Here is a 64682-nt window from a genome sequence, read left to right as displayed (position 1 = left end):
TTATTGTGCGGCCAATAGTGTGTCCAGTGTGGCTGGAGATGACCCCTGACCTCCCCTGCCGCTCGGCTTCCTCTCAACAGCACCAGCCAAATACCAGGCTGCTGCCTCTGACACAGGAACCCAGTAATGACTCGACAACAAGCTACGGTGGAAAATAAAGGATTCCTGCTCGTTCAGATTATCGTCCTTTAGAGAAACCACACAAGACGCAGCAAACAAGATTAGAAAACTACAAAGCCAATTTAGTTAGGATGAGCTGTAGACATTACAAACAAGCCAACTCTCGGGTTCGACGAGATTACCATAACAGATCACTGGTGTTCAACTGTCTGTGAGCAGCTTCACTCTGTCTGTTATCAAAGCTTGTTCATTTGTCGGAGGAGATGTTGTCAGAATTAGGTCAGCTGACTGCCTCCTCGTGTCTCTGGACAATGCCTGACCTCAACTGAAGGTCTTTCTCTGCAGTCCAGAATGGAGACACACACTCTCTCTCTCTCATCCCTTTCTCTCTCACACGCACACGAAACGCACACACATTCTCTCTCTTTCTCTCTCTCTCACACACACACACACACACACACAGACTCACTCTCTCTCTCACAGACACACACAGACTAATTCTCTCTCTCTCTCTCTCTCTCTCTCTCTCTCTCTCTCTCTCTCTCTCTCTCTCTCTCTCTCTCTCTCTCTCTCTCTCTCTCTCTCTCTCTCTCTCTCTCTCTCTCTCTCTCTCTCTCTCTCTCTCTCTCATCTCTCTCTCATCTCTCTCTCTCTCTCTCTCTCCTCTCTCTCTCTCTCTCTCTCTCTCTCTCTCTCTCTCTCTCTCTCTCTCTCTCTCACACACACACTGAAAACAAATGTGCATCTCAGTCGAATGTCATGAGTTTAAGCATCAGACGATAAGCCACTGTCTCAAAGTTTGGTTCCAGAGCCCAGTGTGAAGGTCCCTTCATGGCTGACCAGCAGCTCTCTGTCAGGTGACTGGATCATAATGGTCCATCAACAGTCCAGTTAAACAACTCCTCTGGTGTGACTGACAGGCTAATTCAGATGGTGTTTTATGCAGGCACAGTAATGTACAGTGCTGTAACTGTTCTCAGCCTGGCAAGGGGGTGGGGGGTTACACAAGGGTGGGGGTCAGCACAGAAACGACAGATTTAGCGATTAGATTCCTGGTCTTCAAGGGCATGGAAAAGATGCCACTAGTAATCTAACCAATGTTGAAACTGCACTGCACTGCCAGTAACTGCCAACGTGTGTTTAACTTGTTAACTTTGAAAATCCATCAATAAACTCATAAATCCTTAGTACAATATGCACTAGATACTGGAGGGAGCCCTACTTTAAAAGTGTTTTACAGAAATTATTCTTTTATCACATTAGCTACTGTTATCTGCTATCTGTTCATGGAGATTGACAGACAGAGAGAAAAACAGGGTGATCCAGACAGATGAGAAGGCAGAAAGGAAGGAAGGCAGGCAGGAAAGCAGGCAGGCCGGCAAGAGTGCAAACAGGCAGGCAGGAAGGCCAGAAAGGCAGTGCTCCTGGCAAGCTGGTTAAACACTGCTGCCTGCAGCGTCCTGTACACCAAAGGCCTTTAGCTGTTCTAGGAAATGTAGACAAACAGGTTAGGCAAACTGTGCCAGGCTGACCGAGAGAGGAGGTTAGAGCAGAGAAAAACCACTTCAGCAGATACACGTGAGAAATGGAAGACCACACTGAGGGCTGTCTTTCATTCTGACTGTCAACAAGCTTGCTTTCATAGTTTAGAACAACCCTGAGAAGTGTTCCTACAAGGATAACTGTACTACTATTTTGTGGCATTCACACTTAACATCCACAAAAAAGAGTTTCTGTCATAGACCAAATATCTCAATTCATCACTTTAAGGACCAAGTACAGTCAGTGTGATAACAGCAGGATTTAGGTGAAAAGGCTGAAATTGTTTTACCAGAAAAGAGAAAAATATTAGGTATTTTTTCTTTCTTTCTTTTTTTACATCTGCCTGAATCTCAAACACAAAATCTGCCAGGCAGACATGTTGTACAGTAACAGCTAGTGGTGACATATGTAGCCTACATTCCTGTGCCATATCTTACATTTGCTAATCTAGGCTATACTTAACCCTTAATCTGGTGCAAATTCAAACGCATCCGCCTCCATTATAAAGAAATAATCCCCTCTCTGTTACAACGTACCACAACCACCAGCATCAGCATCATCTGTTAACACACACACACACACCCACACACACACACCCCCCCCCACACACACACCCACACTAGCCGTTGTCCAAAAGGACAAAGATATCCTCCCTGCCCCCACTCTATCAGGTTCCTTTATCAAGACCCCAAACATCACACAAGCCGTTTCATTTGATTCACAAAGCCTGTTTAAAAGGGTGTTGGTTTATAACAACAAACTAAATTAAGTGGGCTCAACAAAAAGCTAAATGACCATGTGTGATGTCCGTAATGTCTATGACAGCATGTGTGCTATGCATGCCTGTGTGTGTGTGTGTGTGTGTGTGTGTGTGTGTGTGTGTGTGTGTGTGTGTGCCTTTTCTAAGCAAACGAGTGAAACAGATGCATCTGCTTTCAGACAGCTGCATGGCAAAGGCACCAATTAAAGTGCCACCCCTGTCTTTGACACACATTATTACACACTCTATAATCTGCACTGCAAATCTCCATCTCACAGACACACACACACACAAACACACACACACACACTGGTCGTGGTTGTGCGTGCATGTGTGAGTGTGAGAGAGATCATGTTTATCTGTGTGTGTGTGTGTTTGTGTGTGTAAGTGAAAAGACAGAGGGAGGAAGGAGAGGAAGGAAGAGGAGGGGAGCGGTAGAGACATTGGAGAGGAAAGCGGGGAGGAGAAAGGACGCAATGGAAAAGGAGAAAAGAGAGGGAGAAGAGAGAGTAAAAATACATCTTCACAAGAACAGGCCTCAGACACTTCCCCAACAACAAGCACCATGATTATGCTCAGGAACTCTAGTCAGCCTGCCTGACAGTTAGCCAGTCAGTCAGTCAGCCAGCTAGCCAACCAGCCAGCTAGCCAGTCAGGTGGTTGGTCTGCCCTGGCTGGCCTGTAGTCAGCCAGCTAGCTAGTATAACAGCCAGTCAGTCAGCCAGCTAGCCAGTCACCTAGCTAGTAAGTCAGCTAGCCAGTCACCTAGCTAGTAAGTCAGCTAGCTAGCTTACTAACCAGCCAGTGAGCTATCCAGTCAGTCAGCTATCCAGTCAGATAGCTTATAGGTCAGACAGTATATATGCAAATAGTCCCCTCTTTTACAGGAGTCAATCTGCTCTTAAAATCCAATCAGAATGATAGAGTGATTTCACCTGGCTAGAACTAGTTCACACTTTCCCCTGGGCTGATGATATGACTTATTGAAATTATGTTAGCAGTCATTGTATGCCAAAGCCCAGCAAGCTTTGCAAACACTAAATGTATGTCGCTCCCAATACTTTTGGCCATGGCTGTAGGTGTGCCAGTCCATGAAGAGCTTTAACACACTGGATGGCAGGATAGAAGAGGAGGCTTCAACCTCCACTGCCGACAGGCATGTAGGCCTCACTCAAAGTCTTATATCAAATACAGTAAGACACGCATCCATATGCAGTGAACGTGCACACTCGCAAACACAGAATGTACACTTTCTCCAATGGGTTGGCGCGCCTACTTATTAGCCAGGGGAGTTAATCAACAGGGACAGTGTGTGTTTCCCAGGGGAGGGGGGAGGTCAAGGGGGGGAGGAAGGGAGAGGTGGAGGATGGGAAAGGGGGACTGACAGCAGCTGAATGGGGAACTCTCCAGAAGAAAAAGTGTGTCGGTCCATCCAAGTCCCTTCTATCCTAAGCAGGCTTTGTAAACACAGCCAGTGTGTTGAGTCCTGTCGATAAAGCCCTGTATGAATTGAAGGAGACAAAACCAAACGACAAATTGGCACGGCAGCGAGGGCTCTGCTCCCTGCTCCTTGACCCTCCTGAATGGGCTAAGAAACTAAATTTCATTATCTGCCTCATAGGAATAGGCAGCCTGTTAGAAACACAGGGTCTGAGGGTAGACTGTAGACTATAGGGGGAGGGGGAGACAGGAAGAGACGGGCGAATGGAGAGGAACAAGAGAGAGAAATTGGGTGTGGAGAGAGAACAAGAGAGCAGGGCGACAGACTGCCAGGCGGGCAAACACTGACAGATAGAACCCGTTACCTGGTAATAACTCTCCACATAGCTTCCTGGTACTAACCATCCTAACCATCATCATCATAAGCGCTTCCAGCACCACCCTAGCTCCCTGTTCCTAACCAACCCTGGTACTGTAATGTGTGTGTTTCCCCCGGAGTTGTGTGTTCAGTCAGAACAAACAGTGTGAGATCAAACACTCCTCTAAACACACACAGGATAAGCAGTCTTGCTGGGGTCAGAGTTGGTGAAACCCAGTCTAGCATCAATGAAAGACAACTGTCCATTAGCTAACTTCCCCTTTACATACAGTACAGATCAGATCAAGGGCTTTCTAGGGTCAGTGCTACAGCAACTAGCTAGCTTAGCCTAGCTGAGCAACTAGCTATTTAATAAACTGTTAGCTTCGACTAAACTAGCTACTAGCTAGTAATACAGTCACTGCTGGGGTCGACTTCAAAGAAATATCAACAAAATAAAAAAACTTACTCTAAATTCTATACTTTGTGTTATTGTCAGTCCCCAAAAAAGCTGAGTGTAGGCACAGTTTAATAACATCATTAAATGGCCATTACGTTTTGGGAGACCAGTCAGTCCACACAAGAGCAAAGGAATCTAGTTTCCCCTGACTTATGTCAACTGCCCTCAAGAATGTCCACAATCCTACTGTTCATAGCCTACTCCTCCTCTTACGAAACAACTTGCTGTGTCAATGACACACACATCTTGACTGAAATATGTGGAACAGTGTTGCAGTAATCAAAGGTAGCATAGGGTTTTAATACAATGTGACCAATTCAGTTCTAAATGCTCAATCAAGTGACAAAAGCCTATTTTGCCAATGACAGAGGTCATCCAAAACAATTGAACACATTTCCTTTGCTCTGATAATGTTTATAAGTAATGACATTCCATACAACCGCCCTATGAACACAAGGACACAAGCCATACTCTCAGTCTGATGTCTCTCTGGGCTGATTTGTTTCACTCTATATCCGGGCAAGCCAAAGACTCCAAATTCTCCACACTTAACCATCTACACACTATGTAATAGTAACCTTCACACTGTCTCTTTGTTTTTATGAAAATTCATATCAATGCCACCCCTAATGAGAGGACTCCACATGACACTGGGGGGGGGAGGGTGGGGGGGGGGGAGAGCGAGAGATACAGAGTGGAGGGGGGGAGTGAGGGGGCGGGCGAGAGAGAGAGAGAGGGGGGAAGAGAGAGAGACATTCCTTCATTCCATTTATTTGTCTCAGGCTGAGAAACACCAGCTAGCATTAGAGCCCTGCGGGAGGGTAAGTACCTCGTTTTCCCCTAAACCAGACCTAGATTATGGCAGCATAATCCCACATCTCTGCTGCTGTATCTGACAACCACAGATGGCAACGGGATTAGGACTAGTCCTGCCATTGGTCAATCCCGGCATGACCGTGTGTAGAGGAAGTCTCAGCAGAAAAAGTAGCGTTAGTCCGCAGGTTCATATTTTATATGCTAGAACAGCCAAGCGAAATTAAAATGTCTCCCTTTCTCCACTGAGAAGATCGCGTTTGAGCAATTGAGATGTCCGTTTGAAGAGAAATTAATTGCAAATGGAACCGAGATTGTCCAATTGTTTGGAAAGGCAGATGAGTCCACTGCCTTGGGAACAATGTGCATGATATATCAAAAAAGATATACATTTATAATGACACCGTAAGCGCCTTTCAAGACTTAAATTTGTTTTGGTGGGCCACTGCATCTGTGGGTGTGTGTGAGTGTGTGAAAATGTGCATGCGTGGTGCGTACTGACAACGGCTGGGGATGGCAACACAGCAGTTGGCATGATCAAGGTTTCTTCTCACAGCCAACCACCACACTTGACAGGATCTGTGTCTGAGCTGGGGGGGGGGGGGGGGGGCGGGGCGGGGGGTGATGGTGTGAGAAGGGGGGAGGAGGGGGGAGCCAAGGAGGGTGGTGGTCCTAATCTGTCTGTGCACTCCAAGGATCCTTAACCACCCCCTCTCCATCAATCTGATGGGATCAGCCCTGGAGGGGGCCGCAGGCAGCACCGTGCACTCCCCCCTCCCACCCAAGAAACACCCATCTCAAACACAGAAACACACACACGGCTCTGGCTATCATCCCCCCCTTTACTCCCTACTAGGGATCCCTACTAATCGATTCACATTTGAATCGCGATTCAGTCTTCTAGTGATTCACATCGATTCACAAATGTAAAAAATAATTATAAACGTTTTTTGGGGGATTAAAAATCGCAAACAATCGTGAATCGATTTGTAGTCGATTTGTGACCCCAAGAATCGATTCGAATCAAATCGTTAAGTACCAAAAGATTCCCACCCCTACTCCATACCTCTCCTCACAAAGCTTTTTCGGCAAGGAAGAGATGGTGAGTGGGGTACCAAACCCCCTTGCTATCACACACACACACACACGCACACCACCCGTGGGCTCGGACCACACCTAAACAGAGAGAGATGGCCTGCCGGGCTGAACAAGCTGCTAACTGAGCCACATGGGAACAGGCCTGCCTCCTTCTCCCTTTCATCCTCAACACATCACCTCATTAGAATTCAGAAATCAAAGACTTCTCTCCAGAATCAAGCAGAGATACAATAACAGTCAAAGGTACACAGGGGTCATTGCTGCAATGCTGAAATGCTGCAGTTTGTGGAAAGAGGCAACTTTAAAAGAGAAATAAACCGATAGATGGATAGATAGATAATTGTGTGTTTGTGTGTGTGTCCCGTGTGTGCTCGAGTTCGTATGTGAGTGTGCCAAAAAAAAAGAAACATTATAAGAAACATTCTCGAACAGTATTTCCTGGCATCCTGCTGTGGAAGTGACATCTCTGGTTTGTGCATGCAGAGCAAGGTGTTGATTCTCTGGCACGGTAGAATCGCACACGCACAGACAGTTCTAACTGATATCATTCAAAGAAACAGATGGTTGGGCAGCTTGTATGTTGTGGAAGCAATGCATTTAATCAGCTGGCTAGGGCACTTGATCATAATTCCAAAAAGCCTCCTCTCTTAGGGAGGTGAACGGAGACTCAAATGAAAACATTATTGCCAAAGAAAGGCTTCCCGATGCTAAAATGCACTTGAGCCCCACCACCACAGTCTGGAGGAGAGAGACCCACGCCTGGATGACAAAACACTTTAGGCGATGAGACAGAATGGAGAGGCTAAGATAATCCGGTTGTAGAGAGCAGGTGTCGACACAGACATATATGCATGCACACACACATGCAGGCACGCGCGTATACACACACATGCATTTAAAAATCCCTCCCCCTCCCTAACTCCGCTCCTCTCTCACGGGGTTTCTCTGCTCTGTCATCCCCTCCCCCAGACGGCTACACCCCCTTAACACACACACACACACACACGTATCACACACATAAGCACTCAAATACAAAGACACCATAAACACACGGATGAACAATGCTGACACACATGCAAACACAATCACGCACACTAAACTGGACAGACCAGTAGGCCTACTCTCTTGGCTGTGTTCCACATTTGCATTCACCTAAAGGGAAAATATATTTCCCTTTTTGCATGGTCTACTTAAGATGTTTCTGGATTTTTACACAGACTATTATTTATGCTACACTATTCCAATCAACAAATCGACAGACTAGACCAACAGAAACAGACAGGAAGACTAACAAACCTCATGTTTACACAGAAACCATCTACAACTATGAAGACATCAGTAAACAATTTAGATCACCACACTGCACTGACCTTGATTCAATTTTAATTTTTTATTTGACAATTTAAGACAGTCATTTGTCATCAAGTCTAAACATTGTCCCCTGATCCTCGTGGTAAGCCTGAAACGTGTGTGAGTGTGTCTGTCTGCTGTGATACACGTCCGAATATGTGGGTATGTGTGTGTGTGTGGTCTCGACCAAACAGACACAATCCCTTCCTAATCCAGATTGAGTTGGGAGTGAGGGCAGTATTCTGGGCAGCCTTCAAATGTAAAGATGGGAATATGTATGATGAAAGTCACCAGAGCCACATGAGGGGGAGCGGCTGGATACATTTACATTTAGTCATTTAGCAGACGCTCTTATCCAGAGTGACTTACAGTAAGTACAGGGACATCTCCCCGAAGCAAGTAGGGTGAAGTGCCTTGCCCAAGGACACAACGTCATTTGGCACGGCTGGGAATCGAACTTGACAACATGTCAATTTGATACGGCTCGTGTGACAATCACACAATAATTGACTCAAATGGAGCAAACAAAAGACTAGATCTGAATATTCTCGAAACATATAATAGTCAACTGATGCGGGACCATTAGAAGAACAAGCGATGTAAATCATGTCCATAATGGGATAGTGTCCCTAAGGGGCCTAACATGTAGAGTAGGTGTCAGATCATTAGAGGGTCAAGATGGCCCAGCTGGGGGAGGTGGAGGTGGGAGAGTGGTGGGGGAGGTGAGGAAGAAGATTACAGATTATTAACAAGAAACAAAGTAATCATGCCTAGAAAAACCCCTCCTCTAATCTAGCCTAATCTAATCCCACGGCAGGGGGAAGAGAGGGAGCAGAGTAATTAACTAAGGAGGAGTGGAACAACCATTGATTACATCATCAACCTAGCCAGGCAGTGAGGGTGAGTAGAAGTCCAGGTCAGACCTTTCACAACCAGACATCTGTCCTCTACAGAGACCATTGGCCTTTTTGAGGTAAATTGTTTTGGTTGTGGGGATTTTTTGTGTGTGAATCAATGTAATGGTTATGTGATGGAACATGGAAGTCATGGTGTGTTTGACACTGGGGAGTGACACCAACCTGATACACACACACATACACACGCATACACACACACTGAGCCTGGGACGTTGAGGAGAAGGAATAGCAAGTTCAGGGACAGTGCTAGGAGATAAGAACCGGACTGGACCAGCCTGTAACTTCTGAGGACAGCAGGACTGTCTCCAGCGACTACAAACAGTAGCATGCTATGCTGCACTAGGTACAAATCAACCGAACACAACAATGACATATTCAGAATGGATCGACCAAACAAAACATGTATCAACATGTTTATGTGTGTGTTTGTTTGTTCATACTTCCCTTTATTTCCTTGTGATTACTGTGAATGGACCCAAACTGAACACCCCTCCAGCCATGTCAATACAGGATTTCATAAATATTTCCTTAATCAAAGTCTAAAGAATAAATTAAAAAAAGAAAAGTGCTACATTAAAACACGACAACGGATGTGGACTAATGGATGGAAAGTCTGAGAAAACCAAAGCACGTAACTGCACAAGGAGAAGAATATTAAATGAATGACGAAACATTTTTTGACACATAAATGTTAATAGCCAAATCTAAAGCCAGTTTTACTCAAAGTGTAAACATTACTGACAAACTGTCTTGCCACTTGACCTCACTCGCATTCAACGGAACCAAACACACCGGAAAAAACAGTTATCGTAGTGTGAAGTAGCTAAAGGATGACAGGTGGGACTGGTCTCACATACAATTCCTCCCATTACAATTTTAAGTTTTTAGCTTTTTGTTGTTGTTAAAGAAAAAGGCCAGAGTAAGAGGATTTGTCTCTGAGTGAATAATATGTTTTACTAAGGCACTAAGAGGTGTTAGGTAGCTCGGAAAAGTCGTTGAAGCCTGTAAAACACCTAGAGCGACCGCGCGTGCATGGAGGAATGCGAACTATTCCGTATGCTTGAAGTGCGTAAGTATGGACTTGACAAGCCGAGTGACAAAACACTCTAAAACACCCAACACCACAATATTTGGCAACAAAACTTTTCACGGGTGTAATATTGTTCACTCTCACTGCATAAAGACAAGTCATCTACCTGGGGAAATGTGTTCCAAGGCTAGCTACTAAAACTGCACTCACTGCAGCGCAATAATAGACAGGCAGACTGGAAAGCTATGACAAGACAAGTTTCTACATTAGAAAAAGTCACCTACCTTCACGTGATATACGGCAAGTTAGGTTTATCTGCCGCGCTTGTCTAACAAAGTCATAAAGATAAAGCTTTGATTATGATTTACATGGAATAAAATAAGTCAGCGCAGTGGGTGTTACTCGTCCCCCGCCCCCAAACTAGCGCATCGTTCAGCTTTTCGCAAGAGACTTAGAAAAGTTGCCTGCCTGGGCGAGCTGTCCTGACCGGAGAAGACCCAGAATGCAACACGTGGAGCAGGTTCGCCACAGGAAAAGGTTGTCTCCGCCGGGCAGATACAGGAGAATAGCAAAGGGTGAAGGAGAGCTGGTAACTAACCTTCTCGACACAGTTTAAGATCATTTAGTTTTACTGTGTGATATTAGTGTTTGTGAAAGCCACTATGGAGTTGTATTTGATCATGTTTGTTTACTCAGCATGTAAAGAAAAACAAGAGTTGTATGTAGCTTAATGTCCTCCATTTATTTTGGACAAAAATAAAGTCCTTATCGGTTGCAAAGGAAATAGACATAGTTGATTGTCTACTTAACATTTAAAAATGTAATACTCTAGGTCTAGGATATATAGGAAATGATTAAACCTCGACTTAGTCATGTGGAGACTAACATTAGACAAAATTGATATAAAATCAGCATTGATTTCACTTTTCTACAGCTGTAATGCTGTGGGAAAATGTACGCCATACAGTGGCACTTACCCCACCATGTTAAACATTATAAGTCAATCTTAACATTGGGGGGGAAGATAATTCATTTTCTATATATTAAAATACTAATTATACATTCATATGAAATGTAAAGAGAATATACTATCATGCTCTGATATAAAAATACATATATATATTTCATAAACCCGAGCAGAATTGACTTGAAAGTGGTTTTTGTGGCCAAGAAGATCATGTATAGTACTAACAGTACTGTATGCATGCCATTGTATTTCTTCAGGTAGTGTCCCCACATCAGCAGCCCTGATCTGTCTAAAATGATTTAGGGGAAAAAAATCTAATGTATACACATTATTATAAATTTGGATAAAACCCTAACCCTATTTCTTTCTTATGCGAGTCAGCACGGAGGTAATTAATTTGGTACCTGCTGCATTGGCATCACATCACCTGTTGTACAGACAATGTTGTACATATATCTCTGTGGCTATGTGACTCTGCTCAGACCTGAGGTTCTAAGGCATAGTAGGGAAAGTTCTAGAAGACACCATGGGGGAGTTCTAGAACACACCAGGGAGAGATCTGGAACTCCAGTGAGACTGCAGGAAGAGGGGGAAACTGCTGTGGCAGCCTTTCATGGCAGCTTTCATCATAAACAACACCTGGCAGTACTTGGCAGGTCTTTCTTCTCTCTTCCCCTGCTCTTCACACAGCCCCCATCAGTATGAACCCCCTCACTCATCTCTCTCTCTCTCACTCACACACACACCTGTCCCAAAACCTGTCAACTCCCCAAAACCAGCTCAAGGCAACTGAACCCCTGCTTATCTTTTACATATTAAGCATTGCAGGGTGGCATGTCACTATCAATCCTCACACCTTTCTAATTTTTCTCATAACAGACAACACACGCACACAACTTCCATCCATCTCAGAAAATACAAACACATTTCTACACATCATCCTTCATTACCCTCCCTTGCCTTTCTGTCTCCCTCCCTCCTTCCTGCCTTCTCTCTGCAGTGTTTCTACGCATCCTCCCTCCCCTGACCATCACCCTCTTCCTCCACGAGGCCCTCTATCTCTCCCTTACTCCTCAGAGCAGTGTCTTCCCCAAGCAAGTGGCAAAGTTCCTCCAGACGCTGTTGCATCTTGGGAATGCCAGAGAGCTGAGTCTCTAGGCGGATCTTCTCGTCCTGCAGTGAAACTCTCGTGGACGCGTCCAAACGCTCAAATCGCCAACCGCCTTCCCCGTCAAACTGCAGCAGGTGAGAGTGGTATTTCCTGTCCAAGTAAGTCACAAAATAGCTGAAGTTGGAATGGGACTGTGGACAGCTGACAGATAAATAGCAGCTAATGTTCTATTCGAAGGTAGCAATTTGACAAGTCTGCACTGCAATGATGACTACTACACCAGCAGTGCCATCTGGTGGTTGATGACTGAATTAGCGCCTTTGCCTAAACAACCTTATTTACGAAACACACTATTTTGGGACAGTTTTTATACACGGCCAACAATGTTCTAGAATCTCAGATCGTACTGACCAAAGGGAGGGGCGGTGGGTGATGGACAGCAGTGCTATCCCAGAATCCTTAGCAGCCTGGAAGATCTTCCCCTCCACGTCGATGCTGACAGCGCTGGTGCACTCATCTAACAGGGCGTACTTAGGCCTGAGAGGAGATGGTACAAAGCTCGTTAAAATATCATTAAAAAAAAAACTTCAGCTTGCGCCGTCTGGTTGTCTGAGCAGGCTGACCTGTGGTAGAACATCCGGGCCATCCCCATCCGCTGCTTCTCTCCTCCTGACAGCACGTCCTTCCAGTCACTCTCTGAATCCCAACCTGAGACCACACACACACACTTACATCTCACAAAACAAAATCAACCTTTTCTCCATCTACCCCCCCCCCCTCTGTCTCTTCCCTCCTCCCCCCCTCCCTCCTCTCCTCCCCCCCTCCCTCTCTTCCCTCCTCCTCACCTCCCTCCCTCTCTTCCCCCCCTCCCTCTCTTCCCTCCCCCCCTGCCTCTCTACCCCCCTCCCTCTCTTCCCTCCTCCCCCCTCTCTTCCCTCCCCCCCTGCCTCTCTTCCCCCCCTCTCTTCCCTCCCCCCTCTCTTCCCTCCCCCCTCCCTCTCTTCCCTCCTCCTCACCTCCCCCCTCTCTTCCCTCCTCCCCCCTCTCTTCCCTCCTCCCCCCTCTCTTCCCTCCTCACCCCCTTCCCTCTCTTCCATCCCCCCCTCTCTTCCATCCCCCCTCTCTTCCCTCCTCACCCTCCCTCTCTTCCCTCCTCCTCACCTCCCTCCCTCTCTTCCCTCCTCCCCCCTCTCTTCCCTCCTCCCCCCTCTCTTCCCTCCTCACCCCCTTCCCTCTCTTCCATCCCCCCCTCTCTTCCCTCTCTTCCATCCCCCCCTCTCTTCCCTCCTCACCCCCTTCCCTCTCTTCCCTCCCCCCCCTCCCTCTCTTCCCTCCTCCTCACCTCCCTTCCTCTCTTCCATCCCCCCCCCTCTCTTCCCCCCCTCCCTCTCTTCCCTCCCCCCCTCCCTTCCCTCCTCACCCCCTTCCCTCTCTTCCCCCCTCCCTCTCTTCCCTCCCCCCCCCTCCCTCTCTTTCCTCCTCCTCACCTCCCTCCCTCTCTTCCATCCCCCCCTCTCTTCCCTCCTCACCCCCTTCCCTCTCTTCCCTCCCCCACTCCCTCTCTTCCCTCCTCCTCACCTCCCTGCCTCTCTTCCCCCCCTCCCTCTCTTCCCTCCTCACCTCCCTCCCTCTCTTCCCTCCCCCCCCCTCCCTCTCTTTCCTCCTCCTCACCTCCCTCCCTCTCTTCCATCCCCCCCTCTCTTCCCTCCTCACCCCCTTCCCTCTCTTCCCTCCCCCACTCCCTCTCTTCCCTCCTCCTCACCTCCCTGCCTCTCTTCCCCCCTCCCTCTCTTCCCTCCTCACCTCCCTCCCTGTCTTCACTCCCCCTCCCCCCCCTCCCTCTCTTCCCTCCCCCTTCCCTCTCTTCCCTCCCCCTTCCCTCTCTTCCCTCCCCCCCTTCCCCCCCCCTTCCCTCTCTTCCCTTCCCCTTCCCTCTCTTGCCCTGCCCTCCCTCTCTTCCCTCCTCCCCCCTCCCTCTCTTCCCTCCTCCCCCCTCCCTCTCTTCACTCCCCCCTCCCTCTCTCCCCCCCCTCCCTCTCTCCCCCCCCTCCCTCTCTTCCCTCCCCCCCTTCCCCCCCACCCTCCCTCTCTTCCCTCCCCCTTCCCTCTCTCCCCCCCCCCTCCCTCTCTTCCCTCCTCCTCACCTCCCTCCCTCTCCAGGATGTAGTTCAGGTTGACTGTACTGAGGATGTCCTCCAGCTGCTTTTCAGTGAAGCCTCTCTCAATCATCTCTTCCTGTGTGTGAGGGTAGATCACCTGGTCTCGCAGAGTCCCCACTGACATGTAAGGCCTGGACACAAATACACCCAACAGCCACTCCCATTACTTTCATGCTATTTTCACATCCTACCCATCATTCTTTAAAGTCAATCAATATTGCATTTAGCATGTTGTATTAGCTCAGAAAAAAAGATTCAAATGATTTGATTTATTTGCACATATGTCTGGATATGAGAAAAGGTTAAATCCAGGTTTGTTTGTTTTTTATCATGGGATTGTCAAGTTCCCAGTGCTGCAGAGGACGGGCGGGAGGAAGTGTACCTCTGGGGGATGTAGAACATGCAGTGAGGCGGAGGTTTGTAAAGGACCCCTCCATAGACAGGCCAGAGGCCACTCAGGATCCTGAACAGAGAACTCTTCCCACATCCGTTAGGACCAGTTATCAACAGATGCATCCCCTCCTCCACCTGAGAGAGAAGAGAGGGAGAGAGAGAGAGAGAGAGAGAGAGAGGGAGGGAGGGGGAGATAAGAAAGAGAGACAAGAGGGCAGAATGGAAGACACAAAGGGAAGGGGATATTGAAGAGGAGATTGTAAGCATGGAACCGTAATGGGGAAGGGAGCCAGAAGGAAAGAGAGTCAGAGGACAGGTGGGGGATAGTAAAGACAGAGAGTATGAGGTGGATGAAAGAGTAGAGAGAATACAAAGTAGTTAAAAACCAGTTAACTCAAAAGTTGAGATGATACATCTGCATCTGTATTCAGTAGTGATACCATCACAAAAAATGAGAAGAGGAGGACTTCAATGGAGTAGCCCTGTGTGTGTGTGATGTGTGAGAGAGAGAGCCCTCAGGTGTAACGATCAACTCCACCCATCCTCTGTACTTCAAAGAAACCATCCCACACATAATCGTAAGAGATTCCTCACATCAAAAGTTCAGAAAGAGAATCAAAGGAGCAGAGAAGCCAGTGTGGTGGTGTGTAATACATACAGCCACCAGCCTACAGGGATGCTGGGGATTGGAAATGTGGGTGTCTGAGCTGGCCTACTGTGGAGAGTGAGGGGGTTCCCTCAGTGAGACTGGGGAAGTGGGTGGACGCTGCCAGCCATACACTCACATGCACGTGTGTGCAGGAACACTTCCTCTCACACACACGAACATGCGCACACACACACACGCAGACACATACACACGCAGACACATGCACACCCAGGGATCGCAACTAACTTTTTTCCTCACTGTCCCAGTACAGTCCAGAAGTGCAAAATTAACCATCCCAACCGTACACAATAGAATACACAATTTTCTTGCTTGTTTCACGGAGGCTGACAATTATTGGTGTGGCTGCAGTAAAACAAGTTTCTAAAGGTTTGGAAAAAGTTTTGAAATAAAAGTTTCTGAAGGTTTGAAAAATATTTTCTACAAAAAGAGTTGAAAGGTTGAAAATATATTTGCGATTTTTTTGCAAAAATGGGTTTGCATCATTGATGAATACTTGATGAGGACTCTACTAAACTGTACTGTACTCTGCTCTTCACTCTGCTCTGTTTTAGGCCTCTGTTCATCTCCTCTCTCCTCTCCTTTCACTTGAGTTTCGAAAGGTTGAATTTGTTTTCTTCGAATAAATGATTTATTATGTATGAATTGACGTGATGGTCTACAGGTCTTGTCATGTCGGCGGTGACTGCGGTCATGGGCGTATGCAGGGTTTGAAAAATACTGAGGTCCAAAAACTGTGTTTGCTAGCTGTTTGGAATTAATGTTAGCTGGTAGCTAGCTAGTTAATTTCGAGGCCTGTGCACGCCGGGGCAAGTTGAGACAGTTCTGACTGTATTGTTTGGCTAATGGAACAGAGTCAGCAGGATTGAGTGCAGTTGTCATGGCAAAACACATCCTGCCAGCCTAGCATTGGTTTCCGGTTCCATACATGCCTCACAGCAGAACACAACACTGTCTTGGTTCTATAGGCCATAGCAGAAAACATCACTGCCAAAATGCACAATGTAGAATTGACAGCTTCCAATATTGATGCATGATCTAGACTGGCAGTTTAACTATGTCATGTCCCAGTCAGACAGAAACATCCCTTTTTCTGAACTAGATCACAGAAGTCCTCCCAGGGCATGACCACTGTAGTGTGTGTCTTCTCGCAGTGTGTGCACACACATACATGTGTGTGTGCATGTGTGTATGTGTGTGTCTCCTGGGAGCAGGAATGCCAGGACATAATCAGGTCATTGTCTCTGTCAGGCCACCAGCCCTGCACTCTAATGACCCATTTAACACAGCTCTTTAGGGTTCAACACATGAATTAATCATGAAAGGATTCTTCAGAGAGGGATGTAATGTCTGTGTGCGTGTTTGTGTGTATGCGTGTGTGTGCATGTCTGTCATAGAACACACACACAACTCAACAGACCAAACGGCAGCCCCGGGAAAATGTGTTAACATGTCATTGTAGAGGAGTGCCTCAAGCAGTATAGTCAATGGATGGCAGCAGAGCCAGACTCAGTGCTGGTGGTCTGGTGTCGGTCTACGCAGAGATGACATCAGGGTCTAGTCCCTGCCTGCTCCGCCTCCAACACACGCAGAGCACAAGCCCTCATGTGACCCACACAGCCCTGTGGAGTCATCTAGGCTGACTGTGCTCTACAGTGCATGGTCCAGAGGTGACATTCCCCATCGGGTCAATGACTTGTGGTTGCCTGAACAGACCCCCCCCCTTTGTGTCACTTTGACCTGGTTTAAACTGTCTGATAATGCCCTCTCACCTGACATTGCTTATCTATGTGCCTTATCGCTTCTTTCTGGATGAGTGCAGGAAAGGAAATAGGACTATGGGTAGGATGGCAGTGTGGATGGTAGAAACTAGGCAGCAGTAGTGTGCTTGTTGTTCCCTTGATGCTGAGGTAAGTAAGGGCTGGGGTATAGGCAACGTGTATGTACTGAGAGGCACAGAGGTGGTTTGTGTTACCTGGATGTTAAGACAGGAGACCACCACATCACCTGTAGGAGTGATGATGGGCAGGTTCTCACAACGGATCTCCTTCTCTACATCAATCACCTGCCCTGCGCACACACACACACACACGCACAGTGTAATGAGTGTGGGACAGCTTTGTGATAAAGGATATTCCTGATGGAGCATGTAAGAGGCGTGTTCCATGCGTGTTTACCTCTGATGGTCAGTGGTCCCTCCACACGCATGCCGTGTCTCATGACACGTGACTCGACCCCAGGTTCTCCTGCTTCTGCGTGGTTCTCCCCAGCGCTGCGCCGGAACACCCCTGCACGCACCTCCTCAAACACAACGAACATCTCGTGGACCCGCGCTGTGTACCCCGCCAGCTCTGTCACCTGGGAGGGAAGAGAGGGGGTCAGGTGGGGGAGAGAGGGGGTCAGGTGGGGATCCCGGAATTAATAATCAGCCAGGGGTGATGTGATTATAGAGAGAGGAAAGAAGAAGTGTGTCTGCCTGTAATAAAGAGAGAGATTCATAGGGAAAAAAGTGAGTGCAAGCGGGCGAGCAGGGTGTCCATGAAAGTGAGTGACAGGAAAGAGAGAGACACAGAGAGAGACACAAAAAGTGTGTTTGTGTGCAGTCTGGCCCCCCAACGCCAATATGTGAGTGGTTCTAACCTCCTTGTAAGAGCTCATGATCCTCTCCACAGCATCTGCAGCGGCGTTCAGAAGGTTCCGGGCCGTGGTGAAGGCCTGCGTGCGCTCGCTCACCAGGTCCTCCTCCTTCATCACCATGGCAGCCAGCTTCACCTCCTCAGAGTCTGGGAGGCAGCAGCGAGAGACAGAGAACCAGAAGCAAACGCAGGAGAGTGAAACACATTAGGAGTGTTCTCACAACACATGTGGCCACAGACCCGGCCAGTTCAACACTATATTTCTCATCATGTGTTTATATCTGAACGGATTTGAATGTGGGTATAACCATATTGCGTGGATATATGGATATAGAGGAGTAAGGAGTCAGATGGCTGAGCGGTGAGGGAGTCGGGCTAGTAATCTGAAGGTTGCCAGTTCGATTCCCAGCCGTGCCAAATGACGTTGTGTCCTTGGGCAAGGCACTTCACCCTACTTGGGGAATGTCCCTGTACTTACTGTAAGTCGCTCTGGATAAGAGCGTCTGCTAAATGACTAAATGTAAATATAGCTCAGTGGTAAAGCCTTTGACAGCAGATAAAGCAGATGCAGGTTCTGATCCATCTCTGTGAGTAGCTTTGGACAAAAGCGTCTGTTAAATGACTGCATACATAGAATTGCATTAGAATATTGGGTCTGTGTCTGACCACATTTGCAGCATGTTTAGTCTGTTGTACCATGTTGGGAGTATCCTGTGGCAGTGATGATGGGCACGGCCACCATCACCAGTCCTGAGGCGCTCCAGACGTACTTCATGAGGAACTGCTCCAGCATGACGTACCACAGACGCTTGAACAGGATCAGGTTGATCTGAGAGGACAGGGCCTTGTAGCTCCGCTGCAGCTGAGACATCTCCACCTGAAAACACACACACACGATGAAATGATTAACACCACACACAAGTCCGAGACCATTCAATGGCTCGACAAGATTGACCTTCAAACCCACGCTACGATGGAGCTGAATGGAGCTCTTGTGTGTTAGCGTGTGTAAAGCCATAAGTTAGGTAGATCCCCAGAATCAGGTCACAGCCTGACACCACTAATACTGCACTCTTGGTACTTTTCCACTTCCTTTGTTCCTCGGCATCACATGACAGTCCTCTGGTGACCAACGTAGGACTGCCTCCCTGTCACATGGATCTTTAAACCCCACATACCGTGAAGGGGAAACTAACACAACTTGTAGACCCCTGTGGGGCAAGACTACAGTAAATGCTGTAAGATAACAGCCATCTTTAAAAGCCACAGACATTGTTGTCGAGATGAACTTTCTGTCAGGCTGTTGCTCTGTGTTTATACTATGATGTAATGTTTACTGAAGACAAACTGAATCAATATCAACATGAAAGCCAGGCTGACAAACAGGAATCAGGGAAGCACTCCTTTTTTTCCCCAAGTACCACACTCCTGTTTCTCTTCTTGGTATAGTAAAACGCTTTTTGACTACTCAAATGTCAGTAGGGGTTCTGTGTTGTAGAATTCAACCCTCTAACAAAGTTCAGACTGGATTCTAAAGAAACTGGCAAAGTCTCTCCTGAGCGGAAGGACCCATTTCAAGATCCTTGATTAGGAAGTTTAAACAGTGAGACGAACAGACAGACACAGATCTACCTTGTAACAATACGATGCCTCAGGTCTCCATCACATCATGTGTTATCAGGTATCAAGTGCCCAGAACATTGCACCGAAAGAAATGTGCTTGTGTGGAGCAAACTAGGCTTTCTTTGACTACACATGTAACTTGTGACTATAATCGGCACATGCCATTCGTCGTTTTTACCTTGTGGCCTCCATAGAAGGCGATCTCCTCAGAGTTGGCGATGATGCGGGAGTGCATGTAGCGCAGGTCGCCTTTCCTCCTGGCCTCTTCGGCCACCAGCTTGCCAAAGCGAGGCGAAAACGCCCGCAGCACCTTGGCAGTGATTGCCACGGCTACACCAGCGATGACCGCTGGCAAGGTCGTGTTGGCGCCCTTTGACTCAGCCGCCCGTATGAGAGTGTAGCAGGTCACAACCACATCCAAGATGGGTTTCGTCAGGTTGGAGTACAAGTGGGCCACGGAGGCAGCGAACATCACCACATCTTCAGTGAGGGACTGGTCAGGGTTGGCCAGCCGACCGTCCATGTTGCTGACACGGTAGTAGGTCTGGTCGGAGAAGTAGAGGCGGTAGGCATGGTCGACCAGCCGGGTGCGGAAGGCCAGAGCCAGCTGGCCCTCCAGGTAGCGGATGACACTATTGATGAAGGTGGCGGGCACAGCGATCAGGAGCCACTTGGTGAGCTGCCACGCAAAAGCCTGGGGGCAGGGGGATAGAGCCATTGTTGACATTTTCAAATTGCCAATGTTGCTTTACAACATCCCACAGGATAAGGTAAGGGAGATACAGAACGTAGAGAAAGGAGAGAATCCAACAGGTCATGTGCGCATTCTCCTCTTGCCTTCTCCCTTCCTCTATCATACACACTCGTCTCTCCTATCCTCACCTCGACAACACACTTCAAAAAACATGATTTACCGTTGAACCCATTTATGTTGAAGTAACTCAACCCTACCTGGGGATCCTTCTTCACAATCGTCTTGACGATCATGCCATCCAGACTGGCTACGTAGATGGAGAGGAAGGTACGGGCGATCAGGGCCAGGGAATGGACGCCCAGTAGTCCCAGCTCCTTGCATAACAACTTGGGGAAAAGGATGTGTAGCAGGTGGCCTAACCTCTGGAAAAACTCCCGGTTCACGGCTGGTGAGCTGCTCTTCTTCGCGGACACTTCCACCACTTCAGTGTAGTGGGGCAGAGGAGCCCCCAGCTGTTTAGATGTCCTTTTGCCGAGTTTAGCCCATATTAATGGGTACAGTTTTTTTACTCCATATGCAGCGATGAGAAGGGCAATGGCTTTCTTGGCATTAGATGTTTCCTTGAGTTGTGCAGGTAACTTTTCATAGACGGTCAACATTGTGCTAGCTATCACAACCATTTAGGTTTTCAATCCCAAAATTTAATTTTTTATTTAGACAGGCAGCTAACGTTAGCAAGCACTTCAGCCAATAAGATGCCAGTGAAAAGGCATTTGCCAAAGTAACGACGTTCCGTTTTGTGTGAGCTGACACTGATCAGACAACAAGGTAAAACATATGTCAAAATAAAACATACATTGCGTTATGTTTTAACATGTCAAGCCTCACGCGTAAGCTAGTCAGCTACCAGGAAGCTAGCCAGCTAGCTACTGTAAAAGGGCTAGCAAGAACAGTAAAACGTTAGTCAGCTTGAGTTACCGTGATATCATTAAGCTAAAGTAAGCTTGCCTAGGCTAGATAAGAGCTAGCGTTAGTCATCTTCCAAGATACCGTACTACTAGATATAATAATATACGATTATAAGCATAACAGGTCGTTTATAAATCCAGACAAAACTGGTACTGACCTGCTTTAAGTAACCAGCTGGTCTAACGCTACGTTACTTAACCTATATATGCCGGGACTAACCTTGGCTAACTTCAAAGTCGGTAAACTTCTTACGCTCGAGAAACTTTGTGTCAACCCTAACCCTCGACAGTTTCCCCACCTTAAAGGTGGATATCAAAATATATCTGGAGCGGGGAAAGCAAAGGTTCAAAAAGTTCATCATTATCAACAAGTTCATTAGCTACAACCTAGCTAACAGTTTATCTGAAACTCTGACCTCCATAACTCTTGGCTTGAGAAAGTTTGTTCTTCACACACATGCATGTCTGTTTACCAGCGGCACGCGCGTGCGCGCTTTGTCTATTTAAGATTATTATTATATATTTGGCACTTGTCACGCGACCTATAAAGTGCCTTCTCTCACTACCTTTAATTGTGTTATGATGTCTACAGACAACATTCAATTACCCCTAATATAATGTGTCAATACATTTGACATGTATTGTGTTGTTGTTGGAAAAGCTCGATCATAGTGCATACAGCCTGGCAAAGGGCGCAGGAGATGTTTTCTAAAGATGAATTCACACGCATAAACATTTAACATATTGCTTTAATTAAAAAAAGAAATTCCTTAGTTTTCCATACAATGCGTTTTCATTTCTCATAAGAATCATACACACAAACAAACCGTTTGCACATATTTATGTGTGAGAAAAATAAGTACAAATAGCAGAAAAAATGACGGATAGAAAAAGCATACATATTTACAGGGGTGCATTATGTGACTAAAGATCAGAAAGTCCACAAAGGTCAGACCAAGTCAAGATCACAGCAGAAAGAAGTGAATCCAGAGAAAGAGGCTGGGTTCCACCTGTCCAGTTACCTTGACCTCCTCATTCAATCCCAAGAGTAATTCCTACCCTGATGGAATTCATGCTCTATGACAACCTGGAGATTTACATTTTCACAGAAAACCAAATAGGGGCAGGGAGAGAGAAAGCGAAAAGAGAGGAAGAGGGAGGGAAAGAAAGAAAGAGTGATCAATAGAGTTTGAGGAGGATAAAGTTACCAATGATGACATCATAAGGGAGCTGACGTAGATACTGTTCATGTACCATAGTCACTGATACACCTCTTCAGTTCACCTGCAGTAAGGTGTTGTAGAGATCAATCCCTTTGTAATACTGAATGTCTCTTTCTCTGATACGTGGTACTGTATATGCCTAGGTTACTTGATCTGGGTTTTCCTTAATTTTAAGTTTTAATTCTTATTTCAGGCCAATATGTAAATGTGGTCCAATAGCCATGTGTCTGAGCTTAAATGTAAAATATAAGGAATCTTATTAACAATCACAAAACAAGCATCACAAAATGGATTTAGTTGGAGGGGACATTTTCATTAGCAAACTGTCAAACTCACTTTTAACACAGATCACAATGTGTCACATGAAGCACCTGTGCTCATAGTGCCAGATGATAGCACTCTTTTCACAGCAGTTTGGTCACGTTTTTACAAGTTTGGAAGCATATGTCACAAGTGTTATACAAAATAATAATAATTATCAGATTTTTACTCTTCGGAAGTGCAAAACACCACACAAATTGTGCTCAAACCAGAATTTACAGAGGCCATGAGCACCTGAGGGAGAGGATGGTCTAGTTTGTCAGAGGAAAACATTTTCAGATCCATTATTTAATCTATTCTACTCTATTTTGTTCTAATCAGTAGCTTGGTCATGAATACAAAATGTAAAAAGCAGAGCAGCTTTCAGTCAATCCTGAGACAAGCTTGGCAGCATTTGGCAAAATTGTTTGAATGTTGTATCCCTGGATATGCAGTATGCTTCACTGCTAGCATACTACACAATTAGCATGCTACACCATTACTTTACTACACAACTAGCATGCTACTCCACTAGCAAACTACACCACTAGCATACATCAATACTAGTTCTGTACTACTAACTACAAACTACTAACATGACCAGGAGAGACCCCACTTCCTTCAGAAGAGATTGATTGCTTGAGTCAGTATCCCACCACGTGCTGTAGTACTGCAGTGCTCATTAGTAAGCAAAGCATGTAGACTTGGGATGAAAATACTGCAAGCTATATTCTAAGAAGCAAATGTAACCTCCTGTATTGCAGTCTTCAGCTTAGAAATAGATGTTAAGAAGGTACTTATAGCTCATATTTTTCTGCATGCGCTAGAGTGAAGAGATGTGGCACATACTCTAGGAACAAATGAGAGACAGCAGATAATATAATGAGTAATACTACACATTGTCTCTCCTGTTTTGGTCTGAGAAGCCTCTTTTTGCTGGAATACCTGATTTACAATTAGGGGCTGGTGAAGTCACAATTGTTTAAATTCATTATTTGAAAAAAGCAATAAAAAACCCTTATTGAAGTCACCCCCCACCCCGTACCCACAAACCAGGGGCATAGCCACGGGGGGCCTAGGCCCCCTCATTTACATGTCTACCACCCAGATTTCTGATTGCTTACAATGAAAAATTAAGGAATTGTTGATATATATATATATATATTTTAGTGCCCCCTTCATTTTAAGATGGGACTCCCCAAAAATAGAATTCTGGCCACGCCCCCAAAAAACTACTATCTGTATGCTTCCTCATTTGGTTCACACATGACAATGTTGTGCAGGTACAGCTCAATTTGCCTTGTGTTGCATTGCAATAGAAGTCAAAGTATTATTCTAGCAATAATCGCATAAACATTGGGAGCAAAAAACAGAGAGTAAGGAAAAATGAATGAGCAAAACAATCCTTATAAAACAGCTGCATCTGAGTTCCTGACAAAGTCATTTGCTTTGGGATACAAAGAGCAGGGCAACAATTGTAAGGTTTCTATATGGCACAAGTCAAAGACAAGTAGTTTGGGCATTAATCAAGGTCATTGTAATCAGCAGTATTGAGTTACACTTTCTTCTAAAGATGTATGCCTACTGTGAGATTTGATCTGCGGGTCACTTTTATCTACAGGATCAACTTCATGGATATCAAGCAACATTACTACCATTTACCCAAATAGCTGTATCTAATTAGTTGATTGTTAAAAAGTTGATTGTTAATTTCTTTGAATTTTGGGGGGAAATTGTGCTTGTTTTTTTCTAGTATAATATTAGGCCAAGTTGTTTGTTTGTTTTGTTTAGCTAGGTATAATCACACACAACCTGATTTCAACTTAATTGGGCTACTGTACAATATTGATAACAAATTTGTTATAGTGACATCACAATATGGTTTGGACTTCCTACCTTTATTAAGTGAGACCTGAGGAGACAATGCTGGTAATTTGGCTGACAAAGAGTGAAATTAGATTAACCGATCCTAAATAAGTCTTGTCATCATTAAAGCCATGGCATCTTACTAATGATTGTACTGGACTTTCCTGACTTTCCTGCCTTTCTAGGACTATAATGTGATTCACAAGAATAAGAAAGATTATAATACAAAAGGGTACTTTCTGTGTATCAAAGTTCCATTAACATGCACAACTATAATATTACTTAAATGCCACCTAGTGGTCAAAGAGAAAACATACACCAGCCAGCAGTAGCTCTCTCTCTCTCTCTCTCTCTCTCTCTCTCTCTCTCTCTCTCTCTCTCTCTCTCTCTCTTTCTCTCTAAGAGCATAGACAGCTGAGCTTGACACGGTGCCAAGGAGTAATTGTGACTCAAATTTCTCCTCATTACGTTAAGTATCCAGGGAGGAAGGCTGCTAGAAATAGAGCAGTGTGACTAGAAGAAGCTGGTATTGTTTTGTAATTGTTTGAACAAACAGTTGATCACAACACATTATTGTAAAGAGAAACAGTCTTTTCCCCAGAGAAAGTCACCATTAAACAAATAGCAGTGGACTGTGATGAAGCCAGATCCCCTGCCTTTGATGGTTGGATTGCTAGCTGGCTAGCTTGCCTGGCACATGAGCACACACCCTGGTTTTTCTCATGTTGAGAAGCGAAAGACAATGACAACCTTATGCAATACAAGTAAAAATACCCCTCAGAGAGAGAAAGACAGGAACAAACCAATAACTTTTGTGTCAATTGCAGTCTCTTTTTCTACGTATATTGTCTTTATCCAGAAGACAAATCAAATGTCTCTTTTTAATGATGATTCACTTATGTGTCCAGACACATTCAATTTATTTCCAAGTTTATATGTCCTGCTAGTGAGACTAGCAAACCAGGGACTGGCCAGCTATACCAAGGTGCCAGGGCTCGGCTGGTCGCCACTAGCCCCCTTCAGACTCAGCTCCTGTAACTGGGTGGGAATAATGTCCTGGTAGAGAGGCAGCTCTACAGACCTGGGGGAGAGGCAACAAGAACAAGGCCTGTTATGGAGACATAGCAGTATTACTATAAAGAGAAGGATTACATTAGAGACCAGTAATGGCCTGACCAGTTTTGGCCCAGTATTTGTGGTGTGTATAATGGTACAAACCTGCCATGAAGGGGATGACCATGGAAGGTGGCAGAGTGGGGCAGGTGGGGGGTGGGGTTCTGTGTGGGGTAGGGTTGGAGCCCCTCCCCCTGGTAGGACTGCTGGTGTTGAAGCGTGTGGGGCTGGGAGGAGCCGTGCAGGGAAGCAGTGGTTCTTCTGCGGTTGGGGGCACCGTTTTCCTGACCCTTCCCGGACCCAGACCCAGACCCTGGACCTGTGCCTGACCCCTGACCTCCTGACCCAGGGTGACCCAATGTGTTTCTGAGGTACCAGTCTCTCAGCCCCTCCAGCGCCAGAGCCTTGTGGAGGCTTCTGGTAGCATCCTCTGGTGTGGCAGCCTCCGAGGGGTACTGGGGGGGCCCACGGCCAAGCTGGGGGGGGGCTGAACTGGGCTGGTCCAGTTGTGGGTGTGGATGGGGGTAGGAGTTGGTGATGGGGTCTGGATAGGCAGAGAGGAGGAGGCCGTCCTGCTGGAGGGGGATGAAGGGGCCGCAGGACTTGGTGCGAGTTACCTTCACCCTCCTGGGCTCACCTGGCTTCCCTCGCAGCATCAGGGGGCTGTAGGCTGGCGGGGCCCCTGAGAGATGCAGGGCCTGGGGCTGGGAGGAAGGGTACTGGGGCTGGCTCTGGGGCTGGGGTGGGAGTGGGGGTGGAGGCTGAGGGTAGCCATTGAAGTTAGTGGACACAGAGGCTGTCAGTCTGGCCTTGCCCTGGTTGTTACCCTGAGACTGTTGCCTCTGGAGCTGCTGGTTCTGCATTTTCTGCTGCTTTCCCCACACATAGTCCATCAGGATCTCATTGTACCCCCCCGCCCCGACTCCCCGACCACCCACGGAGGTGCGCATTCGGTGGGGCTCCCCATGGCCGTTCACCTGCCTCTCTGGGCTGGCCCGCTGGACCTGACGCAAACGGCCCTCCATTAACGCCTCAGAGCTTTTGTAGGGAGGGCCGCTCCTGGGGGGCATGGCTGGCCTCTGAACCTGGACCCCCACCCCAGGCCCCCCATCCTCCTCAGAGGTGTTACGGTCCAATAGAGCCTCAGAGCTGTTGCTACGGCCGGTAGATGCGTTACCATGGCCCTGGTCGCTGGGCTCCTGCAGGTTTCCGTCCTGATTGGGTAGAGGCTGTGTGTGGGGCTGGGCCTGGTGATTGTCTGACCAATGCAGCTTGAGTGCAACAGGACCTCCAGGGAAATCTGACCTGGAGGGGGGAAGAGACATAAGCACAGTGCTCATGTTAGGTACTCTATGTGTAAAGGAGAAAAGTGCATAAGAATAAATGTAATGGATGTTATGCGGTAAACGTCACATATGCAAAGCTGACCTGATGTTGACACACTGGTTGGTCCGTGCGAGGAGGGGAGTGGCAGGAACGCTCCTCCCCTCCAGGTTGGACACACTCCGAGGAAGAGAACGACTAGGACTGATCACACACACACACACATTGTAAGGATTCCCTATACCCACCCACATGCCCAAGTCACTCAATATCAACACCAATTAAGATTACCACTCATTAAGTGATGAACCCAAAGCAGTAACTAAAATGATCTTCTAAAACAAGCTGGTAAAGGACAGTAATGTTTCTTGTTGTTACCTAACAGAGCTGGCTAGCGAGTTGCGTCGCGTCCTCATCTCATAGTAGACCTCCACCGGTGATAGCTTCCTGCCAAGCCTGCAGTCTGGGTCCGCTGGCTGGCTCTCTGACCAATCATCTGGTAGGACAGGAGGTGTGACTGCATGAGTGTGTGTTAGAGAAACAAAAAAAAATAATACATGAAAAAAATACCCAAATCAAGAAAGTGAAAGAAATATGGGGAAGACAGAGAAAGAAATTAAGATTGAACAATTAAACAAAATTTTGACAAAGGGGGAGGTAGGGGTATTCTGGAATTGAATGAGCTCTTTTTGCTTTAATTAAGCTACTAAGCAGTATTACACCATATTAACTTGTAACCTTGCCTACGGTCTTACCAGTGTCATGTCCTGTGGAATCTGACATGGAGCTGCTCTCAGATCTGACTGTGTCATCTAGGGAACACACACACACAAACACACATGCGCACCGACACACACATGTTAGAAAACAAGTTGGTTGCCTGTTTGCCTGCCTGTCATGTTAGTCCACATGCTCCCCTGCCTATTGTCGTGTAGAAATCAGCATGTCTGTCTGTGTGTCTGTCCAGAGGTATGTCCACAGTGATTATGCTGAGAGTTTCCCCAGAGAATAATAAGAGGAAGAGGAGCACTGATCCACACTTCCTTCTCTTCCTCTTCTGCCTCTTAACAATGCCCTTCCTTTGTCCCACAATGCTTTTCCTAGCATGATGCAGTTTTCCATGAAGGGAAGAGGAACCTGCTTTCCTGATATACTTTGTGACCCCTCAATACACACACACAGGCACGCACACACTCACACACAAATACAGCCCAGCAGCAAGTTCCCACGGTAACAGAGGTTCCGTAATCACCAGACCCATCCCTCATCCCATTACCTGGGACTTCCTCTCTGTTCCCTGGGGGTGCAAGGACTCACTACACCACTACCCTATCTCGTCAGACCCCAGCAGAGAAACTGTGGTGATGCTGCAGGAGAAGAACATAATGGGACTCATCTGGAGCAAGTCAGTGAAGTAGTGCTGATACTTACTCTACAGTATGTCATTTTGTACCAGATTCTCTAAAGGTGGAACTATTTCTTGAAAAGGCTTTGAAACTGGGGAGCTGGCAGGTGTGTTAGTGAGAGTAGGGGGGGGGGGGGTGTTACCTGTGTGTTTGGTGTGTCATTGTGTGTTTGTGTATTACCTGTGTGACTGTTGTGTCAGTGTGTGTTACCTATGTGTTTGGTGAGTCAGTATGTGTTACCTGTGTGTTTGGTGAGTCAGTGTGTGTTACCTGTGTGACAGCCCCTGTGTACGGTTCTCTTGCCGTGTGCTTGGTGCTGCTCTGAGTCTGTGTGTCTGCGTAGGGCGCTGCTGAACAGGGTCTTCTTCGGCTTACGATGGGGGGCCTCATCCTCCTGGACAACAGAGGAAGGATAGTTTCACATAGGCATCGTAGAGTATCTTTCTCTCGTGTTCTCTCTCCTTCTCTCTCTCTCTTCATTCTGCAGTTCCCTGCTTCCTCCTCACCTCTGCTTTCAGGATGTTCTTGGGCCCATGGCGGGATGTACCAACTCGTCGCCTCACGTAGGGGGGCCTCTCCCCAGACTCTAGGGGGAACTCATTTGGAACCTCCCCCGTAAGCTCCTACGAGGTGAGAGAGACTTGTTATGGTGAGGATTACACAGTTGGGATCACTGTCTGTGACTGGGGGGGGGGGGGGGGGGGGTGATGTGTGTGTGTGTACTGACCGCCTCCTGCAGACACACACGCTTCAGCTCTGATACACGGGTGTTCAACAGGGTCTGCAAGCTCCGCCTCCTCTCCTGGAGCGCCGTCATACGCTCCGCCCTCTGCTTACTGTCCTGACTGACCAGCAAGTCTGCCGAGATAACGAGAGGGATTAACACACACACACATACACACACACACTCACACTCACATACTAATACAAATATCCAATTCAGTCAAAACCAGCCATCAAATCTTATATGACTGACCATAATTTCCGTTGTTACTTACCAGGTGCTGAGATCAGGTGACCTCTGACCTCCATGTCATGTGTCTCCCATGTGACCCGGCTGCAGTCACTATTCTCCAGATGCCCGTTTACCTACAGCCGACAGGAGACCCATGCACGAGTGAGTGAGAGAAAGACGGACAGTGTGAGAATGTGTGCGAGTGACTGTGTGAAAGAGTGTGTACTTCAGTGCATATGGCCTCTCACCTTACAATTGTACTCATAGGTGTTGCAGTAATTTGGGCCTGTGGCCATTCAATGCACCCTAGTGTCTGGTGCGGAATCACTGTGCTGCAGTACTCCACACCACCTGCTGAGGGAGCTCCTAAACAGTCAACGCCAGAGTCCTGAAATCGTAACAAACGAAAACAAATAGTCAGCAAAAGACAAATTGTTTTCAAGGAAGGTTGTGAAACAATAGACTACACAGAGGAAAGCACACTAAATAGAATGCAAGAAACAAGTAGTAATACTTTTGAACAGTGACCAAACAAAAATGTAAAAAACTGCAACAGTGTTTTTTTCTGAAGTATAAACAACTCTAGACGTTTGATTTTGGTATTAGAGTAACCATCACTGACTAGTGATTACATAGACAATGCTGAATATATATATATATATATATATATATATATATATAGCGCACAATGATTAAAGGAGATACCGTATATAATATGATATACAAGATTGTGGTGATGAAAGAGAAAACAGATAAATCTCTGTTGCCAAAAAAAGGCTAAAATCAAGATGTGTCTTATCAAGACAGGCTGTCATGTGGTGATAAACACACACACACACACACACACCTGACCTAGTTCCCCACCCCTCTGGATGGCTCTGGGATAGCTGGGCACAGGAAGAGGAAAGCCAGGGACAGGAAATGGCTCGTAAAGAAGGAAGTGAGAGCAGGCAAGGAGTCAGACACGGGAGGGAGGGTTCTCACACTAGAAACCATCAACAACACACACACTTACGCCAGCCAGATCATCCTGAAGTTAACGTCTCCCTGCGATCCCATCAGATACAGACCATAATAATACAGCACAATGCAACCTAGAGACTTGAACAATCTCTCTTGTCTGTGTGTATTACAGCCATAAACTCTCCACTTCCTGCAAAACAACTCTCCCTGGATCACCACATAGTCCCCTCAGAACCACAGGGCCTGCCCTCTTCACAGCAGCTGGTTCTGCTGAACTCTGTCATTCCTTCTGGACCCAACCAGACCCATCCAGTCTTACCCCGTACCAGCCAGATCTGGCCAGTTCCAACCAGATCCAGCCAGTTCCAACCAGAGCCAGCCAGTTCCAACCAGAGCCAGCCAAACCTAGCCAGGCCCAGCAAAGCCCATCCAGACAAACTCAGGCCAAGCCAGATCCAGCCCTAACAAGCCAAGCCCATCCAGCCCAGCTAACCCTCACACATAAACACTGATTATGCTTGAGCTGTATGGTCTGAGTGGCTGAGCAGGAAAGCTTCTGTGTTGCTGTCCTGGGCTGTGGTTACACTGATCTGACAGGACACACACCCGGAGCAGAAGAATGTGCTGAGGACCTGTCTCTATGCCATTCAGACTCCGAGAGAGAGAGAGCGAGAGAGAGAGATATGGAAGATAAGTGACAAGAGGGAGGCAAAGAAAAGACAGTTTGTCTGATTGAGAAATTTGACAGAAAAGGCACACAAATACTTGGTTGGGGTAGAGAAGGTGTCATATTTCAGTGGCTGAAATGTGGCTGTTACTAGCAAGGTAATTACTGGACCTTCCTGACATTTCCAACACAAGGACACAGGAACAGCTACATCAGCTAGGTCCCCTCACCAGCATACCGATGGCTGTTGCTACTTGTAACAATGCAACATTTACCAGCCTGTAAACTGTCAAATAGAAAGAGGGAATTTTATAAAAAGCATTATTTTATTTTATTAAATTTCTAACAGCTGAGTTCAGATTTTTAAAACAACAGTACTAATTAGATTCAGTCTTATATAAACCAGTGTAAAAATCATAGGTTCAGCAGTAATTTGATGATAAATGTGTTGTGGAAACACATAGACTAGTTGTTAAGGATTAGCAGTCATGAGAGAAACAGACACACACATGCACACACACATCTATACACATACACACACACAAACAGACAGCATGTGTCGACAGGGTCATGTTAAGACGCCTGACTGGACCAAATGGCAGGACAAATGTTCCAACTCCCCCACTCCTCTTCTCCAACCTCCCCACTCCTCCCTCTCACCACCTCTCTGGCATTCCACTGTCTTCTCTTGTTCATGTCAGTGCCTGCAGCCTAGCAGTGGTCCATACCATCACACACTGAGACGCAGGCTGTCCACTTCTCTGTGCTGCACACACACACACACACACAGTACTCTTATTTGTATTCGTCTATCATCCTGTATGGTAAGAGAGGTTGTATTGTTCTCTTGAGACAACACTGTGACAGACAGACAGACAGACAGACATGTTCCTCCTCTCTCCTCTGAGTGTTCCACACAGAAATATTCCACCCAGCAACAATAAAGAGACAACTCAGCTAATTCTGGACCTGGTCCCACAGGGCTTGACACACACATCCCTTCCACACTCACCCACACACACAACCCTCCACACGCACATAAACACACATCCGTCTACACTCATGGTAATACATCAATGACATTATTTGACAGTAGGTCTGTCTCTACGGAGACTGTGTTCCTATAGAACCTGAATCTGGCTGTAAGCATTTACGTCTGGAGGCATCTGCGAATACACCAAATCAGCATCACAAAGACAAACTGTGAAAAAAGGATTCCAGGTAGCTCTGCAGATGCCTCTCTCTCTCACACACATTCCTCAGTAGACACTTAGGGTTCCATTTAGCTGGTTAGATGTGTCCACTGGTTGAGAGACAAACAAGCTACAGGTTAAATGTGCCATTCACCCTCATGCATTAGCATACTCATCTGCCTTCCGACATATAAAGACTGGTCATGTAAAACCTGAGATTTAGTCTCCTCTCCTGGTTAGCTGTTTCCTGTGGTCTGAATCCCTATAGATAAAGAGGAAGAGATGGTCACACTGTGACAATGCTAGCCCTCTCATTGTTTACTGAAGGTGAAAGGAGTCTGCTGGCTAGCATCCTGGCCCAGAGTCACCAATCAATAGCTGGCTACGCTTCCAGACTCCTACACATGGTTGTACGGGGAGTGGCTCAGACAGGAAGGAGAAACTTTACCCGGCAACAAGCACATTTTTACACCAGTCAGCTTTGTTGTGTGGTTAAAGCCCAGCCTCCTAAACGTAAGCCTCATCGGTGGATGCTGTGTCAGCTATGCTACGTCCCTATAATCAAGATGGACTTGACTGAAACGTGCATATGCATTGGATAGTAACTTTATCTAGCAATATATATATATATATATATATATTTTTTTTTTTTACCAGAGCCAGCCAAGCTGGGCTGGTAGTTAACACTAACTCCAATACTGACCAACCTGGCCCTCGTAGCTCGTCTTCCTCAATTATTACATCTGGACAATTGGGTGACGCTAACTTTATATAGAGCATCATGGTTTACGGTTCTTGAACAGTCCAACCTGGTCACCCTCCATTACCTCTACTTTGAGTGTCAAACACCGGTCCCCCTCCCATCCTGTCACCAAACCGCTCTCCTGCTGCTTCTCCCTCCATCATTACCACCCCCCCCCATCCCCCTCCCTGCCTACATGACAACTGTCAAGTGAGATGAGATGATAGAACGAGAGGTGAGGGAGGTATGGGTAAGAGTGACGCTTCATCTACTAATCTACAACATCCCCTGAGGATGCTTCTGGAATCAAGCCCATCTACCTGAACATCTGGTCAGCACATGCTCCGTGAGATCCATGTGCGTGGAGTCTGCCGCTGGCCAGAGACACACGCCGGAGCTGAGAACACTGGACGCTCAGGGAGTGCCTGTTAGAACGTCCACACCGCCTTGGTAGCCTAAGAGCTAAAGTTACCCTCTTTAATGGATAACATAGCCCTTGTTTTCAGTCTCTGCGCAATTTAGCGGGGGCAGCTAGGTTAGCATCAAACAGCTCCTTGTTCATTACTGCACCACAAAGTGCTCAGAAGCACATTCCACACACAGAACATTGTGTCTGGACTACTGAACTACCCTTTTTATACAGACCCCACCATGGAAAGAGTATCAAAAGGATTCCTCTAAAACAGCTTTAGTCAGTAGATCTGTGCATGTGTGAAAATGTAGCTCTAAGAACAAAGGGTGATAACAGCAAAGTGATCAACTAAAACGATCTCATGTCTGGACAGACCAGAGCAAAGTCAAACAGGGCAGGGTAGGGCAAAGCAGGGTAGGGTAGGGCACACCAGAACAGCTGTGGCAGCCAAGCAGGTCAGGAGGCCATGGCAGGAACCTCCTGGAGGGTTTATGACTTGTAGTTTTCATTTGGAAGATGAGAGGTTTTAAAACCTGTGTACACAGCCTATAAGTCAAACACAATACTATTACACCCAGATGAGAGAAGAGAATGAACAATGGGGTAAGGGGGAAAGGGAGGGAGTGAGAGAGGGAAAGGAGACTGATATAGAGAGGTGTGGAGATAGGTTAGCAGGTCTATAGGGCTCTGGGATGAAAGAGAGAGGGATTAAAATCATAAACAGAGAGAAAGAGCATTTGTGTGTGCGTTTGAGAGAGAGAGAGAGGATGGCGAGATACTGGAGCTGTTTAAAGATGAAGGACTGGGAAAACAAAGGGATATGAGAAGGGTGTATAATAGCAAAAGAAGAGGAAAGTCATGAAGGGAGCAAAGAAGAAAGAGAGGAGTGAGAGACATAGGAGAGAAAGAAGAAAGAGAGGAGTGAGAGTCATAGGAGAGAAAGAAGAAAGAGAGGAGTGAGAGACATAGGAGAGAAAGAAGAAAGAGAGGAGTGAGATACATAGGAGAGAAAGATATGAATGAGCTATTTGACATGGTACGCTTTAATCCTTTTGAGGGTCGTAACAATAATAAGACAATTAAACAGTGGTAGTTCATGGACGGGTAAGTGAGAAACAGAAAGAGAGACAGGGGGGGGGAGACACAGAGAGATAGAGAGAGAGAGAGAGAGAGAGAGAGAGAGAGAGAGAGAGAGAGAGAGAGAGAGAGAGAGAGAGAGAGAGAGAGAGGGAGGGAGAGAGAGTGAGAGGGGAGGAGGGTTGACTTAAACATGAGCAGCACAGTGAGAAGCTGCAGCTGGAGACTGGAGGATGCAAATAAGAGCGGATTTGAATATTCAAAGCCTGTGAGGGTTAGTGTGTGTGCTCGTACACACACGTGTGTGTGTGTGTGTGTGTGTGTGTGATGCCAGAGTGGGTTGAAGAAAACTGGCACAAGCTTTCTCCTGGATCCTCTGTTACCATGGCTGAGAGACTGGAAGAGGACAGGAAGAGGACACACACACCACCACCACAACCTCCACCAGTCATATCGCTGAGATGCATAGAGAAAGTCATGTAGATGATTAAACTGTTCTTGTACAATTGTTAATGTCCTATAGAGATTGGAACACTGTACCGACCAGACATTATTATACTGGCCCAGTTCTGTTTCTTATGCCCTACTGAGAATGTCTCTTCTTCATTTATCTGAAAGGAAATGACTGATTAGATCTATGGCATAGTGCTTGAAGTAGTGAAAGAAATATGCTAATTTCAGGAGAATGCTTTATAAGAGAGGGGCAGGGTTAGATAGTTAGTAAAATACAGTGTGTGTGTGTGTGTGTGTGTGCGTGGAGGGGGTTGGGGCTGTGAGCCTCCCTTGACACACACACACACACACCACTTCCCACTGCTGAGCCTACACAAACTCAGAGCCTCAGGACAAAATGCTGATCACACTGATAAAAAAATAAACACAAACTTCACTTTTGCTCTCAAATAGTGTGTCGTCAAATGATGAGTTCTGGGTTAGAAATAAAAGAAACAGATGTATAGTGTAACAGATGTAGTGTATGTGGTAGATTGTGTACGTAGATATGCCATGATGAACAGCTGACTTGGAGGGAATCCAGACCCCCACCCCTGAGGCTGCTGCTGTAAGTCAGACACGCCTGAGGGAGGAGGGGTCTAGCAGAGGGAAAGCTACCAGAGGCAGGAGAGAGATAGGGAAAGGTACAGAGAACAAGAGACAGGGACAGAGGTTGAGAGAGAGAGAAAAGTGAAGAGATAGGTGGGGGGTGGGAGCAGGGTCACCTAGAGGTGTATGTGTGTGTGGATGTTGTATTCACAGCTGTCACCGCATGAATTACTAGTTGTCTCTAATGGCCATGTGTCCTCCAAGTGAGGTGTGCTGCACAAACAACAGACAACAGGCTGACAACCGACTAACATCAGGCGGTCAACAGACAGACAACATGCTGACAACATACAACACTCCAGCGTTGAGGACAGCCCAGATGAACCTTCATAAAGGCCAATGCTGTAAAAGCCTGACATGTAACAAAGAGCCATTTCTGTGTCTTGGCTTTTTCCACACCTAATGCTCCACATGCTTGTTCAGACTGTGAGCAGTCTCCTGTCTGCCTTTGTCATGTGAGTCAACTCATCTCCTAGATCCTTGGCTTGATTCTTTAAGCCCTGAGAAACAACTCTGTCCTGAGAAAAAGACGCCTTTCCCAGGATTAGGGGAAGCTACTGAGTGTATTAGTTGCTCAAGTGATAAAGTTTATTCTGTTGTTATCTCTGGGTAGCTCATAAACAACTCCATAATCTGCACAGTTAGTCCACAAACCAGGTGGTAAAAAAAAAACCTGTTGGATACTGTCCTGGACAACAAACTACACCACAACTATTCCAAACACCACCGAGGTCATAAATAATGATAAGTTAATTACATCCGTGTATCCATGGCAACCACCCCAACACGTCCGCTTGGGGACCCAACCTGATTGGATAACACGGCTCGCAACGGTACGTCATCGCGGCAGAGACGGCACCGGATGAAAAAAACTTAATAATACATCTGAGCAGTCATGTTATTTTACATAGAAATTGCCCTACTGTGCAACAGCTATCACAGTAACACTTAACACTGTCAGGTGCTGTATCACACATGCAAACGAAGTTGGTCGGTGTGACCCGGGACCATTGGCTGCCATCCCACAGTCCCTAGACTCAAGTGTTACAGGAATGTCTGCAGAACAAAGGTTGTGTTTGTGGTCGACCAGAGCTCTCCTAGGTGTGACAGGGTAGAAGTCACCGAGGGTGAAAGGTCATGTTGTACTGAGATAGTGCCAACACCACACACTGACCTTAGACTTGGATATGTAACGTAGACCAACATCACACATGCAGGACCATGGACCGCAGACTTAGACAACACACTACAGGACCCTGCTCCATCACCTGGACAGTAACGTGTGTATCCAGGCAGAAACAGCAGTCATGAGGTCTAACTAGGTGATGGAGGCTTCTCTGTTAAGGAGTTGAGGGGGCTACCAATCTCTGACACTGATATACAGTCCACTTTATAATGTGTCTAAAAGCAGTGAATATCTTACAAAAACGTTTTGCCTCGACAAAGGTCATTGCAATTTAAGAAGCTCTACCTTGCAATCATAAGTGTTTAGGAACTACAACGTGACTTAAACCTAGAAGCTTGCCCTTTGCCAGGTCTACTTTGCAAGTTACTGTAGGCTGTCTGCCAAGTCGAAAAGATCTAACATTTCAGTTGGGAAACTTTTTAAACTTGTTCCGAATGACAGATTGAGCTGCATAACAACCAGCAACGCAATTCATGTTAGAATTAGGGTATGTTGTATTTATAGCAACAAAAAAAATCGTTATTATGGACGCCAGCTTACCTTGATAAACTATCTAAATACTGTTAGGTTCACCATCGACGGATCGCTGGAGAGGGGAATAGGTTCAAGCCAGGGCTGTGTCTGCTCTAATAACGCAGGTATGCATCAATTCCCTTGAAGTAATAATCCCCAAAAGGTCGTAAAAAGCATTATAAACATTCCGTCGCACTGTCACGTAGGTAACGCATGAAACTGGATGATTGTAGTTACTGTAAAACCTTCTTATAAATCAGAGGGTTTTCTTATGTTCCGTAGGCTATTCTCCGCACGGCTGCGCCTCTTGGTGACTAAGCTTCGTTCAGGTTGGTATCCTCAGCAGCAAGCTGGCTCTGTTCGCCGGGGCGTAACCAACAAACGAAAAGGGGTAGCTATAAAAACACATACATCAAAAACTTTTTAGGATGACTTTACGTATTTTAGAGTTCGTGAGTGTCGTTATATTAAAGGGAAAGTAGTGTATGCTACTATAGATGTACCTTCAATATCTTTCTTTTGGCATATTAACCTTTTTTTATTAACAGTCTCTCTATTTTTGTCAGTTGGTTTCGTCCTCCGAAGATGCTTAATCTACAGTATCTGCTATTACAATAGAAGTGTAATTTTAGGCAATTTGACAAAGCTCATTCAAAAATGAAGAGTATCGCTGTTTTAACAAGTATTTGGTTTACACTTTGGTTAGTTCAAGTCTTCATTGTATTTTTGAAGTTTATTGTTGTTTGTGCTAGTGAATGAGTACTTTTCAAGCGAGGTTGCAATAAGTGTTGCGTTTGCATTGTTACGTTTTTAACTCAACAGATTCCGGTGACAATCTAAATTGTGTTTTAATCATTTGTCTGAGATGGCAGGACAGTCTTGGACGATTAAGGATGAGGAACCAACAGCGTATCCCGTTCCCAGGCAATAAGGACCATTGAAAGGACATGGATTTACAAATGAATTGGTATCCCAGCTTACAGTAGCTGCTCACCATTCACATTCAACGAAGAGGGTCTTTCGATACATTTGTTTGCATAATAGTTGCAGAGAGGCACTTAACGCAGTTTAAAGCACATTAAGCACTTAAATACGGCAGTCCATGTATGCCACTTATTCGTTTTATGCAGGACATTTTTGGCCGAATGTCACACTCTTAGTATTTGCAGAATGGAGCAACACTTTTCTCTTAATATTTATATTAGTCAGAGTCAATATGTGTAACGGGGAAACTAAATTAGATTTGGTTAAATTAAGAAAACTGGCCCCTGTCCTGGATGTCGGTCTCTCATAAACATAGTCATTTAAATGGAGACCTTTACTTAGGATCAATTGCAAGACTGCTGCTTCACATGGAAATACATACTGTCAGATCTTCCTACTACTTTAGCTTGTCACAAGTCGAGGATAAAATAGCCAACATTACCACACCGAAGGCCATGTGTTTGTGTGTTTTAAGCAGTGGCAATCCCAGCTATGTATGGACCAAAAGTGCGCTGGGTTTACTCAGGGTTGCACACATTCACTCTCTCTCTCTCTCTCTCTCTCTCTCTCTCTCTCTCTCTCTCTCTCTCTCTCTCTCTCTCTCTCTCTCTCTCTCTCTCTCTCTCTCTCTCTCTCTCTCTCTCACACACACACACACACACACACACACTCACACAAACACACAACCGTGTGGGAATTCCGTGGCAACCCAGGGAGAATTCCAGGAAGGGCCAGGAGATGTTCTGTGTTCTGAAACCCTGCCTGACTTCCCCCCATTCAAACACAAGGTATTCTCTCTGTCTGTGTGTGTGTCGTGTGTGTGTAAGCATAGGGTTCAGACTGGGGGGTCCAGCAACAGTATGAACCCTGACTAAAGTGTATCCATCCATCACATACCAGACAGAGAACAACAACAACAGTACACATAGTCCAAACACAAATGGATTAGCTTTGACAGATACGTATGTGATGGACTGTGCACACAGTGAATATCAGCAACAAAGTCCACCAGCTTGTAATCCTGAGTAGAACATCCCCTGTCCTCAGACAGAGTCAGGCGCAGGGTGGCCGGGGCAGCAGGGTGGATGTCTTTCTGACGGATGCTTTCGGAGACAGAAGGACAAACAGACCGAATGGTTTCAGACAGAGTTATTAGAGTTCAGATAATCCAGTGGAGGAGTTATTAACTACTACTCGGGCCTGCTGACTCCAACACGCACACACACACACACACATGCACACACACACACATGCGAGAGAGAGAGAGAGAACAAACGATAGAGAGAGAGTGTGTCCTGGTGTTATTAAAGCACCAAATGGTTGTGTTGCATTGGGGGAGGCCATCTGTTAAACAGATCATCCCACATGTACCCCTTTTCCTTTGGTACATCTTTTTAGCCCTCTGTCTCCCAGGGGGTGACTAATGTCTGAAACGCTCAGTCATGGGTGTTAACTCCACAGCTACCCACACAGCCACGGCCATGGGGTCAAATAAGATGGTGGGCAGATCAGAGAAGCATTTCAATGTAAACTGTAAACCGATGGGGGGGGAATAATATATTTGATTATTGGTATTGTCTCAATGATCTTCTTTCCCCACACAATATTATTAACATAAAAATGCAATTTTTAAGTCCATGTGTCCTGAAAATACAACAATAAGTTAAAAGGCCAATTACAGATTGACATTATCGTTAATGTCATCTTCCAAAATCTTCTTGCATATCCACTGTAAGGTATTTAGATAGCCAACACAAACTCTAATACTGGAAGTGGACGTAGAAACAGCTGGAGGCTTCCCTGGTATTTGAGGGTTCTCATGGACACAGAGAAGGGAACACAGGCAGTGTTCCTACTGTCCTTTGCTTCATAAGCACCAGGAGATTTACACAGACTGAGACAATAGAGCTCACCCAGCCAAGAACAGGGCTACACCCCCGTCAGAGCAGGGAGGGAGGAGAAGAGAGGGGGGGAGGGGGAGAGGGAGGGAGGAGAAGAGAGGGGGGAGGGGGGGAAGGAGGGTACAGTGAAGCAGTGGAGAAGGGGGTACAAGGGGTGGAAGGAGGAGATGGGGAGGAGGGCAGAAGGTGTGATGGGGTAGGGCATTTTGATCAGCTGATTTTGACACGTTATAGATTAAACTCCCAAACCCTATGTGCCAGTTGGCAGGATCTCTCTCTCTTTCTTTCTTTCTTTCTCTCTCTCTTTCTCTTTCTCTTTCTCTCTCTCTCTCTCTCTCTCTCTCTCTCTCTCTCTCTCTCTCTCTCTCTCTCTCTCTCTCTCTCTCTCTTTCTCTCTCTCTCTGCCTCCAGAAGTTAGCATAATCCAGTAAAGAACCTTCAGAACCTCCCGCTCCCCCCCCCCCCCCTCTCTCTCTCTCTCTCTCTCTCTCTCTCTCTCTCTCTCTCTCTCTCTCTCTCTCTCTCTCTCTCTCTCTCTCTCTCTCTTTTTCTCTCTCTCTCTGCCTCCAGAAGTTAGCATAATCCAGTAAAGAACCTTCAGAACCTCCCGCTTCTCACCTCCTTATCCCTGTCTACTCTCCTACCACCCCCCCACATTCTCCCCTTTACCTCTCAGCTTCTCATGTCCTCGGCCCCCCTCCTCTTCTCCTCCTCCTCCTCCTCCACCTCTACACCTCTATCCTCCCCCTCTGCGGTCCTCTCTAATCCAGTGTTTGTTCAAGCTCTGTGAGTAGAGAGAGTCGCCTTTAGATGTGGGCTTGATCTTTACTGGCAGACAGTATTATCTCCTCTCCACCCACTACTTACCCTGCATGGCTGATCATGTCATTTTTATGCTTTGAGCGCGGAGCACCTGATATAGCACGTGTTAAATCAAAACGCTGGGTAAAGAGAATGTTTTACACATTTACTGTAGATAACCCTAACTGTCAGAGATCAGACAACTTTCTATTATTACACTCTCTAAGCTCTAGGAGTCATTGTCAGTGATGTTCCAGTGTTCCAGTCGGTCCAAAGGACTACAGAACCAAACCCAGCCATCACTGATATGATATTATCATGCTTCTCATCTTTATCATCTAATCGAAACATAACTAATCCCTCTCCAGACCTCTCTCTCACTCCCCCATACCCTCCCTCTCACCTTCCTCCTCCCTCTCTCCCTCTCTCCCTCTCACCTTCCTCCTCCCTCTCTCCCCTCCCTCTCACCTTCCTCCTCCCCCTTTCCCCCTCCCCTTCCTCCTCCCCCTCTCCCCCTCCCCCTCACCTTCCTCCTCCCCCTCCCCCTCACCTTCCTCCTCCCCCTCTCCCCCTCACCTTCCTCCTCCCCCTCCCCCTCTCCCCCTCACCTTCCTCCTCCCCCTCCCCCTCTCCCCCTCACCTTTCTCCTCCCCCTCTCCCCCTCACCTTCCTCCTCCCCCCTCCCCCTCCCCCTCTCCCCCTCACCTTCCTCCTCCTCCTCTCCCACTCACCTTCCTCCTCCCCCTCTCCCCCTCACCTTCCTCCTCCCCCTCCCCCTCTCCCCCTCACCTTCCTCCTCACCTTCCTCTCCCCCTCACCTTCCTCCTCCCCCCTCCCCTCCCCTGCTCCCTCCCTTCCTGACTTCCTCTCCCAGCTGACAGGATGACTGCCCAGCCCCAGTCATCAGAAAACCTTCAACACAACTTCCTACACTTCCTCAGGGCTCCACTATGTCCCTTCCCAGCCTGACTGTGACCTCATGAAGCCATTAACACCCAGCCCTGCTAGTAACCCTTACTCAACCACCTGCTGATAGTCAGCAGTATGACCTAAACTTCTTATATAACCATCATCTCTAACCATTAGTCCTGTCCATGACAATGTCATCTTTATTGAGGTGTGGGGAAGCTAGTCAATCCCAAGTCTATAACAACCCTTAAGTTTCCAGCTACCTCCATTCAACCAAATGTTGAAAACAATGGTGTTACATACTTACGTAACCAGGAACCATAGCAACAACAATCTTCCTAAACTGTCAATCTCACTAACCTTACAATAACCTTGTATAATAACTTATAACGTTAAAATAACTTTTTTTGGCATCCTGCTGTATTGTATTTTTCAGTTACTTGTTACAATCTGATTGGGTGTGGGTGTTTGATGTTGTGTATTTACTAACTCCCCTAATGATTAGCTGCTAGTCGATGTTGTGTCTGTGGAGCCAGACATACACACACAAATTCTCATTTCTCTCTCGCATACACACCCATACACACACACAGACACATAGAGTTATATATACAGGAGGAGCCTGTCTCTGGGTCTGAAGCGAAGGAACTTCAAACGGACGGCGTCTCGACGCAGAGCTTTGATATGGAGCTGGAGGAGCACTTGCAGAGGAGAGAAACCCAGCCACACACACACACACACTCACACACACATACACACTTCTGTTTCTGCAGGCAACATCCACTGTGAATTGTGTGTGTGTGTGTGTTTGTGATTATTTGTATGTGTGTATATTGGGGTTCATACAAATTGCAGTGACATCCGTCTCCAAACTTTAAATCTGAGTATGTCGGACAAATTTTGAGGAGCAATCATCTCAACAGCACTCAGAGTCAATGCACAAGACCTGGGCTTCAGGAAGCTTTTAGAAGAAGGAAAACATTATTGCTGCTGTTGTTGTTTTTGTTCTTTCCTTGAAAGAACCTTCAAAGACTGAAAGATTAGAACCCGCTGGGATAAGAGTTTCATTAATGAAACTATAAAAATAGTGAGTGGAGTGAAGCTAGATTGTAAGTCTTTGATGGTGGCAAAGTCCCTAGTCCCTTACCTTCCTAGTGTCCTTCCTAGAGTCCTTGCCTCCTGGTTGCCTAGCCTCCCAGCGTTTCTTCCTCTAGTCTGAGGTGAATGAGCAGCTGCAGCTGAGGTGTGTATACTATGTGTGTGTGTTGGGGAGGTTGTCTACAGCTGTCCAGCCCTCATGTCAGCTAACCCAAACATTGAGCCTGATGTCAGATCTCAGGGCCTGTCAGGACCTGAGATCCACGACACTGATACACACACATACACACAGGTAGGCAAGCTTCTGGAGGGAAGAAGGGATGGAAGGAAGAGGGTGTGGAGAGGATGCTGGCAGTCAAGGGGTAATCATCCAGTCAGAACAGGGGAGGAGAAGGAGAGAGGGACTTAAATATAAGAGAGAAGACAGGGCCTTTCAGATCATGAGAAGTGATAAGCTTGAGAGGGGTGAATATGCTTCATGATTAAATAGTGTTTTACAACTAGCAGCTAACAACATCACAGATTTAGAGAAAAGACAGCAAAATACCATGATAACTGTTAAAAGAATGTCAGTTTAGAGACGGGACAGAACATCTGGTTTGGAACAGGCCTTTTCCACACATACTTCACATAACACCTGGGGGCAGGGGTTGCCCCCCCCCTCCTTTTCTCTCAGGACAGTCTGTCTGTCATCATATCACCATACTGTTCTGTGACACCACTCATTGTTGCACACTTTCAACAACTACATATACACCACTAGTGATAGAAACATGTATGTGTAAGGATGAGTGTGTGTATATGTGTGTGTGTTTCAAGGCCAGCAGACCTAATGAGAGAACGGGAGGCGTGGAAGTTGATCAAGAGTGCCCCTACTGGTGCTGAAATAGGCTGCAGCCTGTGAGGGGTGAGAAGTGAACACCTTCAAAAGCACCAGTCACCACTTCCAGAGAAACAAGTGGCTTTTGTGTAAATTCACAAAATGCTAACTGGTCTGGCTCAAATAAAAGGGTAGAGACAAGGCAACAATCTCAAGCTACGATCACGAAGGAGGTTTAATTATTGGCCCCAAATCTCACATTGAACAATGGCCTGCGTGACCAAAAACTTTTTCCCGTTCTTACCTGTTCTCATTGTGGTGTGTGTCAGAGGAGGGTGTGTAGGAGGGTGTTATGAAGGCAGGTGACTCAGACTCATCGTGTGTTTGGGCCTACTGGGTCTGTATCCAGGCTACTGCAGAGCGAACATTACTGTCCACATGCTGTGATGCTGTTAGACTGGCTGCAGTGGTCTCGTGTGGACACAATGTAGTTACTGTAGCATACTTCAAATGTTCAGCTAGATCCAGTTCAAGGACATAGAAGTGTGTGTTTTTGTGAGTGTGTATGTGTGCCACAAGCATGAGTCCTTCACTGTAACCACTCATACACACACACACACACACAAACCATTCTTCCTTTATTTCTCCTGAATCCACTTTCTGTCTACATTCCCCTTTCTCCTTTTCCTGACTCCCCATCTAAGCCCCCCTTCGTTCTTTCTCTATTCACTGAGGACTGATGTCTCTGTCCAGTGTGTTCCAGTCAGGGTCACAACATAAATCAGGTGCTGAGCATTCTGGGTAGTTGGCAAACCTGTGAGACACCTCAGAAAACGAGTTTATGCTGCTGGATGTGAGGAGAAGAAGGAGAAGAGGAGGGGGAGAAAGAAGAGAGGGAGTGAGGAGGTGAAAAGGAGGAGGAAAGGGTAAGGAAAGAGGAGGAGAGGAAGATTTTCCGGGGTGAAAGGGAGGGAATGAAGGGAGGAATACACCTTATCACACACAAAGGTTCAGTTAAATACAGTTTGTTTCCAGAACATCAACAGCAATGCTCTCTACAACTTACTGCCAACTTCTCTCTCTCTTTTTCTCTGCACTAATTACTGTCAGTAGTTAGATGAGCTTGAAGGCAGTTAGTTTCTCACACCTGACGTTGCCAGCTGGCTCTTTATCAGTCTGCTCTACACCATGTTTTCTCTCGCCTCCTCTGTGTCTCTCTTCCTTCTAAAGCTTGCTTGTGTTTTCTCAGCCCTCCCCTCTTTCTTCAATCCTTCTCAGGCTCCGTTGTGATGTTTTCTCGTCTTCTATCTCTCCCCCTTTCCTTCCAGGCCATATGTGTTGTCTATCCCCTATCTTGTCTCTTGTTGTGAGACTGTGCTGAATAATGTATTCTCATTCGTTGTTATTGTTCCGTTTATTCACCATTCCGTGGTGCCAGCCCGTCCTTGACACTTCTGCTATTCTCGGTGGTTATCTTTCACACACCTCGTCACTATCAATTTAATTCCTCTTGGTCCATTGTATCAAAGGGAGGGGAGATGAGGAGAGGAGCGAAGAGGAAACAGCAACAAATGGCCGATCGGCAGCATCTCATATTTTTAGTCACCGGCTGCCTTATTCATACAGACATATGCATCTCCATGATCTCCATGATGGTACATTTGTCGTAACGGTTTCCCTCTCCCTACTTGCGTGTTCCTCTCAGCCTCCTCTCTCTCTCTCTCTCTCTCTCTCTCTCTCTCTCTCTCTCTCTCTCTCTCTCTCTCTCTCTCTCTCTCTCTCTCTCTCTCTCTCTCTCTCTCTCTCTCTCTCTCTCTCTCTCTCTCTCTCTCTCTCTCTCTCTCTCTCTCCCCCTGCTGCCTCAGCGAGGTGTTTGCCTCCTAAGTTGACCTACATATTTCTGCCTGAGTGAATCGCAGAGTGAGAAGCAGATCCGTCTCCATTCAACTTATCCCCAGGACCAATGCACTGCCTGAGCTAAATTGTACAGTCAAAGACAGAACACAACACCGGAGATGGAAAGGGAGAGAGGAAAAAAGAGAGAGGGGGAAAGAGAGAGGGGGAAGATAACCATTTTTGTGAAGAGAAGACAGTTGGTTGGCGAACGAGAAACAACCGCTGCATGGCAACAATGTAGAAAATCCCTTACTAAAAATAGCTGCATATCATAGGCTGGCTGCACCAGCAGGCCAGCCAATAACCTTTCACCCCTGGGTGCAGTAGTGGGGGGGCGGGGGGGGATCAGCGTGTGTTGGCAGAGTGACTGTGATCCAAACGTCTGGACAGATAACCTTAGGTGAAGTTCATGGCCAGCTCCAGGAACCAATACCAGTCCATGCGTTCCACCTTAGAACCTGCTCTAGTTGGTTTCCTCCAGGGGTTTGTTTCGCAAAGAGGTGATGAAGAGGATTCTGTTAGTTAGGACGACATAGAAAACAAATTGTATTTGTATATCAAGGTCAACATTTACAGTATAGCCTGAGCTATTCCCTTGCTGTCCACTGTGAATTATACAGTACTGATTTATGTTCACACAGGTTTCCATCTACCCACCCCCAGACGTAGGAGCCAATCCAAATGCCTCTTCTTAACACACATACTGCTCCCATTGGTCACACATCAAGCCCACAGTGCATCCTTGTCCAATCAATTGGTCTCTGGGAAGAACCCTTTTCCTTTTAACAATCTCCTCTCCTCTAACCCTCTTTCTTCTCCCCTATCCTCCTCTCCTATATCAGTTCTGTGGGTCCATCTGTAGAAGCCCAAGCGCATTAGACAGCCCACAGAAACAAAGTTAGGTGTTACTGTGAAAGATCGATGTTTCTTTCAGAAAGACCTGAGACTAAAATGTTTACATTTACATTTAGTCATTTAGCAGACGCTCTTATCCAGAGCGACTTACAGTACATTAACATAATTTATTCATATCCCTTATCAAAACAACAGAGGGCGAGGCCTCCAGTAAAGATTAATCAACATAGAATACAATTACAAAATATCTGAGCTGCCCTTGACTGTTGAACCTCTCATGGTACACAGGGTTTCTATGTAATGTGGCATTGAATGGGTGGAGATGTGTGTATTCCCCTCTGCAATCCAAAAGGGCCACATAATTAAAGAGAAAACATTGAGGCGTAAAATCCAGTAGTTTAGGGGGAGTGTGTGTGCGTGTGATGGTGTGTGTGTGTGTGTGTGAGGGTAACTTAACCATGAGTTTGTGCTTTCTAGTATGTGAGAAAAGCCCCAGTAAGAGGAGTCCTAATCTGCTTGAGCAGCACCAGCCTCTTTATTAAACTGATAGTCCACAGCAAGCGGCATTACGACTGTGACCTTAAAACACACACACACACAATAATTGTCAAATACCACAACAGCAGTGCATCAATCCTGTGAGTGTTGGGGGGGGTGCTTTACAGCATAAGTTGATTACAACACATGGTTGAATTGAAGGGATTTAAATGTGTTTTACTAGAATCATTTGCCTGCAGTAAACTGTCCTGTCCTCCAAGGGCATGACCCCCCACCCACCCAGCGTTAACATGCACAATCACTCAATGACTATCCCTCTCCTTACCTAAATGTCTTGTGAGCTGTATTCATGGATTCTGTTGAGATGTAAATTATGAAACGCAATGTTAATTAAATAAAGATTTGTGTTACTATGTTTTTTTTTTTACTCTTTCATCACTGTGATCCAGTGTCCGTCCTGTGAGGACCTCCTGTGTGTCTACCTTCATCCATCTTTAATCATGGGGGGCTTGAGCCAGCGCTCTCTCTACCTCTTCTCTGCAGAGGTAGACTATACTCTACTCTTGTCTCTCTCTCTTTGCTCTCTCCCTCGGGGTCTCTCTGTGGTCTTCTTCAGGTGCTCAGCAACAGTGGCCTACATAGAGGGAGGACAGGAGGTACTGCCTATAGCCATGCTGAAGACAGAAGGCAGGATGTACAGTGCCCTTGACAAATCCCCTCATTACACGACAACACAACTACAGAAGCATCTTTTGAATAGATGGGTGTGGGTTTTTTTACATTAGGAACTCAACATGATCACAGTTGCCAGCTTGACCAAGTATTTACCTCAGTCCAGTTCCTTTACTTAAGGTATTGTTTCTCCAACTCAGAAATCTGAGACAAAGAGAGTCACAGTTCGGTTTATTATCATTCTTGGCTCTCTGTTCTTCTGTCACACCAGCTGAAACATGCCTTGGTGTTTGCTCTCTAGAGCTTACTGAGCTTGATCATTACAGAGCTGAGAAACGGCAGAGATGTTTGCTGCTCTCAATGTCTATAGAAAACCAGCTACTGGACTTGTTTTCTAATGTTACATAGTGTAGCTTTAGGTTACTGGCTAAAATTGGACATTCCAAAAATGTGAGTAGGAAATAATAGTAAATAAAGATTCTTCAAATAATAGTTCATCTAGCCATAGAGTAGGCAGGACGGCTATGATCTCCAAACCCAGTACATGACCATGATAATTATAAGGAACAGAAATATCCATGTGAAGTATTCAAAGTGTCTGTTTGAATCTGTATCTTTGATCTGAAATTATTTTGAGTCCACACAAAAACACTCCCCTTGCCACCATGTGTGGTTCATCTTGTAAGAGTGCGCGCATGTGTCAGTGTATGTTAAAGAACGCATGTGCTTGTGGGTTCAGTGGTGTGCCTGTGTGTAACTGGGTGTGGTTGTGGGTTTGTGGGAAAGCCTTATCTTTAATATAGGATAACTCTCCAAAAGCCTCCCCGCCTCATGAAAGCCTTGCTGAGCCAGAGAAGAAGAAGAAGCTCTAATACCATGGTTACACAGGATTTAACATCATCTCAGAGGATGATTATGACTGCCAAAGCCTAACTCTCTCTTATTACTTGAACAGCACATTCAATAAGGACAACTCAGGACAGATCAAACATGTGTATAAGAGAAACACAGAGAGACAGAGAAAGAGACTGCTTGATTGATGAATAAAGTAGTGAACCATCATCAGTATGTTGTTTACAAAAACAAAATGTTCAACAGTTATTGTCATGAACTGCATAGCAACATGGTAGCTCATTATAATCCACAACTTTTCCTTCACGAGTTAACATCGAATGCCAAGGGTCCCTTTTGCGGGGATTATACATGCAACAGATCTTGCTAAGCTTATTTTGTCTAATGTTTGTTTCACCTATCGTCACTACGGATCACATCCCATGCTATCGAGGTCAGTGTACATTAGTCGCAACAAAACATCACCGGTTCTCTCACGGCCCACTGCGCAATCATCCTCTGAAGGACACCCTCCCATAGCTCTAAACACTGACCTGACCACACCCCCGCCGAGACGCACAGCTCGCGCGCACACGCACACACACTCCGACAAACATTCTCACACATGAGACTAACATGAGTAAATATTATGATGGCACACTGCAACAGTAATTAGTCTATAGTAGCCTAGATACAGTAACCAATGTGGGGCACATGGGGACTGGGTGGGTGCAGACGGACGAAGCATGTGAATGATATGATGCTGGTGGACACCAATGACCTATAAAATAACAAGCTACCTGTTTGTAGATTACAAGGGCGAATGGTATGCGAAGTTGCGATCCATCCAAAGAAGTATCAAACCTCGCGCTGAAGGAAAAAAAAAGGTGCGGCAAAAGCGCACCTGTTTGGGTGTCGTCCCTCCAAGTAAAAAAAGCTATAAGAACGCAATCCAAGGATGCGCGTCTCCCTCAACACATTCACGGAATAGAGATCTGGAATTAGGCTACACTGTGGGCTATACCTGTCAACTACAGTACCTGTAGTATCCCAGACACAAGCTGTGGGTGTCACTCCGCCCAGACGACTGAGGTTGGAGTAACAGTAAAGAGGTTGTTCCCCACAATTGCTTGAGTAAACACAATCTGTCCGTTATCATAACAACACTGGCAACGGCAACGTGGGTGCCTGTTTCTCACCTAATCGATTATTTATGACCCTACTGCAGCCAGGCGAAATATGAAAATGTTTTTTTCTGATATTTTTTCTATTGTGGCGTGGCATTGATTTCTCATTGAAGACAGATCTATTATTTTCATCTTCTCAGTGGTTCCCCCGAGGACACCGGATTTCCCATCCCGTCCTGTTCCAGATGTGCGCGTGCTGACCCGCTCCCAGCATCCTCATCTTTGCGCACGTCTCTTCAGAAGTCTGGAAGAAATACAGCAGGCTTTCGCAGATGGATAATAACACGCGATTTTTCTCATTCTAGGTCATAAACGATTAAGATGATTGTGGTCTTGCACACAAAGGCAACACAATAACATGGCAATCATAGACGCACATGCTCTTCGTTGAATACGCCCCCATCGCTCGGAAGCCGCTCCCGTATCCACGGACGCTAACCTATAGGAGCAGACTAGCCTACTGGACACTACAGCCTCCGAGATCCAATCCTGTCCTCGCAACAAGCTAGTTTCATTCTAACCAATAGCGCACGTGCATTAACCCTTTCACTGCTGAGACGCGTTCTCGTCATTGGAACCTAATCTGAGCTGCGTAAAATCGCATTCCCATTCATTTCAGTTTTACACATAGCTTCAGCTGTAAAATATACATTCAGAAGGGATTGGAAAAGTAGATTGATCGGTGGCTTTGGCTATACTTTAAGTACCCTGCAAGCAACAGGTCTTTCTGTTGTTTCCGAGTTCATGTATTGCATAAATATTGAACTGTTTATTGGCGTGTCGGTGGATGGTAAACTTTCGTATTTCGCTATCTATCAAATAAAACATGGCCAATCTTCGCTGTTTTACCTGTTTACGGACACAAAATAGGATGAAGAAAATTGAAAATCAGAAAGAAATTCCAAATGAGGTTTTATTTGAAACTATGAAATCAAAATTTAGAAATAGGCCTACATATTCAATTCATGTCCTGGGAAAGAATACATTTTCCGGGACAGTCGCTCAAAAAAAGAGAACAATCCCGGGAAAACCTGGACGGGTGGCAACCCTATAATCCGCGAAAACCTCTGTACGGATTATAGGCCGGGTGGGTCACGTATCTTTTTAACGGTGTGGCAAATGCTATCTGGTCTCTGTTCTTTCAGCTGCTGAAAGACAAGAAATTCAACACTGCTCTCTTAAGCATCCTGTTAAATGTGCCTAAAAACGCCTAAACAGCATACCCAAAGTAAATTGGAAGCTGTTCTTGAACCATTTGGAGTACATGCATGTAAATGATCTCTTTTGAAAGCTGACACTCTGAAGTTATGTCCCCTGTTGTCAGGACCCCTGTCAGTCCTTCTAGTGTTGAGTAATAGAAGCTTGAACACAAGGAAAGTGAAAATGTCTATTTCCGCCTAGATTTTGTTTTGAAAACAGAGGCCTGAAGAGGCCTAGAGGTGGTAGGTATTATCTGGAAGACTAAATTGGACCACAGGTTGAAGCCTTACCCAATTCAAATCAAAAGTCAAACATAATACCACAATATATTCATATTTGACACATGTTTTTATAAGAGTACATCCAGGAATTTTCTAAAAGGGTCTTTTGGAGACTCCAAAATGACCCTTTGTAACCAAGGTCAAATAAAAAGGTAATATTTTTCATAATTGTTATCTCTAATGAAAGGTGGTACTTAGAACTATCATATATAATAGCTAAATCCCTAATTAGTAATACTGAAACACAAAAACTGAAGCATGAACACATTGGAGTGCTTTATCTGATTCCAAGGATTGGCGCACAAAGAACACTGATTCTGTCAACCATATTGCGCAATCGACTGTTATTTTGAAGGCTCCACAGACGCATACAAATGAGGTATTGGCATTTTCAGCTAGCTGTCAGCTACAAGGCTAACAAGCTAATTTCAGAGCCAGTCGAAGCCAGTTCGAGAAATTTGTTTAGAACGAGTGTGGGGGGGGGGGGCGGGGGAGGGGGCAGGACGCACAGACCTAGTTGGCTTTAGAGGGCTGTCAACGGGGCATGGAAGCTCCTATTGGGTCGAACAAGGTGTCAATCAAAAGGGGAGGGTTCAACGGACATTTTGATACCTTCATTTAGTAAATACTCCGTTGCTAACCGGAGAAAATAACACTTTTATGTGAACAAGTTGTTTCTTCCGTCGGCTAACTTGCATAATGAAACAAAGGATAATGGCTATTCATGAACGTAAAACATTGTATTTGGACGAATTACTTTACATGGTTAGATACTTTGAACCCTTGGGACTTACGCAGATCAAGTTTTGATGGCATGATTTGCACACCTGGACCTATTTGAACAACTTAGGGTGAGTACAACTTTTTTCTTTGGCATTGTTGAAGGAATGTTCACCGGAAAAAGACGTTGACTTTGCTTGCTATTGCGACTTGATCTTGAATTGGTTTATTTCAATGGAAGCACAAGAATCGTAGCTTTCCAACGATGTATAACATGTGTAGCGTCTAAAAAATATATTTGTTAGAATTTAGTGCGTCGTAACTGAGGGAGGGGGAGGCAGCATTTTTGTCTCGCGGGCGAAACAGGAGCGTAAACAGGTGCTTTAACCCTTGTGTTATCTTCGGGTCATTCTGACCCATCAGTCATTGTGACCCACCGTCGTATTGCGACAAATTTACCTCATACAAAAACAAAGTGAAGCATTTTCTTTTAACTGTCGGGCTGTCTCAGACCCCCCACATTGGAATGGTTAAAGGAAAATTATTTGTATTTGTTTTTGTATTGGGTAAAATTGGGTAAACACAACGATGGTTCGTTATGAACCTTTGGGTCATGTGACCCGAAGGCAGCACGAGGGTTAAGAGAAGTGATATAGCTTCGGAACAAGAGATTATACTAGTGTAGGCCCATCTAGGTAACGCGATTAGGCGACAACCACATTCAATTTTAGACATTAACACTAATAAACCAGTCTGATTGTTTTATGTGACAGGACTAAATAGAAGCCTCCGTGCAGTCCTTTCTTGAAGCAGTTTTCCTACCAGGAAAACAAAGAAGCTCTTTAAGGAAAGGAATGCACGCACGCACGCTACACTGTGTAACAGTGTGTGTATGTGTAGCCCTCTCTCAGCTTGTTGGTAAGGGTATCTGAGTGCAGCAGGCATGTGTGTATGATTTTGTAAAGAATTAAGGATTAGCATAGGCTAATCAGCACTTTCTGTAATAGGACCACCTCTTACTGGTGCCAGGGATAGTACAGTAGTTCAATGAAGATCATTTAACTATACAGTTCAGTATCCCTTCAAGGCCAAAAGGAACAGATGTGTGCACTCTGGCCTGAACTGCAGATGTTACACTCTAAAACACAGATGACGAAAGTGGGAACACAGGGTTAAGCATCATTGCATGTAAATACACAGGGTTTACTCTGATCCTGACTACTGGAATGGGATTCTTTTTACATTATATTAGTAGTAGTAGTGCCCTCTGTTGGAGGAGATGGGAATTGTAGTTTACATTTACATTTAGTCATTTAGCAGACGCTCTTATCTAGAGCGATTTACAGTAAGTACAGGGACATTCCCCCGAGGCAAGTAGGGTGAAGTGCCTTGCCCAAGGACACAACGTCATTTTGCAGAGCCGGGAATTGAACCGGTAACCTTCAGATTACTAGCCCGACTCCCTAACCGCTCAGCCACCTGACTCAAGTTTAAGAGACAGGTGGAAACCACATGGCTGTTTCAGTACTCAACCACATGCAATAAGCCTGGCTGCCTTTGGGAAATCTCTGATCTCACCCAATCAAAGGAATGAAAACGGAAGCTCCTCTTTCTAGATATTTCTCACTCAGTCATGTCAGTTGAATGGTAAGACAACAGCAGTGTTCTCAACCACTGTGTTTGGGGTCGGTCTGCAGTATAAGAGACAAAGAAATGATTCAAAAACACCTGTTTGCTGTATTATAAACTTGGACATTTACAGAGATTTTGATGAAAAAAAACAAAAACACTGAACTCATACATCAAGGTAAAGAAAACTTTGGCTAAGCAGTGACAGCAGTAAGCAGAATGACCAGATGAGGTTATTTGTTGTTGTATATTCACAACTGCCATAAAAAAAGCACAGATTAAAGGAAACTATACACCAAGGTTGACTATATACCATACCCAAGTGCACTTCTAGCCACCTCAGAACTCTTAGCACCATGTTTTGTAGATGCATACAATCAGAAGACGCTGTTTAAGATAGCAGAGACGGTGACATTAACATTGGGGTGAATACTATTAAAGGCTTCTCATGAAAGGCATTAATGGTGTTTCATGTAACAGAGAGGCTGAGTGGACCATTGTCGAACATCCACATAAACCGTCATTAGAGGCTTCATTAAAACAAGTGTTCTACTGACCCATATTGAGTAGACCATCTATGCATCGTCTAGTACAGGCTTTAGTACAGCAACCACACATACTAAAGACAGTAGGATTACATCAATAGAAATCCTCAAATTTCTAAAAACAAGTTCTCTTTTAGCTTTACATCTGGCTAGAGAATAAGACTACAGTTTCATCCCAAAGGCAGCCGTCTTGGTACAAAAGCATCTCAATGAAGACATTTACAGTCTAAAGTGGACAGCCCAGGTCTGTCGAACGAGACATTGGAAAAGACTAAATAAGCCTTTGTGAAGTTTGAAAGTAGCTGCAGGTCCAGAAACTCAAAAGAGGTAGTCAAGTTTGTAACACAGATTTCACTGCATTCATGTTGAAGTCCAGATTAAACCAGCCCTGCCCCCCTACTTAGACACAAAATGCTAGTGTCATCCAAGAGCCTTAAATAAGATACCGGCCTTTAATGATGACATCACTGGGACGAAAGGAGATCTACAGTAGGGTGCACGTTTGTCTCCTGCATGTAGTCATCAGTAATGACTATTACCCGGCAGGAGGGTCCACAATCTGTATCAGCACCATTGTGAGTATCAGTGCAGCACAGATGAGAGAGAAAGGAATGCTGTGACTGGAAGGAACTTAAGGGATATTCCTTAACAGGTTTACAACTACTTGTTACACAGCTTACGTGGAGCCACAGTTTCTGACAGTGGAAAACACTGTCCTTTTATAAAAAAGTTCTGTTGAGTTGGATGTCACGCTGGATTCTCCGACACCACCCTTTTCATCAATCCTCTTCTTTCTCTCATCCGCCCAAGTCTATATTTTCTTCGCTTCCCTCCCCTCTTCTCACCATTGATCCCTCACCCCCCCCTTTCCCTATCATTCAACCTCCCCAGACTGTGACAGTGTCTCCTGTCACCCTCCTCCGTCTTCCTCCTCCTCTGCCATCCTGTCACTCAGTCCCTTCCTTGGTCAGAGAGGCAGTACTTCTTGGCAGTGCTCACAGCGCTCCTGTGATTGGGGCACCAGCAGGAGGCAGGTGGCAGCCCTGACCAATAGGATGGGCTCTGAGAAGCTCCGGGGCAGGCCATGCTCAAACCCTCGGCACACGGCCATGCCCTCCAGCTCCAGCAGTAGGCTCACCACCTGTCAGGGAAACAACTGGATTATATTAGGCACCCCACAGTCACACGCACACGCGCACGCGCACACACGCACACACGCACACACGCACACACGCACACACGCACACACGCACACAGTCTGAAATGTGGAGTCAGGTGGCTGAGCGGTTAAGAAATTGGGCTAGTAATCTGAAAGTTGCCAGTTCGATTCCCGGCTGTGCCAAATGACATTGTGTCCTTGGGCAAGGCACTTCACCCTACTTGCCTCGGGGGAATGTCCCTGTACTTACTGTAAGTCACTCTGGATAAGAGCGTCTGCTAAATGACTAAATGTAAATGTGTCCACGACACATTCCTTGGTTCATTCGCTGTGACTCGTTGGTCCCCTCACCTGGCTGGTGTTGGCGAAGCAGAGCGGGTGCGAGTCGTAGAGGGTGTGCGTGGGCAGCAGGTGGTGCCGCTGCACGGTGAGCTGGTAGGAGAAGCCAGGCTGGATGTTGAGCACTGTGTCTCCCATGGTGGACAGCTTGGAGCACTGCAGCAGCTGCAGCCTGGGCCCCGCCGCCATCACACACACCCAGTGGGCGGGCAGCACGGTGCGACGCAGCACGCGCAGGAAACGCAACAGCGCCCTCTCTTTGCCGTCCAGCGCGTTTATGACCTCGGTCTTCTCTGCCAGACAGTACGGCACCTGGGGGGAAGGGGAGGTAGGGGGGCAGAGAAAGGTTAGGGTTTAGTGGTGTACTGAACCTCCTTGTAGGGTTTCTGATGGCTGTTATGAACAGAGAGTAAGAGAGAAGGAGAGAGAGTATGTGAGCTCACCAATTCAGGACCGTCTTCTTGATCTTCCTCTAGCGTGACCTCACATTCCACCTCAGTGCTGACCTCTTCGCTCATGCCAAGTGTGTCAGGTGATCTGATTGGTGAACCAAAATCAAGCTCCACCTCTATGTCCACCACCCTGTCAGCCTCACAACACTCCATCGGAGCCAACTCCTCTTTCAGCTGGACCAGCGTTGAAGGGTTTGGGTCATTGCAGTTTAAAGTCTGCCCGAACTCCCGTTGATTCAGCATTGAGGCTATCATTGGTTGGCCATATCCCTGACTAGGTTGGTTCAATGTGTTCTCATAATTCAAAGGCTGGCCATTCTCCTTGCTGGGTTGGTTGAGCGTGGGTGGAGGCCAGCACTGGTAGTCAGTGCTCTCCTCTTTGGGTTGGACTAAGGTTAGGGGAACACCATCCAGGTAGCTTGGCAGGCCAGGGCTGACACTGGATGGAGTCTGAAAAACAAACATGACTCTTACTACACACATTATTCTGAGACAGGAGCTTCCCAGACTCAAATAGTATGTAGCTGGATAGAAGCATCTGCTAAATCATTTTTTTTTAAAGCTGGATAGAAGCATCTGCTAAATCAATTTTAAAAAAAATCTGTGTTAGTGACACCATATGGTGTGTTCTGAGGGGGGAGACAGGGGTCAAATAGGTCACCGATTACACCCCATTCTCCATACTCAATCTGATTCTCACACCTCCATTCTCTCATCTCACTCCAGTCCCTCTATCCCTCAGCACGGACCCTGCCCTCCCCTCCCTCCTTACCCCACTCCACCCTCCCTCTCCCCTCATCCAGGATGAAGACTCACTGTGAAGTGGGAGGGCAGATTGGGTGCGCTGAGTATGTTGGGAGGGAAAGGATGGCCATTGACCTGGAGGTACTTGTGTGGCCCTTGCTCCTGAGTGGGTGGGGCTAGTGCTCGGAACACTTCGCCCGTCAGAGGGTTCACCACCACGTAGGAGGCCAGCTACAGGGAGGAACAGACGACAGCTTTAGGTACCTACTCCACCGATAAAAGACACGGATGGATGATATCCGCTCTCAGAGCTCAGTTAGTAATCACAACCCGAGTGACAGTGAGTGGGTTTTCGAACGACAGAAATCTTCACATCCGTTTGTATTGATCTATCCAATCAATAATACATTTAGACAACCTCCTGCCCTAAAACAAAAGGCAAGGTTGACGGCATTAAAGTCATTTAGAAAGCTCACATGTGTCACTGGAGTCCCGGTGTGTTCCTTGTTCTGCGTCTTCACATGAGGGGTCCACTCCCCGTCTCCGCTGCAGGTGCTGTTCTCTCCCTCCTCCTCCTCGTCTGTTGTGTCCTCAGAGCTGTATCTCCTGCGTTTCTGGGGCACTTTTCTCAGGGTGGGTCTAGCGACACCAGGCCCAAGCAGGTCCTGGCTGGCCTTGGCTGGTTGCTGACCACACACACACACACATTTATATGAAGAAACACACACCCCACCCATCCACACACACACACACACACACACACACACACACACATACACAAAGACACACACCACACACAGAAGGAAACACAAAGCCATCACACAAATGCAGACACATAAACACATTCAAGGTTAAAGTGAGCGCTCTGTGCTTGCCAGTTGGCTGCTTACCATGGCTCTGCATCTGCGCATGAGGCACTTCTGCTTCAGCCTGCCCTTTCCCCCGTACTTGGGCTTGTCCATGCAGTATTTACACTTGCCACAGTCCTTACGCAGACAAGCAGCACACTTCGTACAGGCCACGCTACGAAACTTACGATAAAACTAAGATGTGAGGGGTTGGAGGGGGCGAGTGAGAGAGAGAAGGTAAGTGAAGGGTAGAACATTCTTGTAGCAGGGGTGATATTTGACTCAAATCGCAAAAGTAAGACACAGCCTCAACCATGGTTCATTGTTTGCAGTAGCGTTGCTAACAGTTGGTAATACGTACAATCTTGAAGGCAGGAGATGATGTCTTTCCTTTGGCATGAGCCTGGTGATTAAAGCAAGGTCAGCTCTTGTTGAGATGACTGCTCAATATGATTGGCTGGTACCAGATCTAAACAGGCTGTTAAAGCAACAATTGCTCATTCTGGAGCACAAAGTGAATAGTCAGTCTCTCACCTGAGGGACTCTGAAGGCTTTTCTCTGGAAGGTGTCACCAGTCTCACTCTGTGAGGGGGACTTGCAGAGCTGGACAATAATATGGCAAGACAGGAATAAAATGTCAAGATAAACCACCTTGTATATCACATACAGTCATTATTTGAGTGAGCTTGCTTGGCACAACCATGTTACCATGAAACAGTCCTCCACCCGTCTGTCGTTCCCTGGAAGCATAAACAGGAAACCACATCCAGCAGACAGTCATCCTCACCTTCTTCTGTGCTTTCCGTTGCTCCTGCTTTGCCTCTTCTTTTGTCACCATCTTGGCTTTTCTCTGGAGGGACAAAATCAGTGTTATGGTGACATTACTTTCCATTCACACATCCCATCGGTGTGCATGCGTGTCATTCACTAATATACTCTCTCTGTGACTGAATCAGTCATCTCCACTGGGCTCGACAACATAGACGTGGGGTTGGAGGACCAGGGAGAGTGGACAGAATACACATCCTTGTCTCTGGTTGTTACAGGGTTGTAGAGGGGTGTTGAGACCTTAACAGTCCTGCTGCTCTCCTCCTCCTCTTCCTCCTCTTCCTTGAACCTCCCCAGCACCCACCGGTCAGCCCCCACCTGGGGAGACACCAGTATATAACTGTCACCATCACAACAGTCAGCCAACAGTCATTGAACTATCACAACAGACAGCCAACTAACAACACTCAATCAGCAGTCAGTCCACCAACACAACAGTCAGTCATCAGTCAGACAACAAATGACAGTCATCTGTTACACCAATTACAAGCATTACAACGCTTACTCGGACCCAGTGAAGAGACACACAACATTTAAAAAGTGCTTATCTTCCCTTGTGACAAACAAATCTGTCACTATACGTTGTAGTCAAAGAATAAATCCCTCGGCACTGTACTTCTACGATACTATTTATGCCACACAACAACCCTTGACACAAATAACCATTTAAATGAATCTGCAAAACAACCAACCAAATCAGCCAATCACCACAGACCAGAGCAAAAATATGACTAACACATAGATAACAGTTTTAATGGATGCTACTGTACCTCTGTGTGTTTCAATGGTTTACCTCTAGAAGACTGTTTCCACCCCTGTGGCAACCACAAAACACAAGAGGCAGAAGACAAGCTAGAAAAGACTGGTTGAACCCAGCATGGTACAGGTCTCAGAAAATACTCTTATTGATTCTAATGCAATTTAATCTCGAGCTGGCAATCTCGTCTACATGACCAATCTGACTCATTTTTTAAGTGCTACAAAAACAACAACATTGCACCAACAAAGCAACCTATCAAATGGTTCGGTAGATTTGGAGGGATAACTGCTCTACAGTATTGCAGCCAAACACGTCTTCATGCTAAACCAGGTCAAAGCGCGGTCAGCACAAGTGTCCTGTCGCTCGCACAACTAAGGACAGAGAGTCATACAAACACAGATGGATACACACACAGAAACGGTGACGTTGGGCTGGTCTTACCTTCCTGAATACTATACTTGGAGACTTTTTCTCTGCTGAATAAAAAAAACAAACAAAGTTCCGCATTATTTGCAAAGTAGGCCTTTCAAATTGCAAACTCTGCTGCACTGGTCTGCAGTCTTCTATTGGCATGCAAAGACCCTGAAGATGATAAACTATGGTGCGTAAATGAAGATAATGTGTTTGAATTCCCTACGTTTGCACGAGGGACACAGCTCTTCCTCATTAGCCGTCTTCAAGTCTGGGAGCGAGCCTCCACACTTGACACAGTTTCTGTAGAGAAGGTGTGGATGGAACAGGGGATAAGCAAGAAAAAAATCGCAATAAAAAGCAATTGAAATAAAAAGCATGAAGATATTTCCTTCTTCCTAGTTTTTCTTCTTGGTCCTCCTGGTTTATAGCTTCTCACCTGCCCTGCAGTTTCTTCACCTGGTCGTGCCCATTGAGGGAGGAGCCGACTCTTCCCGAGGCCTGCCTGGTGAGCAGCCTGAGGTGGTGGGGCTTGCTGGGGTTTGCTGAGTCCTTGTCTGATGGTGGAGAACGTTGGTTTTGGCTCTGTTTCTCAGTGGTTCGGTTGGGGCTGATGGGCCGCAGGAGGGACTGGGGCAGCTGGGGGAGAACTGGGTATGTTGTTGCGGGGCTGAGCCTGTGAGGGGACAGCAGCCTCAGCTGGAGAGAAGGGGAATGGGAGACCGTTGGTGCCACATCATCATCATCCTCTTCATCTTCTTCCTCCAGGGGCTCCAGCCAGCCAGGGAGACTGTCGTCTAGCTCAACCTCGACACCTTCAACCACGACTGGAGCCTCGGACTCTACCTCCCTCTGGTCCCCGTCTTCACTGGACCAAGCCTCGATGCAGCCCTCCGCTCCCACACCTAACATTTCACTCTTCAACCGGCAAGCTGTTTCATCTGGCTCTACGCCAGACTCCACACTTTCACTGGCATGGATCCCTCCTGAATCTACAGTCTGATTGGCTCGGATCGCTCCTGAAACCTCACTCTCATTGGCTTGGCTTCCTCCCATCTCTGAAACCTGACTGGCAGTGTCCTCTTCCTGATTTGCAGTCCCATTGTCTATGACTCCTCCAAGGTCTGCAGCCTCATTTGCTAAATCGTTGCCAGATGTGTCCATGGAAGTCAGCTGGTTCAATCGCTCCTTGTCCATCAAAGTTTTCTTCCAATAAGAGGTTACTGTGGGCTTGTCTACTTTACAGTAGTATACTGGTAGCCTGACTGGCTGCCTGACAGGCAGCAGATCACTATTAATAAGAGTCTCTTTTTCCATGCCATCCTTCTTTAACCACTAGACTAATAGACCTTTTTTCTAGTACCAACTGAAATAAAAATCTCCTCTCCAATCTTGCTTCACCATCTCCACAGCAGACGGCAGAGTCGGTGTCTTTCTCCAATGGTGATTGGGCATGCTGACAAGCAGCAAACCATTCTAGACACACAAAACAATTATGTCATAATTAGTCATTAAATTTTAAATATGGATAATCTTGTTCAAAACTACGCAAGCTAGCCTACAAATAAGTACTTGAGACCGAACATGACATGAACTAGGTTCTTAATGATGGAATTTGGGCCTTGCTTTCAACACCCCCCCCCCCTCCCCCTTCCACTGAATTTCCAAGGCTACACATTGGAGGAGCGATCTCTGAATATACTTAGCCCGGGGAAGGCAAATGAAAGAGTGGTTGTCATGGTGACTGTTTTACAGCGTGCAACCGAGCACCGGGCGACAAAAAACAACTGCACTGCAGCGTATTAGTCACGCCATGGCTGATGCCACGTCTAAAAACACTACAGCATAAACTGTCCAATGATATAACACCGCTCAGACCGATGGAGAGAAAACACCTTCCGGAATGAGGTTGCCGTTCTAGATTTGTACGGCCAAACGTCGCCCTTAAACAGAGGCTATGCTGTCGTGATGGTCTAATGACGTGTGGGTTGACATGTAGGAGACCAAGGCTTCTCTGTTGGTGACACAGGTACCGTGACTTGGGTGTCTGCTGAGGGCATGAAAAAAATTGCATACATGGTCTATAGCCAGGAACTTATGATGTCCTCCATGAATGGGCCGTGAACTAAATCTCATAGGCCACGAGCCTCAGTAGGTGGATGTTGTATTAGTTTGACTTTGCGTTGGGGTTCTAGACACCTGGACTTGACGAGGTTGGTCAGAACCCCTACATTAAGCTTCTCTGAGTCTCGCATTAAGTACAAACTGTTGATGCATTCACATTATCTTAATAGAAATCTATATTAATGAATTCACTAAGTTTTCTACATTTCAACATTAAAGTATTTATTCACTAACCCCACATGGAATTACCCAAACACCATTAGTAAAAAAAAAACCCTGAGTTACAAAACAGCTAATTGAATTTACAATTGAGAAGGAGCAACCATGACCAAGGCATTGGCTAATCCAACACTGATTGGTTGATGTATTCTACAAACTCGCAAGTATTAAGAAGGAAACCTTGTTGACACTGTAGTTTGACCACAAACACGACCACATATGTGGTCTAACGGGACCGGTTAGTGGCTGATCAGGAATGACAGATTATTTTTATAATATTGATTATATTTTGAGCATAACTGGCTCTAAATCTTTCATTAGGGACAGCAGCTGGCAGTTTTGCATTCTTGGGAAAGTGTCTGACGACTAGCTAATTGGAATTTTAAGAAGTTATAGTCTCGGTGTCTTCACTTCATTTAACAATAAATTAAATCAATGCAATAAGCAACCCATTCAATTTGACTTATACTTGCGGGATGGGACGGCTGATACATCATTTTTGTCTACATTTGTGTGCATTAAAAGACGTTCCTCTGTAGCAACCAAAGACTGGTAGCAACTAGCAACAGGAAATGTGGGGGGAAAAATAGGATATCGTCGTCGTCCCTCCCCCTACAGCTACACCACCTCCTCACTTGCTCCCTCCGCTGCTCCAAAGAAGCTTGCGACGTGTTTTCATCCGCGCGACTGGAACTCGCTTTGAGTGCTTGATGCACAGAACTATTCTTCGATACCCTTTTATGCCATGTTACCGATACATTTAACTGACTACTTTAGTGTGTCATTTTAGTATGTTGCAGTCAGCCCATGTCAATCATTTTACGCATTCCAAGAGTTCGAACTGCGAATTAGAAACAAATTAGTTCCATACTCACACCCGCACGTCTACTGCCAGTCCAACCTCCGTTCTTTTTCGCGATCACTGAATGTACTGCGCATGTGCAAAGTTGGAACGATCGGTACGAACTAGTTTGGATCGTATGACAGAGAAATACGTAGGCTAGCTAGCTATGTCGCAGGCTACGTTTGTAGGTTACGCATGTAAATCTTTGGTTGTCACTAAGTACGCTTTATGTAGCCTAGCCTACTATACGGCGATGCGCTGTAGCCTATGTCAACATAGTTTATCCGTTCTTGGGCCCTTTTATCAAAGTTATTATATAAGCCATTTCTTTCAGACATATTACGCCACATAATTAAATTCACAATGGCAATCTAGTGTCATATTTACAATACCACAGGCCAAACGTTGGCATGGCTTTGGCTACTTAACCCTTGTGTTATCTTCGGGTCATTCTGACCCATCAGTCATTGTGACCCACCGGCGACAGATTTACCGCATACAAAGACAAAGTGAAGCATTTTCTTTTAACCGTTGGGCTGTCTCAGACCCCCCACATTGCAAAGGTTAAAAGAAAATTATTTTAATTTGTTTTTGTATTGGGTAAAATTGGGTAAACACAACGATGGTTCGTTATGAACCTTTGGGTCATGTGACCCGAAGGCAGCACGAGGGTTAAGTTAAGCGTATATTTAGGTTAGACTCGCCAATTAGTCCTAGCTTTCCAGCGCTCATTTCTAAATAAAATCGACCAATAGGTCTACATCACACAGACTGTATAGTCTATGGGGTCTACATGCAGAACAATTAAATTACAGGTCCGGCAGGGACTGGGGGTTGAAAATGTGACTAGCCTAAACCTTTTAAAAACATACCTATCCTACATTTAGGAGAAAAGCCTATGCTGTAGAAGATTGTCAACTGAGGAGCTGCATTAATGGATATCTAATAATGACAGTTTAAAATGATCCTCCTGTCAAATGTACCTAACCAAGAATCCATACCCGCATCGCTACCCAAGCCAAAATTCCTCTCGCGCGCTCCGGCCTATTGTTTTTTTCAAGATGGCGCGCTGTGTCCAATGAAATGGTGGTTCCGAGGAAGTAGAGTGGTTGGGGGAGGGGTGCCTCGATATACATAAAAACGCACTTTACAGCCGATAAATGTAATTCCGAATGAACTGAAATGACTTGAATGATTTACTTGCTTAGAAGTTCCCTGACTAATCTACAAACCCTCAATTAGGTCGCATCGATATTTCTATTACTGGGCTGCCAACTTTTCCAACCCCCCCCCCCCCCCCCCGCGGCGAGCGTCTATGAGTCCCCCCCCCCCCCCCCCCCCCCCCCCCCAACCATGCGAGTTTTTACGGCTGTTCGCGCGTCTATGTTGCTTCTCTCCGTGAACCTGCGCCTAGTCCGCTACTGTTTACAACGTTAGCAGGGCTACTTGGTTGGCGTTGCCTTTTCAGCGTGAGATATACGAGGTGTGGCGTGAGAGCGTGTAAAATGGTTGAAATGCGTGTCTCACGGCCAATGCGTGAGAGTTGGCAGCGCTGCTATCATACAGTCGATGGAAAAGGTAAACTGATTCAAATTTGCTTTGTTGATTTATTTATTTTACAAAATGTTGGCAAATGTAATGCGTTTGACAACTCAAACAAATTTACAGTAATTTGTGGGCAAGAAGTACCATAAAATACATATACCAAGAAAACACGATACTGTCAAAAACTTTCATGGGAGTGATATTCTACATTAAAACTAGTCCCTCTTCTCTAAAGTGAGTAAAAACAATACACATACAATATTTTCAAGCTGCCCAATCTCAAAGGACTGTAGTAAAGTTGTAACAACATCATGATGTGTAAATAATCTAAACTTGGATCGGCCTATGCCAAATCCCACAAGGCCAAATGGACCCCTTGAAATCAAACCATCATCAGGTATGTCCATGACATAGTAGTAGACTCATGCAATCTTGT

At 46.1% G+C, this 64682-nt stretch overlaps 5 protein-coding genes across 13 annotated transcripts in view; all 5 read right to left on the bottom strand.

Annotated features, from left to right (window-relative positions):
- plxnb3 (plexin B3) overlaps positions 1 to 2222 on the bottom strand; it is a 20016-nt gene extending 17794 nt beyond the window's left edge. Inside the window, exon 1 of the mRNA XM_062460531.1 lies at positions 2199 to 2222. Coding sequence (XP_062316515.1) covers positions 2199 to 2222 — 24 coding nt within the window. The remainder of the gene's footprint in view (positions 1 to 2198) is intronic.
- An 8382-nt stretch (positions 2223 to 10604) lies between these two features.
- abcd1 (ATP-binding cassette, sub-family D (ALD), member 1) lies at positions 10605 to 21585 on the bottom strand. Its single transcript, XM_062459803.1, has 11 exons — positions 20396 to 21585; positions 19623 to 20138; positions 18518 to 18698; positions 17826 to 17968; positions 17363 to 17543; positions 17161 to 17255; positions 14508 to 14653; positions 14111 to 14256; positions 12590 to 12674; positions 12378 to 12503; positions 10605 to 12116 (listed from the first exon to the last, which is right to left on the bottom strand). Exons 1-11 carry the CDS (start codon positions 20816 to 20818, stop codon positions 11861 to 11863), a joined length of 2298 nt encoding a protein of 765 aa, XP_062315787.1. The 5' UTR covers positions 20819 to 21585; the 3' UTR covers positions 10605 to 11860.
- A 347-nt stretch (positions 21586 to 21932) lies between these two features.
- On the bottom strand, positions 21933 to 50013 carry ccdc120a (coiled-coil domain containing 120a). Of its 3 annotated transcripts, none has more exons than XM_062459805.1 (11): positions 49212 to 50013; positions 29541 to 29680; positions 29336 to 29426; positions 29065 to 29195; positions 28844 to 28960; positions 28608 to 28731; positions 27687 to 27743; positions 27310 to 27448; positions 27037 to 27135; positions 25714 to 26913; positions 21933 to 25576 (listed from the first exon to the last, which is right to left on the bottom strand). In XM_062459805.1, exons 2-11 carry the CDS (start codon positions 29586 to 29588, stop codon positions 25471 to 25473), a joined length of 2112 nt encoding a protein of 703 aa, XP_062315789.1. In that variant the 5' UTR covers positions 29589 to 29680; positions 49212 to 50013; the 3' UTR covers positions 21933 to 25470. The 3 variants fall into 3 exon arrangements, with proteins under 3 accessions (XP_062315789.1, XP_062315788.1, XP_062315790.1); XM_062459804.1 differs by lacking the exon at positions 49212 to 50013 and adding an exon at positions 37174 to 37450; XM_062459806.1 differs by lacking the exon at positions 49212 to 50013 and adding an exon at positions 37174 to 37450 and having other exon boundaries at positions 27310 to 27427.
- A 3487-nt stretch (positions 50014 to 53500) lies between these two features.
- Positions 53501 to 63749, bottom strand: mbd1a (methyl-CpG binding domain protein 1a). Of its 5 annotated transcripts, none has more exons than XM_062459801.1 (15): positions 63685 to 63749; positions 59954 to 60990; positions 59741 to 59817; positions 59545 to 59579; positions 59114 to 59158; positions 58584 to 58661; positions 58303 to 58365; positions 58050 to 58118; positions 57877 to 57918; positions 57558 to 57710; positions 57144 to 57353; positions 56740 to 56898; positions 55915 to 56373; positions 55484 to 55783; positions 53501 to 55114 (listed from the first exon to the last, which is right to left on the bottom strand). In XM_062459801.1, exons 2-15 carry the CDS (start codon positions 60829 to 60831, stop codon positions 54941 to 54943), a joined length of 2742 nt encoding a protein of 913 aa, XP_062315785.1. In that variant the 5' UTR covers positions 60832 to 60990; positions 63685 to 63749; the 3' UTR covers positions 53501 to 54940. The 5 variants fall into 5 exon arrangements, with proteins under 5 accessions (XP_062315785.1, XP_062315782.1, XP_062315784.1 ...); XM_062459798.1 differs by lacking the exon at positions 63685 to 63749 and adding an exon at positions 62733 to 62887; XM_062459800.1 differs by lacking the exon at positions 63685 to 63749 and adding an exon at positions 62493 to 62613.
- A 545-nt stretch (positions 63750 to 64294) lies between these two features.
- Positions 64295 to 64682, bottom strand: part of cxxc1a (CXXC finger protein 1a) — a 5285-nt gene continuing 4897 nt past the window's right edge. For all 3 annotated transcript variants that reach the window (XM_062459795.1, XM_062459796.1, XM_062459797.1), the window contains one exon: positions 64295 to 64682. This exon is cut by the window's right edge and continues 298 nt beyond it. The gene's annotated coding sequence lies outside the window, so the exon portion shown is untranslated.

This window comes from Osmerus eperlanus, chromosome 4, assembly GCF_963692335.1.
Source record: "Osmerus eperlanus chromosome 4, fOsmEpe2.1, whole genome shotgun sequence".
In the NCBI taxonomy this organism is placed as follows: domain Eukaryota; kingdom Metazoa; phylum Chordata; class Actinopteri; order Osmeriformes; family Osmeridae; genus Osmerus; species Osmerus eperlanus.
Note: the sequence above shows the minus strand (reverse complement) of the source record. Positions and strands in the feature narration are given on the sequence as shown.

What these genes read in the sequence shown, in the direction of transcription:
- abcd1 (XM_062459803.1), bottom strand. Translation starts at nt 20,818, where the DNA reads ATGGTTGTGATAGCTAGCACAATGTTGACCGTCTATGAAAAGTTACCT. An exon ending in TTGTGAAGAAGGATCCCCAG is followed by an intron (nt 20,139 to 20,395) that starts GTAGGGTTGAGT and finishes CCCTGCCCCCAG; the next exon opens with GCTTTTGCGTGGCAGCTCAC. An exon ending in ACCCACCGCCCCTCCCTTTG is followed by an intron (nt 12,117 to 12,377) that starts GTCAGTACGATC and finishes TTACTTGGACAG; the next exon opens with GAAATACCACTCTCACCTGC.
- ccdc120a (XM_062459805.1), bottom strand. Translation starts at nt 29,588, where the DNA reads ATGGCCACAGGCCCAAATTACTGCAACACCTATGAGTACAATTGTAAG. An exon ending in AGAACATCCTGAAAGCAGAG is followed by an intron (nt 28,732 to 28,843) that starts GTGAGGAGGAAG and finishes TCTGTTGTCCAG; the next exon opens with GAGGATGAGGCCCCCCATCG. An exon ending in AACCAGTGTGTCAACATCAG is followed by an intron (nt 26,914 to 27,036) that starts GTCAGCTTTGCA and finishes TCCCCCCTCCAG; the next exon opens with GTCAGATTTCCCTGGAGGTC.
- mbd1a (XM_062459801.1), bottom strand. Translation starts at nt 60,831, where the DNA reads ATGGAAAAAGAGACTCTTATTAATAGTGATCTGCTGCCTGTCAGGCAG. An exon ending in AACGGAAAGCACAGAAGAAG is followed by an intron (nt 58,119 to 58,302) that starts GTGAGGATGACT and finishes ATTATTGTCCAG; the next exon opens with CTCTGCAAGTCCCCCTCACA. An exon ending in AAGAAGACGGTCCTGAATTG is followed by an intron (nt 55,784 to 55,914) that starts GTGAGCTCACAT and finishes CCTTCCCCCCAG; the next exon opens with GTGCCGTACTGTCTGGCAGA.